Source organism: Agelaius phoeniceus, chromosome 4 (genome assembly GCF_051311805.1).
Source record: "Agelaius phoeniceus isolate bAgePho1 chromosome 4, bAgePho1.hap1, whole genome shotgun sequence".
NCBI classification, from domain to species: Eukaryota; Metazoa; Chordata; class Aves; order Passeriformes; family Icteridae; genus Agelaius; species Agelaius phoeniceus.
In genome coordinates, this window is record NC_135268.1 from 11,001,891 (window position 1) to 11,073,979 (window position 72,089).

At 40.9% G+C, this 72,089-nt stretch overlaps 1 long non-coding RNA gene across 1 annotated transcript; it reads left to right on the plus strand.

Moving 5' to 3' along the window:
* The first annotated feature begins 21,636 nt into the window (after positions 1–21,636).
* LOC143693818 (uncharacterized) lies at positions 21,637–50,736 on the plus strand. The gene is made up of 3 exons (XR_013181796.1): positions 21,637–21,815; positions 32,154–32,292; positions 50,635–50,736. It is a non-coding gene; the product is annotated as an uncharacterized LOC143693818 (long non-coding RNA).
* The last annotated feature ends 21,353 nt before the right edge of the window (positions 50,737–72,089 follow it).

Genomic DNA, 72,089 nt, shown 5'->3' on the forward strand with positions numbered 1-72,089 from the left:
GACTTTGCTCTGCTGAAAAATGCAACAGGTAACATGAGTATAACATTGTGGTCTTCCATATTTCTGTTTTTAAGTCCTATTACCTGTGGTATTTTCCACTTTGCCTTCTTTTAGGCCTGAAATTGGAAACTATTAAAAACCTAAAAAATCCCAGAGTTTATCCCAGTTCTCTGAATAGCAGCAGGAGTGTGACTGTTGTGGTTTGACATGGAAATGAGGAACAAGCTCTGTTCCCCAGCAGGTGCTCCAGTGGAGCTTGTGCAGGTGAGCTCTCAGCAGCAGTGAGACCTTGGCTGCTGCCTCTGCTGCTCTTGGCCTCCAGTTCAGGATTGGGCAATCAAAAATGGTGATGGAATCAAATTACTTTTATTTTTAATTTAGGACTATTCTGTTTTTAAACATACCCATACTCTTCCAATGCTTTCAGTCATCAAGGATGAAATTTTGAGCAGACATGAACTCCTCACTTTTTTTCTCTGAAGAACAGAATTTGGACTTTACCCACCAGAACAGTCCTCACTGTAGGCAGATGTTTCTTCTGTTCTTCTTCCAGCAGTACAAGTGGCTGGACACTGAACCTCACAGGAGAGGGAACTGAGATCCCTGACCTGGATAAGCCCACAAGTGACTACACTGGGGAGGTTCTTCCACCAGAACCAGCTGTTGGAAGGCTTTGCAGCCCTTGACAGGAAACCAGCTGATTACTGCAGGGTGCCACATGAAGGCTTCCAGAGTGAAGTGAGCATCCTGCTATAGCAAGGATTTGGGTGTAGTGCATCATCATTTGTATGGAAAGTTAATCTGTGCCAAATTGGGGGTTTGGATTTTTTTTTTATTTGAAAAAGCATCATATCTTCATAGAGAGACATTGTCTAGCACTTCTGCTGTGGATATCTGAACAGCTGGAATGATAAGGTAATAGAATCCAGATGTTGAAAAGATTTTTTGGATGATTTTTCATAGGTTCAAGCTGAAGTCCCTGATTTATTCAGGCTTTTAAGTACCATGCAAGCCTTTCCTGTGGAAGAAATTGTGTTTTATGTAAATAAGTCACTGTGTGGTAAACTAGAGAAAGGCAGGGAGCCACGAAACTTCCTAGGACCTTAAAGCTTCACATTTTAGTGCGACTGTACACTTCATATTGGAAGACAATTCTTGAAAGTTGTTTTCCTTTAAGTTCTATTGAAGCTTTCGCCCACTGTTTAATGTGCTTTTATTGTTACTCTCCATCATTTTTCCCTGTTACATTTTTTGATTGCAAATGGTTTACTGAGTTAGCTTTTTCCATTGCAGCACAGTAAGAAGCCATAACTAAAAAATGATAATTTTTTTGCAATTCAAAAATAATAGGCGCTTTATTCAAATAGAAAATATTCTCAACTCTCCTCTCTTCCCCCCCCTTCAGATACTGTTTTAAAAGTACAGAACTCTGAACTCTCTGTTACAGAAAAATGCCCTTCCATTAAGAAAATGTAGACATCTATCTGGACAAATCTAGAAATGGCTGTTCTTTGTGATCTTCAGTGATGTTTTTCACTCAGAAACCTCAAAGCACAAATCCTTTTAGCGAGGTAGGTAAGAGAGCCACTTGGATTTTTTTCTTGCAGTCCAGCAGCTGCTCCTGTAGCTCATGTGACAATGGTTTGGGCAGGAACACAAGAGTTGAAACTGTGGGGTGAACTTGACTTCACATGTCTCTTCCTGTGCATCTTGGAATGCTCTCAGCCAAGTGGTGAAATTCAGCACAGTTCAGCGCTTTGGCAGCAGGACCAGTTTGCTAAAGCTAAATTGGCAGTAGCAGTAACACTGGAATATTGTGGTGCTGGTGCCTCTTATGAATGATCTTAAATAGCAGAAGAAAATTAAGCTGCAGCAGTAGAGAAATATTGCAGTACTGGTGCATATTACAAATACTTTTAAATATCACAAATAATTAAAATGGCTAACAGAAGTCTAAGTTCCAAAGTTAATGTCCAAGATTGCAATTTTTAAGGACTCAAATTGTACAGGTTCTTAAAAACCTGGGAATTAATATTTCCTTTGATTTTAGGTCAGAAAGGCACACACAGTGGAGCTGTTTGTGCACTGAGGGCAATCTCCTTTGTGGTTTTTTAAGCTCAATTTCTTTAAGCTGTGTTAGTGTGAACAGCAGCAGCTTAAAGCACTTTCTAATCTTAAGGAGAGCATCAGTAACACACTGCTTTAACAAGGTGTGTTTGAACGAGATTCAGCCAAGTGATTGCCTTTTCCTGTGTTTCAGTTTTATTTTTGCTCAACACTGAATTGTTTTAGCACTGGGATAGTTTAGAACATTCAGCACTTACATATACAGCTTACCAGAGGAAGTGAGAATAAGTTTTCTAGAGTTTTGTTCTTAATGTGTTCATTGTCATGTGAGTTATGTGGCTCAACCCATGGAAATTCCTTCAAATTTTAAATTCTAAGAAGTCAAGGATTAGGTTTTGGGTTGGTTCTATTATTCTGGTGCAGATGGGAATGATTTGTTATGACTCTGTCCATCTGTAGTAAGTGAATCTCAGAAGATTTTAGGATTTATTTTGAGTCAGTTTCAATCTTTAATAGAATTCCAAAATTATTCATATCTAGTCCCTGTAGACTGAAGCATCTTTGAGACTAATTACGTTATATGTTGGGGATTAGAAGAAATGGGGAAAATCTGTGAGAATTGGGGAAAGAAAACTGTCTTGCAATCAAGTAACTACTAACCCAGATCTTGTCATAGATTAGGAATAATAATCTCGTTTTTGCTACAATCCTGGTGTGTATTCAAGACGTTGTGGCTGGTAAAATGAGCTGTGGGAGTACTGTTTTATGAGGTACTTTTGTACCAGAAGGTGGAGCAGGAGAGCCTGGATTCAGGATCTCAGCAGGATCAACCTTCTTTTAGTAGGGCTGACCTGGCTTTTGTGATCTCCATGGATGAGATCAAAAAAGGAAAATTGAGATCACAGCTATTTCACAATTTAATAGCCCTGTAACCAATAAACCTAGTAAATCCAAGAGTAGAAGCAGAGCCCAATTGAAGTCAATTTATGCAGTTAAGGAGCAAAGACAATTTCAGTGGGAAACATCCATAAGGTAATGCAGAACTTTTTGTACCCAACAAATACTGATGGATTAATTTTAAATTCCAGTACGACTGGTCTCAAAGGTAAAGCTGAATGTGACTATTAATAGCTGATCATTCATAGCTGATTCTCTGTAGGACTTTAATTGAATTATGCAAAGCAAGGGATATGGTTCTGCAAACTTTGTCACAGGCAGACCTCATATAGAAACTGTTGCTGTGGAATTTTGAAGCAAGGTGCCCAACACCAATTAGTTTGAAGAGGTAATGCATGTTTGGATCCTATGATGGATGGCACTGACTGAGGTTCAGCATTTTGCAAACTATTTTATACCTTGCAGAGCCATGAAATATGCCCACATGATTGGCATTTTCAGGGTTTCTAAGCACAACAAAAGCAGGGACATTTTATTAACGCAGATGGCGACATTTTAAAAAAAAATTCTAATCATTCACGAACACTGCGACTTCCCCCTCTCCCTCCAAATAATATTGCAGGCATTAGAGATCTAACTAACCCTGCAAAAATAACCTTAGGGAAGGGTTGAAACAAAATTGCGTAATTGCCTTTTTTAAATAGCACCAGTTGCAAATCCGTACTTGATGTTGCTGCCACTTTATCCACTTATTGCAAATACCACATGCAAATCAGTAGGGTTTTTTCTGTTTTCCAAACAAATCTTCAATGTTGAAAAAGCACTCTGAAATAGGTTCTATTTCAATATTTAGCTTAACAAGTAGTATATTCTGTCACTTATTTGTGCACAAAATCCTAATTGTTTTATTGAGAACTCCTCGGGAAGTTTTGCCTTGTTGGACATTAATTGATTCCATCTTGCAGACAAACCACTGCTTGTAGAACTTGATTAACTTGAGGTTGCTGCTGGAGTAACAGCTCTTGGACTTCCCACAGGAAACACCCCTGTGTTTCATCATCCTTGCCTTCCATTCTTCTTCCTAGCAGCCATTTGTGCTTTAAGTTATTGTAAACACTATCCATGACCAACAAAACACCAGTAGTTCCAGTGCCAGTATTTGGTTTCTGTTTTCAGGGTCATGACAAGCCATGTGTGAGTCTGATTCCCTGGTGTGCTACTGCAGATTGTTGGAACAAGGAGGACGAATGATATTTGTTAGTCATATTCTGAAAACAGTCATTTTATGTAAGAACTGCAACTTTTGAGTCACTTTTCAAAATGGCTTGATTGAATTTGTGTGTTTCAGTTATTTAATTAAGTGCCTAAGTGTTTCAAGCATCTCTGCAAATGAACATTACACTGCTATTACATAGAATCTCTTGCTATGAATGTTCTATCAAATGGGTTTTTGTCAATGGTTAATAATTGCATAGAAAAATCAGACCCACACACTTGAGAGATGTCACAGGTGTAGGGCTGTAGTTCCAGAACTACAGGTGCCTACTTTGGATATTCCCAGTGGCACCCTGCCACAGTTTTAGTATGTAAAACAAAGCTTTCATAAGACCCTAGTCCCTTTGCTTTTTTATTTACTTCTGAATAATTAACATCAATGCATCTGTGTATTGTATCCAGCTGCACATGGGATTCTTGCTAGATGATTGTAATTCTGTGGTAAGCCCAGAGTGTGATTATTAACAAATAATAGTAAATGTTGTCTTGTGATCAACAGTAAACTAGTGGGCTTGAAAATGTGAAAAAACACTTCTATTAATTTTCTGGGATGTAAGGCTCTCAGGTAACTGAGAAGCCCTGGCTCACAGGAGTAGCAGAGCATTGCAGATTTATTCAATAGGTCTGTAATTTACATCCACCCCTACCTGACTCCCTGTTCTCATGTGTAATGTCAGTAACATTCTCCTGCTTATTAACAATGGTTAATAGGCAAAATACGGGGTCAGGGAATGCAGAACTCATCTTTTTAATCTACCCCCCAATAGTCAAAATACTGTTTCCTTTTGATGGAGAAACTAATGATTTTACATCTTCTAGTTTTGCATAAAATTGCTGCGTGATTTCTAAAGGCTTTGCTGTTACATTCATTCCTCTGCGAATTGGTAGTGAGGTCTCAGGTCTCTTCTTGTGGGTCTGGTGTCAGAGCCTTGCCCACAGAGAGCAGGAATACTCCTCAGCCACGTGACTAAAGGAGAAACTGCTGGAGTGAAACATCATCTATTCTGTTTTTCCTTGGGGAAAAATCATTGCAGTAATGGAATCTGCTCAGGCCTACTAAAGTGAATTCCTCCCAGAGCATTCATACCTTCAGTGGGATGGAGACCCACAGAACAAAGATTTATGCTCCCCTTTTAGGAAAAACCAAGAAAGATAAGCATGTGGTCACAGTTTTCCTGTTTACAGTTATAGCTTGTTTAACTGGTGTTTAAGGCATTATATTCCTAGGGCTGTCACTCTAAAATTTGAAATAAGAACACAATTAGCTTGTGACCTCATTATGATCAACACTGCATTTGCTGTTTTGCATTTTTGTAGTTCAGACTAAATTGGGTGGCAAAAAAAAGCTGATTTCAAAGGTGATTGGATACTAAATCTTGCAAACTATTAATAATCTCCTGAAGCCCACAGTGCTTTATCTTATGTACTTTTTGTCAAATGGTAATGCTCTTCCAGACATTGTCTAATTAGCCTCTATCCATCTCCTTCTATCAGTTTCATTTCCCTGTGCTACACTTAACACTCACCTTTCAAATCTTGTGTTTTTGTGCTAAATGCTTCTGCTGCATAATTAGTTTGTCTTAAAAGAGAGGGTGTACAAATCAAACAGATAAATATTCTTCCCAGTTTTTCACAGCCTAAATTTATTTTGGAAAATTAAGAAAGATCTTCTCTCTCTATTTCTGTCCTTGAATATAATTCCCCAGGGCTAAATTGAATCTTTTCTGCATAGAGGAGGGCCAAGATTTCAGTTGTTGCTGCAAAGTCTCCTAAGGCAGCTCTACAGTGCACAATTCTGTGTAACCTACTGCATGTTTAAAGTATAAAGGTTATAAAGAGCATTTCTGCAAGAGCAGAGAAAGTACAGTAGAAATTATAGCTTGAAATAATAAAGGCCAAGTGTGCATCTCTCTTCTGTAGCTCCCCCTCTGCCTCAAGTTTATTTCTAAGTTCTGCACAGAACAAAAGAATCATGTGAGTCTTGGTGTGAGGCCACTGAAGCAGAGTTTTCTCTCTGCTTTCACTCCCCTTGTCATTCACAGGATCCTATCAGCACACAAGATCACTCTTTCAGAATTAGTCAAAACTCTTGCTTCTCTACCATAACAAGTGTGGAAGTCACTTTCTGTTGTTCCAGTTCTGATTTGTGTGGAAATTGCAGATCCTCAAATTGGTCAGTGTCCTATCTCATCACCACATTTGCCATTTGCAGGTGCTAAAGATGCCCTTTTCTAAAATGACTTTGTGTAGGAGTCATCCTTTAGTCTGGACTCAGTAATTGTGTGATTCACTCAAAAGGCTGTAACCATATGACAGAAGAAGAGCAATTAAATATCAAAATTATTCAATTACTCTTAATGTAGGGATTTAAATGTGTTTTGTTGTATTGTAGTGCTTTAGAATATTTGATGACACTTGCACAGGCATAGAGTCTGTAACCCATAGAACAAGCAAGAGGCCTAATTTCTCTGTGCATGGATTATTTATAGCTATATGGTCTGTGAAGGAATAAGAGTCCATAAAAAGAATGCCACTGAGTGTTAAAACCAATCTGCTTGCTGCATTTTAATTGGGAAGAGTCTTAGCTCTTAGATATCAGAAACATTGCATTAAGAATGTGGTGCTTGCATTCTAATTTTAAACAGAAATACAAGAAGTAAATATTGATTCAGGAATTTTGTGTACCAGGGGTACAGTCATTCTATGACAGATGAAGCCATTAAACCTTGAGAGATTTCTGTCTTATTTGTTCTGAGGTTTAGATCTACTAATTTACTTGGGAGGGGCAGGGAGAAGTTATGATTAGTTCATAGGATTCCTGGGTCTGCATATGGATTTGTAGAGGCATAACCAAGCATAACTCAGGTTACGCAAAAAGTGTTTATGCCAGCTTACCTTTCTCTTTTCCTTTTTATTTCATTGATTCATTTGTTCCCTGCTCTCTCTTGCTGAACACATGGATCTGGACCTCTTAGGACACACACTGAAGCTTCCTTCTGCTTCTCTCCTTGTCTGGAAGATAGCACAGGCCGTACCAGCGCATGGGTTTTGTACAACCAGCTTGGCACAGGATTTGTGTAAGGTTGGCAAATGGGGATGCCAGGAATGCAAAATACTTTTAATTTAGTTGACTGTGTAAACTAATTTCCTCCTGAATTCCCTTAAGGGGCGCAATTCAGTCCATAGTCAAGTTTTACATCCAAGTTGGTTCAGAAATAGTAATAATTCAGTCACATAATGGCTCAAACAGCACTGCTATAGTGCACAATTAAAATCTGTCTCTGCAGTGGTTCTAAAATCCATGATCATCCTTGAGAGCTGCTCTGGACACCTGGCACTTAAATTGATCCATTGATCCATTAGTGGTCATCTTTTGCTAACCTATTGGCTACTTAGTCCCCTTTAATCTTCTCCTTTAGTGAAGCACTTCCACTGGTCTACATGTAATTATCATCCAACATCCATGCCCTGTCAAAAACTGCATTTTGGGAAGCTTGTGCTGGTTTCTGTGTGGGAGAAGGAAGGAAATTGCTGTTAAGTATGATAACTATCCAGAAAAGGAAAAGAAACCCAAATCCCCCACAGCTGATGCACTGTATGTGTCTAATTTGTATTTCTCATGAAATAACTTTTGTTACCTATGCCTGAAGGGAAACAAACAAACAAAACCTACAAATGAATAAAAGTTCACAACTGCAAGAGGTGTAAGTTGTGAAAATGAATTGGAAAAAAATGGCACTTGGAGCTGGATTAGATGTAACAGGACCAGGCTTGCTCTGTTCTGAGACTGAGGAGTAACAGAAGAGATGAAGGGTAACCTAAGCACTCAAGGGTCAAGAAGGAAAAATGATTGTTGTTTTCCTAAACAGCATCTTTTGCTAATGGCAGAAGGTATATTCAGCAGTAACAACAAATCTGTGCCACATTCAGTTTAACCGTTTCCCATAAACTGGAAAAAGCAATGCTGTTTAATAAGGATAAAGGAGAGCAAAACTGTCATTTCAAACACTTTTCCTTCCTAAATCAAGCACGTTGTTAAAATATCTTAGAAAATAAAATACTGCTTCAGCAGCGTGTCCTGAATATTGTGTAGTTGGCTAAATGTATATGTTCAAATAGCCAGTAACTGTGCACTTACAAAGCTAACAGTGTTCTTGCTGGAAACACCAGGGAAGATAAAAACACTAAGTGGTTATTTTGCTTGGAAAAATATAATTCAGCTTCAGCAAGTTGTCTGCTGATACTTAGGATTCTCAAACAACACACACCTTCCCATACCTTGTCTACCGCCTGCCTTGAAATCCCATTCCAATAGGTTTCGTTATCCTAAAAGTTAAATAAGAGAAGCTGAAAACATAGACAAGGTTTAGCAGTAATGATACATGTGAAGAGTGGTTATTTTTCTATTTTTCATTAAAAATTGGACAGGCTTTGAAAAGAAGCAGCCCATCCATTGTTTTAAAGCTAACTGCAGGATCAATACATTTTGCAGTACAATTGTTGCTGGGCACTGTTAGGTAGCAGCAACACTCCAGAGGTGAGCAGCTGTCAGTTAACAGGAGATGCAGAATGCATTTTAGGTGCAATTATGAACATCTTAGTGTGGGCTTTAGAGAGACAGGATCTGCCACCATCAGCTCTTTCTGGTGTTCTGTGTGGGTGCTCCTTTAGGGTCTGGAGGTGGGGCAGGGAGCTGCTGGTTTGGGAAGGCTTTAGTGTGTGGTGTGTGCTCATGTGTACCCCCAGCTCCATGGTGTGTGACAGATTGATTTAGCTCTTCACTTACATCTCCTCAGGGAACCTAAATAAACATCATAGGACTCCTGGGAAACCCAGCTATTCATACTGCATCACTGGCACCATGGCAGAGCTCAAATTGTTAAAGCAGGCCAAAAAACCCCAGATCTACTAAGCAAAAAGTCTTTTTCATTTATATTCCTTTGCAGTTGTATTTCTGGCCTATGACTCTAGTGTGTTGTAGATGTTTGAGATAAAAGTTGGTCCCAGGTGATAAAGTACACTTCAATTTTCATAAGTCTTCATGTAAAAAACAGATGCTAAGCTGATGGACTTGTACAATTTTATGAGTCATCCTTAGTCACTGGAACTTAGGGAATATATTCTAAAAATGCCACGGTACCAGTGGATTGTCAAGTGATTTCTGATTTAGCCCCTGGCTCTAACCAGACTGTCCTGCTTTCTGTGAGAGTAATAAAAAGATAAGCCTTGAGATAGATGTAGGGGGGAGAAAGACCTCATTTGCATTCAGATGAGCTATTCTTCCAGCCTCTCTATTTTATCTTATAAAAATGATCATAGATTTGATCAAAAGCAGAGAAAAGACACATAAATCCAAAGACAGGTTAACAGCAGAGTTTCTTATAGGGCAACTCCAGTAGAAAACTCATGCACAGAAACCCATCTTTCCACTCACTGAAATCTGTGTACAGTGCATCATGTTCTTGATCAGGAGTGTTAGATGTGACACTGAAATGTCAAATAACTTCACAATGAGCTGAAATACAGAATTTCATCTTAATAAGGCTTCCTGAAAATGCTGATAGGGTCCCTTAGCTTTGATGACATTGACAAGTTTCTTTTTGGTCACCATTGCACATGGCATGCAAAATATTCTGTTGCTAGGAACTCTATTCAAGGCATGTAGGAGTGTGTTCATAACACAGATACCATAGGATATCTCCAGCCATATAATCTGGTAATTCTCCTGAAATAAAGCTACTAACACAAGCCTGTGGGGCAATCTGTTTGGAAATGTGTATTTCTAACCTGCTGGTCATGTCCTTACATTCATTGAGTACAAATGAGGGCACGCCCTCAGTGGTATGAAGTCACTTTGATCCACTAACCCAAGAACACTGGACAGAGGTACTGACCAGTGCAGAATCCTGTCGGGATGCACAAATGGAGATCTCTCTCACCCTTCCCCAAGGATCCTTTAGCCTGTGTTAATAAGATTATATGTCAGGATGTAAAATGTGGTGGCAGATAGCTACCACTGCTGCTTCTTTCTCTCTGACAGACTGTTCAGGGGGAAGTTGACTTGTGGTAATGTTCTTTAGACCCAAGAAATAAAAGTAAAATTTAGAAAGCAAGTACCTCTGAGAACAGATAATCTCAGAATGTGGTTTAAAATGGCAGAGCAAGTGTTTTTATTCCAAATTTTCTGATTAATTGTGTGACAGGGTAAAAAAGCTCCTATGCCCCTGTTCTGTATGAGACACTTGCTCTCTTTGTACTGACTGGGGAGGAGTGGACCCTACCTCAGCCAAGCACATTTTCAGTTTGTAGCAGCTTGTTCCATGATGAATTTCTATCTCTGGATACTCAGCATCTGAAAGTGTAGAATCCTTCCTGGTACTGTGTATCCTCACCTTGTCCCTGGCACAACCACTGAAATATTTTCCTTTCATTGTACAGTGAGTGAGATTTTACTCAGGTGGAATTTTGCTGTGCTATGGAATGAAGGTTTTTTATGCACCTTCAGAGTGAGCCTTTCCTAAGGGCTTCTGTATTACACAGAGGCCACACATATTTGCGTCTGAAGACTGAGAAAGTTCTAATCACCTTAAAACTGAACCCTTTTGGTTTGTATGGAAGGCAGCCATTCTCCCTGTCAGGAACTTTCTAAAATAGTTTAACTCAGGTTGAAAAAAAAATCCCTCTTGGAGATAGTTGAGAAACTGCATCATGATGAGCACAGGGATGGATACGAAGACCATCAACTTGCTCATACCACCAAACTTGAGAACAATATGCAGACCTGCAGTTACAATTTTAATCCATAATATTCTAGAGAATCCTTTTTTTTTATTATCTAAAAAAGTCAATACTCTAAAGTTTGAAGCACGTTGAAGTTGGAGACGTTGGGTTCTTAACCACTCTTGTTTACAGCAGGCTTGGAGACTCTTTGCCTCTTATTACAATTTTTAAACTTGTGGGGAATCCTAACCTAGGAAATAGGAAATACGAACTGGTGGCTGCATTGTTGCCCTTCCAGCAGGCACATGACACCAAAGTAAAAGTGTTTTGCTCTGACTTGTGTGGAAGCAGTGGCTGCAAATGCCATAAGGAAGCGGTGAATGGCAGGACCGCATGGGATGGATGCTGTTAGCCCACAGTCTGAAAGGACTTGGCAATATCAGTTATAGCCACATGAGAAGTCCATTAATGTAATTAAAAATCAGTTCCTGCACTGTCTGTGCTCCTCTGTTCTGTATCAGCCTGGTGACCAGGTAGATGAATCTGTCGGGGACAGAAATCCACTTAAATTGAAAGCAAAGGAGTTGCTCCATTGTAAATTATGAAGATAGACCTGTGAAGCTATCAAATACATTTTTCTTTGGCTTCCAGTAATAATTTAAAATGGGCAACAAATACATGTTGCATAATCTACTTTTAATGTATTTACTTTGGAACATATACATATCAGTGTATTGCATAACTGCAATATATTCACACATGCAATTTCACCCTCAAATGGCCACAGGAAATGTGACAGCTTTTGTTTATTAATGCTTCAAGGTGTTTCTATGTATTTGTACACAGCTGTCATGGCATTAGAAAGAGAATATTCTAAAAACAGGAGTAAAAAACCCAGAGAGCTGCTCTTTGAGGCAGACACAGGCAACATTTGATCTGAATTGTTTGCAAAGCATCCTGATGGAGAGGCAGGTATCAGGAATGCAAACTGCAGAGGGTGTGGGGCTGCTCAGTCCCTCAGGCTGGGTTCAGGAAGGGCAGAGTTACAGACAGAAAAGCCAAAAGCTAAGCAGGTGCCACCAGACAGTGAGAGTCCACACTGCTGATCTGTGTCAGGGGAAGGCAGGAATCAGGCCCCTCTGCTAATGGAAATGCAAGTTAGAGCTTCAGCAGCCCAAGGATATGCAAATAAATGGCTTATATGGATTGGAGAGTATTAAGCATAAAGTTTTGGTTTCATGCAGTTGTTTGAAGGCAACGTGGGACTCCAGAGCTTGGTGCTGGAATTGCAACTTTAATTTCCTTATTTGCTGTTATTTAGTCTGCTCTGAAGTAGTAATGAGAAGAAAAAATGAAAGAAAATGTTATTTGACAGGGGCTGTGGTAGGGCTTTCTTCACAGACTTGAAATGGTTTTAATTCATTAAAATCTCCATGTGAGGGAAGATTGTATCTATTCCTCTCTTTTTAAATCAGATTTTCAAAGAAGGATCTAAAATTGCATTTGAGGGCTGTGGTGGGTTTTTTTTCCTTCTTTCATGTACAATCTAAGAACTCCAATTTTACAGGCCTTTTTAACATTTGATCCCTAGAAATCAGTCCTTTGCTTTGTGTTTTGGGAACTCCTTAATCTTGGGAAATTTGTAATCTTCTCAGGGCACTGAAGGTCAATCAAATGGTGCAGGTTTCATTCTTCATTTAATATGGTTTATGTATTAGGGTTTGACTCTTAGCCAGATATATTTTTATTGGCAGCCTGGCAGCTCCACTGTAGAACTGTGTGCAGGTAAATTCCCTTGAGAAGGATGGGTAAATCAGCTCCTGGAAGATGGGTACTGCCTGGCCCCGATGCTGCAGCATGCTTGGGGTCAGGCTGGCTATCTGACTGTCTAATAATAGTGCGTAATAACATAATTAAATACTCTTTTTAATTGCTGATAAATACGATTTTTCAAGTTAAGTCTGTTTCATCAGTGACCTGCCTGACTTTAGCCTGAGCTTTCCAGTTCCTGCTTTTCTTATTTTCTCTCCTGTCCTTCTGAGAGGAAGTGATGGTGGCTGGAAGTGTGTGGCCAGGGGGGCCGGGGTACCACAGCAACCCTGCACACTCAACCTTGGAGATCTGGTCAGGAATCTGCTGCTGGGTCTCAGCCTTCCACTGCAGAGCCTGGCCATGCTGCCTTCACTGTGCTACACCAGTGAGTTCTCATCTATTTGGTCAAACTCAAAACCAGCCTTCATTTTAAAGAGGAATTCTTTGTGGATGATGCTGTGAAGAATGTGGTGTTTACACTCACCTCATACTGGCAGTAGAGCAGAACAACTCCTGACTGATTTGGCAATAAAGACCTTGTTTTTTCTTCACTAAACCTGCCCTAGCAAAATTCACAGGCTGGTGATAGCTGTCTCTACAGTGGAAAATATTTATTGACTTTATTGACAATTTAATATACTTTGTCAAGCTTTGCTGTTTAGTTTCTATTGATCCTGAGACACATGGGGCTACTTTTGCTTCCTAAGGGATTAAACTGGCAAGCACTTAGAATCAGATTTGGGGAAGATGGGTGCAGAAAACTTTCTAATTCACTTCTGAAAAGAATAGTAATAATTAATATTTCAGATAGAAATTATAGCATTTAACAAAATATGTGTGTTTTTTTTAAATCCTGGATAAATTAAATGAGGCTTTTGGAGATAGCATTAGCTGGATTTTATATTGAGTTTGATAACCTCTGATTCTGCTCTCCTTTCTCTTTCTGGTGGAACTTGTGGCAAACTTATTAGGTCAAAGTATAATTTTATAATAATTATTTTTCAATTTGAGCATTTCCCACTTGATATTGGGGAGGGAGGGGAATGGAGAAAAAATAGCTACTTTCACAAATATAATTTGAATTTCATACTGATGATTTGACCCTTTCTAAGATTTCACTGAGCACTGGGTCTGGTTGAAACTGAGGGGACTACTCGTGACTGAGGTATGCAAACTGCATTTCATTCCCTGTATTAGGAGTTTTCTCTTGCCCTCAAGGAAGTTAAGGGAAAAAAAAAGAGAAATGGGTTTAAAATTTCCTGTGCTATTTTCAGTTTGCTCATCTTTCTGGAGATACCTTAGCAACTGTAGGACATCAGAAAAACTTTGAACTGTGTCTTTATCTTTGAGGCTCTGTTGAACATTGCTTTTGTTATGATGTTCTTCTGTCAGTACTTTGAACTTAGCCAAGCAATGTTGGTACCAGCAGTGACTCTGATAAAGCTATGCCTTCCTAATTAATAATGCATTCTTAATGAAACAAAAAATATATTTCCCCGTGTTTTTTATAACCTGACGAGTCTAAGATTGAATGAAGTCAATGCCAAGCAGCTCTAAAGCAAAACACTGGTTTTTAATGTGTTTCAATGTAGGTTATGAACAAGGAAATAGACATTTATTCTTAAATTTCAGCTACCTTTAATTACTTGCTCTATGCATATTCAAATTCAGATTGATGAATGTTGAACCAAAAGCAGACCTAAAATAGTTAATTTAAATTCTCCTAATTCAGAGGCAAACTGTTTTTATAGCTTTGTTTTGAGGGGTTTTTGGTAAGGAAATAGCAAGTATTTATTTATCCAGCTCCCTCCACATTTCCCACCATCATTATTCCCAGTGATCCCTGCAGGGATGAGTGGTCTCTGACCCTCACCAGGGTGAGCTGTAGGAGCCTTGCAGCTGTGCCTGTGATTTCTCACAGTGGCAGAACAACTGCAACAGCACAGAGACATTTTGCTAAAAGCTCCTATTGTTCCCAACAGGTTATTATACAGGCAGAATAAAATGCTTTCTTAAGGACCAACCACATTTTTTGTCTGCCTGAAAGGTCACATTTGTTTGGGTTTTTTTCTCTTGTTTAGGTGAGAGATAAACAAATGAAGAGGAAACTCAGAGGAAATGTTGAAAATACCAGCTGGCAGTACTTCTATGTGAGTATCTCGATTTACACCTCACCTTGCTCTTAGAGACCTTTGAACTCAATTTAAAATGAATTTTGATAGGTGGTGGCTGCTGACTATCTGCATTTCTTCTTCCATTTGTTTTCTGTGCTTGTTTGGTATCACTGCTGAATGTCACCAATAAGGAAATTGATGAGGAAGAGTTGAGGAACTAGCTTTTGAAATTGTCAAGCTGATCTGTAGGGCTTTTTCCTGTTAGATTTGTGAAAATGGGTACATCACCAAATTTAACGTTCTTAAGAAAATAGCAAGATTGTCCTCCTTGCAGTGAGGGATCTGTATTTTAACAGAGGTGTTTGGTGGTGCTGTAAAGGAGCAAGATGCAGAGTAAACCACAGAAAAATCATTTAAGCTGGGAGTAAACATGATTGATTCCTAGAAATAAAATAACTAAGTTTTGTTTTGCAGGAAAATGAAATTTAATCCCATTTTGAAGGTCAATAGGATAAATACAAAGAACTAAATACAGATAAATATAAAAACCTCAGAATGACAGGACTGAGCCTCACTGGACTGATGGCTGCCATAGCCCAGCAGCCCCTGGATGTCTTTGCCTGCCTGAACTCAGCCCTTGCCTGGGTCCCAGGGTGGGCTGCTCTGGGTACCTCTCACAGCATTCCAGGGATGATCCTGCTCCTTCCCTGGTGTCCCTGAGTCCTGCAAGCACCTTCTGGGGCCACCCAGACACCTCCCAGGGCTTTAGGGCCCCCCCGGCACAGTGCAGACAGGGGTGGACTCCAAGCTTCCTTAGAAGACAGAGACAAGAGAACATTGCCCACCATCTTCTCTGCAGCTGCCCTCCATACTCGTGCAGCCCCTGCTGGGGCACTCGGGCTCTCCATTCCAGGCAGGCTGGAGCTCCCGTGCAAACCCAGCACTCGCCGGGTCCCCTGTAGGATGGAATGTCAAGGAAAGGACACAGCACTGCGTAGAAAACGTGAACTTTATTCTTGACTACTTGAACTTGACTACTCGCAAAATCTACAATACAGGGTGACTAGAAGACTACGGGTTAAGAAACTTATGCCTAAAATACTTCAAGAAAGGGAACGCCGAGGGAAATGTCAACTTCTTGTGGAAAAGGTGTCGGGGAATGCTATGACTGAGGACGGGGTGTCTCTAACTCCTGAGATGGGGATGTCGCAGTGCCCGGGCTGGGCGCTGGTCACACATCCCTGCAAGGCTCCGCACCGCGCTGGGGCTGGAGGTCAGCGCTGAGGGTGGCCGGGATCTTCTCTCACGCTGCCCCTGGTGCTGGGGGAGGCCGGAGTCTGCGGCTTCTCTGTCACTGGGCCCTGGTGCTGAGCGAGGCCGGAGTCTGCTCCTCTGTCACCCGGCCCCCAGTGCTACTCTCCTGGCTCTGGGTCTCTGCCGAGGGCGGTGCCGCAGGCAGAGCCGCAGCAGGGCGCGGTTTTGCCTCAGCAGCAGGAGCAGCTTCCTGGGACAGCAGCAGCACCAGGGCCCTGCCCGGGCCGAGTGGCTCCGGAGCTTCTCCTGCAAGGCAAAGCGCGGGGATCCCGATGGGAGGGGCGGAGCGGGCCCGAGGCCCCTGCCAGAGAGGCTGGGGCCGGCTGGGCTGCCCGGGGCAGAGGCTGCAGCGAGCAGAGCTCCGGCCGCCCCTGCCCGGTGCCGTCCCTGGGCTCAGCCTTGGGCCCCGTTCCTGCCTGGAGGCTCCGCTCCCCTCCGCCGCGGGGCCTTGGCCAAAGAGCTGCCCAGGAGGCCCAGCAGCCTCGGGGTCTGCCCCGACCTGCCCCCCTCCCTCACCTCTCTCCAGAAGGCTCTCTCCAGCGTCTGCAGAGCCTTCTGCCAAGGTAGCATCCCAGGACAATGCCCATGATCAGCAGCTCCACCAGGAAGCACGTCCAGGACACCAGCGCCAAGTCCACCCAGACGGCAGCCTCACGGTCTCTGTCCTGAAGCTCCAGCTCCTCGGGAAGGAGACCCGAGGTGCCCATGTCCCGCTCAGGATGGCTGGAAGGGTCGAGTGGATGGACCAGAAGCATCAGCAGGTACACCTGCAGTGTCCAGGAGAAGCCCTGGCCAGCCATCGTGCTGTGCACAAGGAGCTGCCACCACCACGTGGGCTCTGGACGTTGCTCCACACCAAGGTCTGCCTGGGCTCTGGGCATGGAACAGCTGGGGACAGTTGGCAGCCACCATGCTGCCCCAGAGGCTGTGATGTCACAAACCACGGAATGCACTGGCTTGGAAGAGGAGGTCAAGACCAGCCCATGGCAACCATGGCCAGCACACTGGAGCCTGGAGTGCTGCTGCCAGGCTTCCCTTGAACACCTCCCACGATGGTGACTCCAGCAGCGCCCCCAGGGCAGAGCATTCCCACATCTAATGTCCCTTTCTGGGCCAAAGTTCTCCCTAATGACCAACATAAGCCTCCCTTGGCACAGCTTCAAACCCTTGTTGGCATCTGCTCTCTGGTATCCTCGCCCATCTCTGGGAAAGCTGGTGCTGCTGTGTTGGTCACTCGCTGGGTGTGGGAGGAGACGCTGTGCCAGTGAGAGCTGCTCAGCTTTTAGCCACTCAAAGGAGCATTGGGTTGTGCCTGCAGTGGAAAGGAACATTCAAGCACATTGCCATTTCTTACAGGCTTTACCCCAGATTTTCATGAACAGCTGTGCTAGTGAAAGCAAGTCTGTTTTCATGAGTATTTGAAGGGTAATAGAACACAATGTCATCTCAGGGAAATTCTGCTGGTTTTGTTTTACTGAGGTTTTGAGATGAGTTGCAAATGCTGAAAATTTTCTCCTTGGGGAGGTAGTAATTTCACAGTTTAGGTTGTGGGGATATTGATTGCCCAATGTTGAGGACCTAATGTAGCTTTCAGCACCAGAAATTTTAAACATCCAGTGATCGTCCTTGAAACAAAAACATTTTAACTCTCTTCTGTGGACAGGAATTGCTTCTGTGTTATTTCACATAATCCATTAAAAATTTCATGCCTGGAACAAGTCTGTAGTGTTCTGTGATTTCTTTGGTACTGTTCTTTGGAATGGTTTTGCCCTCATTATCTGGAGCTGCCCACAGACAGGTAATAAATGTCTGAGAAGACAGGTAATGAGATGTGTGAGAAGTTCTGGAAGGCAAACTGGTGTAGGTCTTGGCCTCCTGTTTAGAGGTCTGTGCTGAGCTGTGACTCAAAGAGCTGATTTCACATGATGTTGAAAACACAGTTTAACCTTTTTGCAGCAGGGTGTATTGATAGAATCAAAGCAGAGCATGGCTGACACTAGTAAATGAATTAAAATGTATATCTGGAATGTGTTTATTTGATTGTTATGCTAATATTGTGGTAATAATTATCATGTCTGAGTACTAACCAAGCTGACACCTGATTTGTAGTTGATTTTCTGTCTAATGTAGGGAATAGGTTTTTAAGAATTATGCTTTCTCTCATAGCTGAGAAATGTGTTGTTCCCAGGCTGCATCTTAATATCACTTTGCTTTTGCAGAAGAGCAGTTTCACCTGAAGATGATTTTCCTTGCCCTCACTTTAATTTTTACTTGATGTATTATTGTCTGGCAGGTTGACCTTTTCAGATTGTGTGCTGCAAAATGTTGCTACTAAGGATAGTTGGTGCTTTTCTAGCTCTTATTTCAAATATTGAGAGATGAAAGGTTTCTAATGAAGTTACAGAACTGCATATTATCAGGAACTGAACTTCTTCCCTGCTTGTATCTAGAAAAACAGGTTGGTGCTGATTGAACTCCTGAAATATTATGTAGAAATCAGGAGTGTTCACCCCAAGTGGTATTCAATTCTGGGAAACATAATTTTTGTTAGAAATCATTTTTGCTTTAATAATGCCAGCCTATTACATCCCAAAACTGGCAAGCTATGTCCTTGACCATCTGCATTTGTGTTATATTAATAATGGGTTTTTGTGCTAACCATGGGCTTGAGTTTCCTGTCTTGTTATCACTTCTTCAAACACCAGGTTTGTACACTTGCTGGCTTGTTCTTTGTATTTAAAGGTGGTGTATCTAAGGCACAGAACTTGATGTTATTGTGAACCATGAAAATAACACTTCTGATCCATCTTCATTTGGTTAAGTGATTCCTGTGAAAGGACTGGGGGATATTGTGGTTTAAGATGTGAAAGAGGAAGTTGAGCAGCCTTGGCAGGTAAGTGTGCCAGTTGACAGGATGAATATACACAAACCCCCTCGCTTCAGCTGGAATATGCACTATTGGGGTTTGCTGCTGCTGCTGGGGTGTTTGATTTTGTTGGTCTGTGAATCCATGTTCCACACATGATCATTTGTCAGAACTCCCTTTCACTTTTACAGTCCCTCTGTTTTCCCACGTCTGAATTATGGTTTCCTCCGTGCCTTTTATATGGGGAATTCTTGGTGATAAAAATAATACAGGGTCCATAATGTTTTATGTTTCTGATTGGATTTTTTTCTAGTTTTTAAATAATTACTTGTTGTTTCTGTCCTGGGGCAGAATGCATTTGCAGTTTCAGTGGGTTTTTCCTATTGCTAATCTCACTCAGGCACTGAATAAGGAAAAAAAATACCCTAGTTTCATAGAAAACATTCTGTGTTCTTGGGTACCTTTAAATTAGTTAAAATATAGTTATATTGCTCTCTGGTTAATTTCCTAACTTAATTTGGTAGAGTTTAGAAATCCCTTAACATGATATAGGTGGTGAAGAGTGCCTGCCATCCTGTGTTTAACTGCTAGGTGGGCGTCCCAGCCTTAGTTCAGAGATTGCTTTTAAACATCCTAATTCCTTCTAAAATCTCTCATTTTGCTTGTTTGTAGTTGTGTTAGAACATAAAGATGAGGGAGATCACCCTGGAAAATTTTTCATCTGAACTGAATTTGTACCCAACACCCCAACAGTGACTGCTCATTCATTTTCTCAAGGCATGAAGGACACTGGGAATTTCTCCCAGACTTTTTTTTGGGACAGCAGCCCTTTCCTCTTGGCTCCATGAGAGGCTTTGCACAGTAGTGCTGCAACTCTGAAGGGCAGGGACATTCCATGAGGATGAATAATAAATCATTCCTATACCTTGCACTGTTTCAAACCTAACACAGCAGAAGGAATTGTTTCCCTGATTATCAGTTTAATGGTGCTCCTGACAAGTTCTGCTGTTGAAGAGCACCAGCCCAGGGTGTGTGAGGGGTTTCTGTGGAGGAGAAGCAGCTTTGGGACTGGACATTTGTCCAGTGGGCAGCCCTGTGGTTTTAAGCAGGAGGGATCTGGAATTTCAAAAGGATCTGGAAGATGAGTAGGTTTGTTGCTGGAGCAGTGATTAGAGAAGGTACTGGAACAGCCGCTGAGGAGGGTGCTGCTGCTGCACATGATTCTCTTAGAGCTCAGCTGATGCCCATAAGGTTTGTTATGACTAAAAGGATTGCAACTAAACAGAATGCAGTCATTTTTCTTGTCATTTAGTGAGGTATCTTTTGATCCATGATGAGCTGAGGGCTCACTGTGCAAGGCTGAAAGTAAATGAGACACTCCGAGGAGATTTTGGAGTCTGTGACTTATTGAAGGTGGATAGGACACAATTCCTTTGCTCATTGGGGCTGCATAATTTAGTTTTACCTGCTCTGTTTCTTAGCAGTGCTAAAAAAATGTTATTTCCCTCAATTTTGATGGCAGCAGAGGCTGAGCTGATTAATACGAATCTAAGTAACATTTCTAAAAGAAAATAAATAGTCTGAAATCCTGTTAGACAGCCCTATAGTCAATCTTACCAGAAAAGGAGGAAGCTAAACTTCCCTCTTAATTTCAGAGATGATTCCTCTGTCCTGCCTGCTTTTCCCATACTGGTAATGTAACCACCACAGTTCATTTTGATCCTTAACCCTGCCTGCACCACCTCACCTGCCTTCTGCTGCTCACCTTTGCTTTCTAATCAGATGGAATCACTGAGATAGAAAAGATGGCCTTATTTAATTTTCTTAATTAAAATGTCTTGGCAATCTTTAAAATCCACTTTGCACTTTTATCTTTGGCTGAATACTGGTGCTGGCTCATACCTAAGGCAGCAAACGTAGATGGAAATGCTGTACTGAACATAATTATGTTAGGAGGAACAGTGATTGCTGCACTGCTAGGATAAAGATTAAATTGAGCCTGTGGGACAATATGCCTGGTTATACTAATTGGTACCTGTGCTTGTAATGCTCAGTTCCTTTTTTCCCTCAAAACTGTGGAAGAACACTCGGCCATCTAACATGGCCATGCCATTCCTGCAGCCCCACGTGTCCGTGCTGGGGCATGTGTGAGTGGCTGGTCAGCACTGAGCTCCTCCTTTATGGCTCTCACAGCCCCTTGTTACGGAGATGTGCATTTGGGATGAGAGCACATCCACCTCAGAAAAGGCATTAGCAGAGCTGTTAAGGTTTCCAGAACATTTGCTTTTCCTGGGTACTTTTATGAAATCTAATGATGAGCTCCCTTTTCTGCGAGAGAATTTAATTTCTTACACTGGGAAGGGAAATGTTCAGTGTCTCTCACACCCAATGACATTGGCTTTGGCACAATTCGATCTTATCTGAATGAGTCCTTTAACACAGCAGCATTCTTTCAGATCAGTTCATTGTTTCTAAATTCCTCAGGTAGATTACTAACCCTAACAAATTACTGGTGGTTTTTCATTTTCCTGCAGCCAGCAGCACAGCTTACCCCTCTCAAAGAGGCTCCAGCAGGACAGAAGCACAACTCATTCTTTTCACCCCAACACGTGGACAGGAAAACCTTTCACAGCTCTCATCCCAATTTCTTATGTGGACCAAAACAACCTTGTCTCATCACAGCAGATCAGAGTTTTCTTCATCAAAGTCCCATGGACAAAGCTGGACAAAGCCTCTTCCTTCAGTGCTTGGTAAGTACCAAGGTCAGCATCTGCTTTTTCACTTCTGCTGTACCACGACTGCCTCAGACTATGGGGTGGCTCAATCTCACTCCAGTTACAGTTCATCTGTCTCACTTGCTCCTCCAAAATTGATTTATGCATGAAAATTACCAAAGTCCGTTCTTGCAACTGGTGCCTGGCTTTTGCAACAGATGAAGAGATCTATTTTAAGAAGTTTATCCACACGGAGTATGATTAGTTATTATATTAATAATAAAGTTTTCATTGTGTTGATTTTGTATTTTTATCTCTGATTCAGCCTCCAATTAGCCAAAATTACTAGAAACCCCTAACAAATCACTGACTATGTCAGTTTTTTATATGAGTCAATATTGAACCAACTGGCTGTCAAAATCCCATTACTTTGGTCCTCTACTCCTTGGTGTGAGTCTTTAATTTCTCTGATGAACTTTTCCCAGGCAAACAGAGCCAGCTTACTGGGACTGACACCTTCTGTCCCTTGACATTTATTACCTTTTGAGGTAATGCAAAGAGGCCCTGTGGGAGCTCCAGTCTGCTTCAGGCCTTTCTTAATTGATTTTCAGTGAATTTTAATGATAAAGCTTCTCAGATTGCTGATCTGAGTTGTGAAGGGAACTGTGATAATCTGCTTCAACTAATGCAGCATTTTCAATTTTCCATTAGTTGCTGACAGCTTCGTGCTGAAAAGTCCTCTTCATTTGGGACCAGAGGTATCAGACACAAAGCAAAAAACATCGTAACATCATTCTCATTCCTAACTCCAGGAAAAGGACATTTGGCACAGAGGGCAAGAGGTCTTGTCTTAGACTGAGCCAGAGAAATGATAATAATCTAGTGAGGCCAGTTATTCATCTTCTCCCTGTAGCCCTTATGCCTTAGCAGGCTGAAAAACTTCACTTTTCCCCTACCTGACTTTGAAGACAATTTCCCAGCTGCTTGCCTGTAAAATTCCTGTCATCCTGGGCATCTGGCTTTGTGTGTATTTCTGTCTGGATGCTCTGAATCATTGGGAGGCATTCCAACTCCAGCGTGGCTACAAAGCAAGGCCAGAAGAGATTTACAAGTCTTGTGCAGCAGGATGCCAAGCCCTATTTCTAACACTGCGTGTGTTATGGAAGTCAGTGTCCATTAAAAAAGCTTGCCTTTAAAAAACAAACACTCCTCCCTCAAAAGAGCCATGCAAACAAAGAAACAAACCCAAACTGAGAAAGTGTTGTAATTGTTTCTTTGTTGAAATGGTACCTTGCCACTTAAAATTTAAGGAAATAATCTGAACCCTCCTCAAAAACAGAAAGCTTGCAGACTTCATTGTATCTTCAACTAGAAATAAATAGAGGGTAAGTGGATGAAGAAAGGATATTCAAAAAGGTTAAGTGATGTTAAAAGGAAGCAGTCAAAAAGATCTGGATTTTTATAGCAATTCTACTAAAATGTTAACTGTGTCATTAACAGGTAAATCTGTTAATCTCTAAGACTTAATTCCTCAGATAAAACTGCATATTTAACTGCTTTTTCATCATAACTCATTGCTGAAGGATAGCATAAAGGATGGAAAAATGGACATATGAAGAGACACACCCTTCTGTGAGACTTGTAATACATTTACCAGGTCTTTTTTCCTCCTTGTTCACAACACAAGGCTCACAATACAGGGCCATGGTACATGCCTTTAATTATGACTTCAGCAGAGAAGCAAGAAAGAAAAGCTGTTGTAGATGACTTGTTGCAGTATTTCAGGCTGGGCTAATTGCAGGCAAATCTGGATCCTCACTGCACAGACTCTGAGCAGTGGAGTTTGGAAGTCTTGCACCAAGCACTTGAAAAGTATCTCTACACTTCCCTGTTTTCTAAGGGCAGCCCTTCTGCTGAATATTCCTCAGCCCTTTCTCTCTTCACCATGCACTGCTGAAACCTTCTGGGTGTTTCAAACAGTTTGAGGGGTTTTTTTTTGCCATTGCTTGTGGTTTTTGTTCTGTTTAGTTGAAATAATTTTAAGCAGCCTATGGTGGTTTTTTTGCAGAAGAGAAATTAAATGGATAGAAAACTGCATTATTTGGATAGTGTTTGCAGTCTGTGGCTACAGCAGTGTGCAATATTTGGGTCAGATTGTTTTTAAGTAGTTAATTGTCTGCCCAACTGAATGCTCAAGCATAATCAGGCTGATTATGTTGAAGCAGTTGAAAGTTCAATGTACAGTGAGAAATAGGATAGCAATTATCTTCTAAATTCCTTTATATGAGCCACAGGAGGTACTTTTGCTCAGGACTGGAATCCTGGATAATCTGTATCATCAAACACAGTTCTGGTTTTAGTTCCTAACATGTTTTTGAGAAAAAAATCAGCATGCAAATGATTGAAGTCAATTTTTATGTTAATCCTCAGGCAGCTATGAGTGAGAGACACCTGTGATTTCAGACTTTTAAAACAAAGACAAGTTCAGTAGTTAAAATTCTGAGCCCTGAAAGTACAAGAGAACTGCTTATTTCAGGTATTCACTAAAACCACATTCCAGCACAGCTCAAAGAAAGTGCCTGTGCATTAAAAGTTTGGGATTACATGAGGCTTTTTAAACACTTGGTTTTATTGACCTTTGAATATATATGATTTTTCAATGTGTTGTTCATATTTCAATATATGTGATATTTCAATATCTGGTGTATGTATCATTGAAATCCCTAGTCTTTTATCTTTTAAAATATGTTCTTAAGAAGGCTCTTTTCCAAGATGTATTTGGTGCAAGAAATATGCTCAGAATCAGTAATTTGATATTAAAAGTTATTCTCTTGATTTTCTAGAAATGGTGTGCAGGCAGGCAAGTGAGGAAGCTTTTATGTCAAATGCCCCCAGTCCGAAGGGAAATATTTCTTCCTCTGGGTTTTGGGCAGAGGTGTCTTACTGAACACCTGGGGCTATCGTGTTTGGCCGTTCCGGCTGATGTCACACGGATTCTCTGAGCCCAGCTGAGAATTACAGAAGGACAGTAGAGAATTTTTATGATCTTGAGACTGTATCTGAAATACAAAATCAACTTCTGCTTAATTAGCTTCATGATGGGTGAATATATTCAAATAACAAATATGTGTAAACATTATTTTTCTGAATCAGTTTCATTTCTTTTTCAAGCCAATCTACATCTGTTGATTTAACCTAGAAATGTAATTTTTTTCCAATCAGAACTTTAAAAAGCTATCATTTTTCCAGCTTTATTGTAAAGCAATATTCTCTTCAAAAAGATGACACAAATGCTCTGTAGCACTGAGGTCCCTGTGCATTTGAATGAATCCGAAGGCATTCTCATTGTGTTGTTGGGTTAAATCACAGCCATGTGTTAATTTTATTTGGTTTGAACCACTTTGACCTGGTTCACTTGGAGTAGTCTGATAGAATTCAGTTTTGACACAAAACGGAGGTAAATGTAAAAGAAAAAGGAAATCCAAACTCTGCTTTTTGTCAGTACATCTTTATGATCTATCCTCCACAAGAGGCTCATGCTCCTCTGATAATGTGGGATGATAGCTAATGGGGGAATTGTTCTGCTGCTGAGCTGATCATAAAAACAGGAGGAGATGAATAAAGTCATCAAACAGGTTTAAAACAGCAGCTTTTATTCCACAGTACCTTTAAGGCAGTGCCTTAGAAAAACTCTGAAATCTTGCTGCAAAGCCTCATGATGCTGAGGAAGTAAATTGCTTGAGAGGTTTAAACCCAGCACTTGTTCTGTGTTTTCTAGGCTGTTCTTCACTGTTTTCTGAATTCTCCCTGCTGATGCCAAGTGCCTTGGTAACAGTAGGTGATGGCTGGTTGTGTTGAGTTTTTCCCTGAAATATGTAATTTAAACATTATCTGTGATAGACACAGACTCCTGCTGGTATATATTAGTTCAAGGGAGACATCATATCCATCCTCAACACCAAGATTATTTGTTTTAATGGGGCATTCCTCTGCAATTTCACATTATCTTAAGTTCTCCTTCCTCACCTACTTGTATTTCAGATGGGTGATCTTTCTTCCTAAAAATTAATTTCCCAGAGTCCTCTTATTATTTCTCCAACTTGGGGATCTCCTAAGCCTAAATGACCACTCTGACATGGGTGTTCCCATCTCTTCCAAAGCTTTTTTGGTTTTGGTTCAGTGCAGGTTTTATTCAGTGAGGAGGAAATGCCTCCTGAGAATCATTCAGGGGCTACTCCAGCACCTACAGAAAGAGCCCTCCCCTTCTGAGCTGGAAGGATCTCCCTTCCTTCCAAGAAAGTCCCATCTGAAATTGTTTCCCCACACAAACCTTGCCCTGCATTCTTCATCTCGCTGGACAGGCTCCAGCACCTGCTGTGGGTGACACGAATGTGCTGAGAATACCAGGTGCCCCCTGTTCTCAGTCACAACGGCACTGGCAGAGACTAAATGGTCAAAAGGAAATGTGTTAAAACATCTTGATAAGTAAAATAGCAACAATCATGACAAGCCAGATGGTGCTCACAGAAAGCTTGAAAGAATTAATCACTCTTCTGTAGGCTGCTAGCAAAAATATGTTTGTTATATTTAAATGAAGACAGTTTACTGAAGAGTTTCAGAGTAGAATAGAATTTTCTTAAAACTCACTGTCAAAATTACATTGAAAGAACTGTGGGCCAGATGATTCAGACCCAAATAATTTGGGCTCAAGCATTAGGTGCTTAGCCCAAACGTTCTTCCCTTCCTTGTCTTTCCTGATGAATATTTTAGCCCTTGTGGCTTCATTTGGTGAAGTATTTGATAGAAGATTTTAATTCAAATATCAAAGAAAAGAATAAAGCCACACTGGGCAGTAAGCTGCAAACTAATATATTTTAGTGTTTTATAAATTGCTGCTCTGAGCCCTGATCTCAGTGACATCCCCAATGGTTTCAGCTGAGCCATTATTCTTAGCTTTGAGAATCCTATTTAGTCACTATTGCTTTCACTACCAGATTACAGTTTAAGTGGCTGTGAAAAACTTCTTCATGCTTTAAGACAACTTTCTGTGTTTTCACCTTTGAAATATATTTAAAGACTCATTAAACAACTCTTTGAGAGTTCTGCTACAATAATTCAGATGCTTTTGGTGCATTTTTTCTCCTGCCACACTTCCTCTTGTTTTAAAAAAAGTGCTGTCGTTATTCCATTTTCACATTTCCCACTGAAATCAGTGAACTTTGCAATGAACACTGCATTTCTTGCAATTAAAAAAAAAAAACCTAAACCATCAGCAGCCAACTCCAACCATGCCACATCTTCCTTTCCATAAATGAATGTGAGTTTCTCTAATTTACCCTTGAACAACTTGCAAGGGGAAGGAACTAAAAGAAAAAGGCAATGGCTGATCTTTCTTCCTTTTCCTCAAAGGAGAGGACAACAGGATTTCTGATAGATTTTCCCTTGGAAGACAAATGAGAACATTCCAAGCTTTGTGGATTGGAAATCAATGTGCATAAAGCAAGAAAAATGGGCAATGTTATCAAGCCCAGAGTTTGCACAGGCAGTGAACTCCAAAAAAAATGGGCCATTTTCCCATCTCTGTCTAAGCTGGCAAGCTCCAACAGAACTGGCTCCATCTGTGATTGCCCCTCCTGCCCCAGCACACGGGGTTTGTGTCGCCTCAGACTGACCCACCTGTATCCTGAGAAAGTTCTGTGCAGTTTTTGGTATTATCCTGTGTTGTGTGGGGTTTTTAACGTGTGGTCATCACTAGTACTTTTCTTCTGTATATGAAATGGTTGCCCACACTTTGTCATATTTAGATCTTTCTTTTCTAGAACTTACCCATAAATTCCCTCTCTTTGCTACAGTAAAGTTCCATAATGGCAACTGAATTAGGGAAAATATTTGTAGCTAAGAGCATCCACCTAAATCCAATAGACTTCTGTGGTGATGCCTAAGTTCCACCAGCAATTTTAGGACAGAGCATTAATTGTTCTTTTCCATCAGGTACGTGACATCGGTAAGGTTTTGTACCAATCCGTTGTGCTTTTTAAGTATGAAAGTGGCTCTTGGAATTCTTACCCATTCTGTCCTGGCATATTCCAAGTGAGGAATGTAATTAGGTTTATTTGGAGGACTCTACAGAATGTCTGTTAAGGAAAAGTGTGTGGGTGGATTCCTGGCCCTGTTAGAAGAGATGAGAAGTTTCCATTGCCTGGAATGAAGTTCCAGTTTTTAACTGGGGTTTCGTACACATGAGATAAGCAGCAGGCAAAGCTCCTCAGTTGTGGATATTTCTTATCTCAGAGAGAAGTTGTCATAAGAAATAAAGTATCTAGAATCTTCTGACGTGTACATTGTTGTCAATTCTCAGAATGGCAAAAGAGCTACCACTTAAGTCAGTGAAAAATCTGGGTAGTTGTAGCAAGGATCAAGGGTACATCTTTAGGAAATATTCCTTATAGTCAAACTGAGCAGGATTTCTGGGCACTGAAGCTCTCATTCTGTATTGAAAAATGTGTTTTTTCATTTTTATGAGATAAGAATTTAATGAAAATCTCTTTCCCTGGAGAGGAAGTTCTTTCATTAGTGCAGGAGTAACTGTAGGTTAATTTTAAAGGTTTTTGCAGTCAAATTATTCTAATCTGCCAGAAAATTTACCTGGATATATATGAAGACATTACCTATTCACATTCATTTGAATAATACAAAGTCACACTATTTTCTTACCTAATCTATGAAGCAATATTCAGTCTAAATCCCTAAAATTGCACTGCTGCCTTAAATGTTCACATTATACAGGAAATCAGAGCTGGGAAAGGTTCTGGACTCTCTCCATGGAAACAACATTGGTCATTATCCCTGGGATAGTGAAGATTTTAAACCAAAGGAGCTCTGCCCTCTTTCAGTATCCCAGTTAGGCTGGAAAATTTATGGGATAATGTATAGATAATCAGTCAGTGTTATTTCTTTGCTTATAAATAATGCTACAATCAGCTCCACAAATTGAGTTCTATTCTCAGCCTCTCTTCTGTTGTCAAAAGAATTTAAAATCTGCCAAGCAAGTAAAGCACACTTGGCTTCTTTTGCCTTGAGTATGTAATAACTTTGCTCAGTCTGCTGGCTGTGCCACTCTGAAATAAATGACACTTGTTTTCGCAGTAGAGGAGAGTATCTGTTGATCGTATACCATCTTGTCATCCATTGCAAAAACATTTGTGGCTGCTGATAGCTCTGGAGTCTTGAATTTTGATTAAGGACTTCAATTTTGAAATGACTGCTTCCCACTTCTCTTAAGTTTCCATTACAAAAGCCTTCAATGCAATTTGATTTTAGTTTCCTTTGATCACCTTCATCAGTTAAAGGTAAAAATGCAAATCCATCACTAAAAGTCATTTGGAAAGGAATAGAGATTATGAAATTACATGTCCACATCTAGAACCACGTGTGCAGTTCCAGTTTCTTTATCTCAGGAAGTGCATCAGAAGTAGGGAACAGTTTCTCCTTTGTATGTAGGACAATGAATATGTCTCCATGTAAAGAGATTTTTACTTACATTGAGGGAACAGGAGACGGGAAATGAGCAAAGAACAGAACTGGAGGCAGACTGGAGTGCAGAGTGGGGCTGGTGATATGCCAAGTCCAGAAATGGGGAGGTTGTGTTGTTAAATAAAGTCACATCTCTCTCAAAGGACATTTGAAACAGAAGTGACCACGTTTTTGTAGCTTTCTATGAATCAAAGAAAACAGATTTCCATCAAATCCTGCCTGTTCTTTCATGAGTCTGAGGTTCTAGCATGTGTCTCATTCCTGTTTGCTGCTTTGGTCAGTTTTGTATGTTTTGTTGCGTATTTTGCTGCAATAATCTCAAGATGGACATGGCAGAGATGGATGCTGCAAAAATGATCATCACAGCAGGCAGCTGGTAAGAGACAGCACATGGGAATGAATAAGGAGCCCAGTAATGATGAGGAGAGAACTTAAAAAGTACCAGAGAAAAATACAGCACACACTATTCAAACCATGGGGACATCAAAGAGGAAAGCAAATCCACAGATATTTTCCAGCTGTTGCTGTTCTAATTTAATTTAATTCTCTACTCCCAGTGTGTATATGAAAATAGAGTATCTGGCACTGGCAGAAATTTCCTTTACCTGTGTTAAACATTTGTGTAAAAAAAACAAGTCAATATTTTATCTGGACTGTCTTGCACCAATTTTTAAAAAATGTATTTGTTTTCTTTAAAGGGGAAAAGTTAGGTTTTACTGAGTGATCAGACCAGACTCTATTATCAACATTGCTAAGAAAGAATCAGTCCAAGCTGAATTTAGTGTAAGGGAACCTAACAGTGCTGTTTCTCTGGTAACAGAAAAATTGTGCAGAGATCAGTGTGTTCACAGGCAAGGCCATTAACAATCTCTTAGTGCAGTGTAGTTTTGCTTTGTTGCTGATATCTTTTTCTCTGCTCTTCTCACTGGCTTTCTAAATTCTAGTGAAAAAGAATCTTTTTTCTTTCACAGATAAAATTATTTTTCAGCTGTAAACAAAATGAAGATTTTTTTCTAGATGAAATAGCCTGAAGTTTGTTGGTTTATTTGTAAATGCCACTTTGAGCTGTGACTTTGGCCTGATCAATGCATTTCTGAGCCTCCAGCTCTGTGCTCCTGCCTGGCCCCAGGTCCCTGTTTGTGTGACTGGATGTCAGCTTTGGGAAAAGCCCTGGCCTGGCATGGGGCTGAGGGGTGTGTGCCCTGTTTGGAGATAAAGGCTGGTAATGGGGAAAAGCTGTTACTGATTTTTCTGCTTGTTTCTGACAATAGGAAATGAAATATTTCTGTATGGCAGAATAACCTGTTAATGGTGAGAAGGGTACTTGGATAAATAGGCCCAGCAGTGTCACCAGGAAAAAGAAGCTGCTTTTTAATTCAAGGAGCAAAGTGAAGGCACTTGATAAATTGGTGAAAACTACTTCTGTATTTATACTACTGCAAAAAGCAACACGATGGGATAACATCCACACCACAGCATGAAGGTTTTGCATAGTACAAGGACGGAAAATGGCAGTGATAAAAGTATATAGAATCCAGATGAAGGATGAGTTGGTTCATTATAAGTGAGAGCTGTAGGCAAAAACATATCTGTCACTGAAGTTGTCACTTTTAATAGAACATATTTTGGTTCACAGGAGCTCTTAGTGTGAAGTCAGTTGTGTGGATATAAGCAGGGAAAGACTTTGAGTTAAAACAGGAAAATCTATCACAAATGTATATAAAAAGTGTGGAAAGGGGAGGGAAAGTGTATAAAGAACTCTAAAAATAATGAGAAGGTTATTTCTAGAAAAGTGTAGGATTGAATAAGAATGCCCAAAGACTAGAATGAACTAGATTGATGAAGAAAACGGTCAAGTTTGGAGATCAAGAAACATAGGGCTGAAACCAGATTTGACAAAAGTGAAACAAAGTCGGATTTTATAAAGATTATTAAAACATGTTTTTAAGTTGTTTTGGAGTGATTCTGATGGCAGCCTGCTCCAGGATCCTCAGCTTTCTGCCCCCAATGGCTGCTGATCCTTAAGGCCCCGGCCGTGCGTGAGGGGCCTTTGGGCTCTTTCGGTGGAGCTTTGAAAGCCTCAGGGCCCAGCGGGGGCTGCGGTTTGGCTCGGCCAGCTCGGTTTTATTGAGCCGAGCAAAAAGCTTCTTCCATCCTGGCTCGGAGGAGCTGCAGGAGCGATCTTCCAGCTGCCTCCGGGCTGAGCCGGGGAGGGAAAGGACTGGGAGGGAGAGAGGGATAGGAGAGACACAGGGAGAGGCTCCAGCCCCGCCGCTCCGCCCGCCCTGGCTGCCTGGAGAGGAGCTCGACAGCAGAGAGCCCTGGGAGGTGCTGGGCTCGGGCTGGAGCTGCCCTTCCCTCAGAGGGACAAGGGAAGCTCCGTGGAAGCTCCATTTCCCTCGGAGGGACAAGGGAAGCTCCGTGGAAGCTCCATTTCCCGCAGGGTGAAAAGGGAAGCTCTGTGGAAGCGCCGCTTCCCTCAGAGGGAAAGCTGGCGCATCACAAGTGAGATTTCTTCAACATCTGCCACGTTCTCTGGCTTCAGTTATTAATAAACTGTTGGGTTTGGGTTTGTTTTTTTTCCTCTCACTTCATTAGCATTTTCTGTCGGTGGAAGGGAATCGTTGAAACTCTTTAGAGAAGATTACTCATTGCAGAGTGTCCTCTCTTTTGTCTCAAAACTGACACACAAGTGTATTCTAATCTAGAGAAAATAAAAAGAGAATAAAATCTGGGACATTATCAAATAGAAAATTAGCAAATCATTCAGAGAAAACTGAATTATCTTCAAAACTAAAATACTGGGATTTATGAAACGAGGCAATATTTTCTTGATGACAGGTAACAAGAATTTACATCAAGAACTGAAGACATGAACTGGAGAAATTAGAGATTGAGAAGGACCAGCTATAAATGCCAGAAGGTACACACCAAAACAGTGAGGAAAAGGCAGATGTGGTTGTGGAGCACATCCAGCAAGGTAATTACTACAGAAAAATATTGATACTATTGGAAAAGAATGATGGGATCTCACTTGGGAAGCCGTGTAGAGTCTGAGTGCCCCACACAGGAAGGATGGGGCTGGAGGGATGCAGAGGGCCCAGGAGGGAAGGAGGGAATGGAAAATGAGCAGAACAGTGTTTGATAGGCTGGCACACAGGGGAGACAGACAGACAATATTAAACACATGTTAAAACTGCATCAGAAGTGTGGATACTAGAGGCAGAAGAACTAACACCCTGTTTTCCAACAACTATGACAAACACCAGTTTTTCAACTAATTGTGCGTAAATCAACTCTGAAAATTAGAAGTGGGTTTCTGATCATTAAATGTGGCAAAGTTTGCAGCAGTCCTCAAAAAAGAGCATTGAAATAATTGCAGAAATTGACCAAGTCTGAAGTTTGCAGTAACTGAAAGGTTTTATATTTTGCTAAGTAATTGTCAATTTCTTGATTTAGCTTCTCTTACTATATATATTTAACCTTTTATGAGTGACTCAAAAGTTAAGCTTTTCATCTTGTGAGACTCATTTTCAGGCCCTGCAGTCAGACATTTATTCATTGAACTCTGTGATGCCTCAGAGCTACTTGTCTGCTCTGGATACTATGAATACAAACATTCACCATCAGGTTGTTTGCAGTGTCAGCCCTGAATAAACATGCAGGAATTACCAGGTGGTTACAGTGTTTTAGGTATGACAGATCTATGGCCTGGTGTTCCTGGTTTATTATCTGTTTATTTTAAGACAATTTAGCGCTGGGGGAGCAGACTCCTCCGAAGCAATAAACATCTCTTGCTGCTTTACTCTGAGCATTGGCAGCCCATAATGTTCTTGTCCCCTCTGGCAGCCAAAGGTAAATAAGGGAACATCATTCAAGTGTCAGTGTGGAGGGACACGGGTGAGGAGGGGGACAGTGTGTGACTACAGAATTAGGTCTGAATTCTCTTCCTGAAAACATTTTTCCGTGGAAGTTCACATATAAATAACATGAAAATTGGAATAAAAAAAATACTTCAAAATGCATATATTGGTTTTGCATAAGTATATTTCTGAAAAAATCCCCAAGCAACCTTCCCAATAAACCAGGAATGAATATTGCTGCCTTGGGTCAATGCTTCCTAAACTGCAGTCAGATTTCCACTCAGTTTAGGCTGTTTCCTTTCAGTTATTGAGTGTGAAAAGATGGTGAGGGTTATGTATTTACATCAGGTAATTGGTATTCCATAGATAGGGAAGGTGGGCTTGTTAGTGCCCCTTATTGTTACCATCCCCCAGCACATGTTACTGTAAGACCTTCTTTTCAGGTAGGTTTGTAGCTTCAAAGTGCCTGTGACCTTCCCTCCTTCCCCTGCCACTGTCTCCTTTCAGATAACTTCTCCCTGCTATTGCAGCTGAAATAGCCATTTTCTGAAACTGAATTGAGGAAAAAGTCTTACTAGCCATGCTAATAAAACCACATAAGCATTTAATCCAAATTATCTCATATCCTCTGCATGGTGGAGCAGAGACTTGAGATCAGAGGAACAATCTTTGCCTGGGATGAGTTCTTTCTGTCTCTGTGAAATTTGCCTATCAAGTCACCAGCCTCTGAAAAATCCCATTTTACAGACATTTACTAGAAACATGTGGATTTTGATAGCTGCAGTCTCTGAAAATGCCCTGGGCACTAAACCTTCTCCAGAAATGCAGCCTCTGAGTGAGCTGCTGCTGTTTTCTCTCCTTCCCTCTGCAGCTGTTCTCCTGCAGGGATTGGGACCCCAGGGACTGTGACCCACCTTGGCTGTTGGTGCTGTCACCAGTTCTGGACTACAGGATGAAACATTCAGGGTCTAGTTTGGATAGCTTTGGATGCCTTTCCTTTTTGTTTTTCTTCTGCAAAACATTTCTAGGGAAAGGAAGGAGGAGAACAAAAGTGTGTTCTGGCCTTATTATTTGTTTTATTTTTAAGGAAATTTATTTTCTCTACCATTTTAATTGTAGTGTTGAACATGATGGAAGAACTTGAATGACTAGGAAAGAAATGGTAACCTTTCAGGAAATACAAGGCCTTTTGTTCAGCCCTCTGTTTAGGCACAGAGTGAGGGCAGGTAATTAAACAGTGAAGAAGTGTTCACTTAGCACCACAGGACACAGACATGAAAATACTCCTGCAGTCAGAGCACCTTCAGCGAGCACCTCCTCATATTCCACAACTATGACACCTCCATATGATGTTGTGCCATAACAAATGGGAAAATAACCTCACTTGTCTGCCCATTCATTTTTCTTGTCTTCACCCAAATTATTAAACAGAAATTGATAAACGCAGCAATTTCAGCATTCAGTGAAACTGCGATTTTTTCTTACTCCATCTTTCTCTGAGGGATATTTCTCAAGCCAGTTTCTTTATACATGTGGAACGAATGCAAAGCATAAACCCTTCTGAATCCTATTTTCTAAGCCTTTTTGTCATCTCTGTTGTTCTCATCTGCTTGGATTTCAATTTGTCTTTTTGAAATGTCACGTCCCAAACTGAATCACATCAGTGCTGCTGCTGAAGCCTGAGCATTGCTAGGCAGAGCAGGAGGATTATTGTGCTGGTTGAGACAAACTGTTATTGTTAATATAATCATGGGTAGCATTTGTCCTTTTTGTGTAAGCATCTTAGATGTGAATTGCAAGCAGTTTATGATTTAACTTGTAATAACTGTGTCTTGGTAGGAGTGTTCCTTGGCCCACATTGCTCATAAATACTTGCTTTGGGTTCAGTAGTCACTAGCATTGCTGCAATCTTCTGGACTGTAAAAGAAATATCTATTTTAAAGAGTACATTTAAAGTGTATTAGGCAATGGAAGGCTAAGACAAAATGGCTCTCTGTGGCAGGGAATATCACAGGGAATATCACAGAATCATAGGGAATTTTTGTGGCAGCCCAGCAATCCAAAGGTATTTTTTCATGGTTGTTTAATGAATCTGAAGTAACTGGATTGTCATTGGGAATACAGCCAGCCCTGAGTGCTGCATTTCCATCACCCTGACAGACTGCACAGGGCTCAGGGCCTTGGCTGTTAATTCAGGGGAGAGGAACACACTGATGGTGACATTTGGAACAGGAGGGACAGAGGCACTTCAGGGTAGAGTTCAGAAATGTGCTACCAGGATGTCACAGCTGCAGACAGCACCTCCTGAGTGCTGAAATGGATGTGGAAATCAGCAGCTGAAATAAATTGAAACTGCTACTCTAGGTCACTTTACTTTCTCACTGCCTAAATATTCAGCCTTGTTAATACATAAGTTCTACAGATACCAAACATTGTCTGTTTTTTCTCCTGTGACAACACTGACCACATCTTCTCAGAGGGAAAAAAATACTCGAGCTCTTCAAGTCCCTGGCACCTCTCAGAGCAGATTATATACAATTTTAATAGTTTCTCCACAGATCAGAGAAAAAAAAATTGATCTTTTCTGAGACCCTCAGAGTTCAAAGTGGTGGATCAAGAGCTTGTGCTTGGCAGGGGAAGGTAATAAGACAGTCGGTGCTGAGATGATAAAAATATCAGATCATAAATATGAGGTAACCACTCATTGACTGCTGCTAATGAAAAAAAGCCCAGTATTTACTTAGAGGTTAAAGAAACATCTTATCTAGAATAAAATGGAATTAGTGCATGGGCCCAGCTATAAAATATGTGGAGCAGCCCCAGTTCCCATAGTGTGGCAATTCTGCAGTAGCTCCACTGTGGGCATAGTAATTCCCACACCAGGAATATTTTTGTATGGACTAAATGTGGCCACACAGGGGGGTAGTGGAGAACAACTACAAGACTTCAAATTCCCTCCCTGATTTATCTCCCCATGGCTTCCATCTGCAGATAGTCTGGTCTTGTTCCTTATGCCTCATTTGTGCAAGCTCCTGCAAGGGAAGTCAAGAGAAGAATGAGAGCAGGTTAAAATCTCAGAATGTGGATGATCTCTCTGAGAGTTGGGGGCACTTAGCACCTGCAGGAAATCTTCAGTTCTTGAGAAATGGATGTTCAGGGTCCCTGTTGCTGTAATTCTGTTAGGGAAAATGGCTGGTATATGAGGGAAGCCAATGTTACAAGAACACATTAAGTAGTCCTAGCACTATCCAGCTTCCCTTGCTGTTCATTGCAAAAGCAGTGAAGTCAACTTTGCATGGCAGTTTTCAGCATTGTGCAATGAAGGGTAAGGCATCCACTCAATTCTCCCCTGGACCATTTTCTCTGGGTGAAATTCAGCATAATGATTTCTGCAGAGGAAGAGAATCCTTGAGAGCAAAAGCTCTGCCTGGCAGTGTACTCAGCTTGATTCCAGGGGGGGAGAAAGTCCATGTAAGCTAGGAAAATGGGCAAGGATGGGTGATTTGAGAGCTGGTTTTGGTTCTGTTGTACACAGACCTGCAGTGGAGTTTTAACCTCTGCGACCACAGGAGAAGCCATGGAAAGTCATGGAAAGTCAGATGAACTATTCTGAAATACATACAGAAAAATTCTGATTATTTATTGCAAATGCCCAGCCCCTGAATTACTTGTGCCAGAGCCTGTGGTCAGTGGTTAGAGGGTGAACACTGCTGTGGGAGAAGGGCTAATGCATGTCCCTCTGAACTGATTGCAGAGGTGCTGTACACAAAAGCCCAAATTAAGGTTTTATAATTTTAGGTGTGGTGTGCCCAGTCAAAATTCTGCCACGTGATTACAGTGACAAGTAACATTTTATGATAAAGAGGAAAAAAAAGAAATCCTTGTAAATTGATCTATTTGGATAAGAAGGTGAATATCCTGATTTTGGTGATGTCCTATTTTGATGATAGATGCATTTAAACCTCCCGTTTTTGGTGGCAATCCATGTAAAGCCAATACCCACTCAATGGCCCTTAGGAGGTTCTGAGCCTGGACATACTTTCAAATGCAGATATCATGGAGAGGACTATAAAATACAAATACTTTTTCTGTCCCTAGAACTGAAGTTGCACATAGTGACAATCTCAGTTAGAAATGATGAGTTGTTTTTTGGGTTTTTTTTAGATCATGATTTAAATAAATCTTTTGCCATTACATTCTGTGTACTCTGAGGAGGGATTATAAAGAAATAGGAGAAAGTTATAAAATAGAAATTGATAAAAGGCTTATTTGGTGTTTGGAAGTCCTGTGCAAGCAGCTGAAAAGCCTTTGGAACAGAACCAATCTCTGTGAAAGCTTTATTGATTACACAGAGAAAAGTCCATTTTAAACACTTTCATAGCCTTGTGTTGCCTGAGGAAGCAAAATCTATTACAGTCAGATTATGAACTTTCTGTTTATGAACTCAGCTGTCTTACTGGGCAGCTGGAAGAAAGCAGCATTATTATTTCTTCTGTCTCTGAAGCAGAGTTATCAATAATCCCATATTTCCCCATGTGTCTGCCCCTGCTATTCTCAGGCGATCCACAGTATGAGGTGCTCTGGCACACGCTGCAGCTGGAGCTGGAATGGCCGGGCCTGGAATGGCTTCCAGGTCAGGGAGCCTCTCAGGTGCCCCCACAGCTCCCGAGGGCAGGATCTGGGCTGTGCTCCCTGATCGGTGTTTGTGTCATTGCTCTGCTCGCTCCAGGCTTTTTTCGGGCTCCCGCTTGTTGTGTTGTGTTAGGAGAATGACTCAGATCTATCCGTCGTTAAATAAGCTGTGAAATCAGCTGCCCAAAACAACTCTCACTCGTCGGGGTGATCGTGCTGCTCTACATGAGGGTCTCTACCTCTCTTTGGTCTAAGGAAAGGTCTAAGCCAGAAAGATGGGAGAGGACAAGTGATTCCTTTTCTTTGCCTTTCCTTAAAGGGGTGAATGTCAGGCTGCAGCGGAGGAGATGTGGGTTTGGAAGGTGCCAGAAATCTCCAGCTCCTGGGGCACAGAGCAGAAGCAGCGGGGCGGGGGGTCTCTCTCTCTCTCTCTGCTCTGGAAGTCGGGGCTGTGCGGGGCGCCTCCGCCTGTGGTGTCTGGGACTGAGCCAGGGGGGCTGAACTGACTCCTGGAGAGCAAGAACGGCAATTTTTGGGTGTGCTCTGTGCTCACATGTTCCTTCTGGCCTCCAGTGATGGGGCTGACATTTGGCATCTCGCTGAGGGTGACATGATGTGACCTGCTTATTCTAGCACCATCAATCCAGCTGAAATTTGTACCTATGAGTGCTTTAAGTCTCAGGAACTGTGAAGTTGATTAAATTGACTCTGAACCAGCATCTTCAAACACTTCTCCCTGTCCCCTCCATTCCCCCAAAGCTCAAAGCATGCAGAGAAAAGGGTAAAAATGACTAAATGCCTAACTTAGTTCCATCTAGATCTTTCCTTGGAGCTTACAGTTCTTTTCCCTCCGACTGACCCTCATTTCTGACTGTGAGAAACACCCTGTGTTGCTCACAGCATGTTTTCTCTCTCCTCCTGTGATACCTTTCCAGCCTGACAAGTTTTAATGACTCCTTGACATTTGTTTTTTATGTTTTTTCAGCAACAAAACAGAAAAGGATGTGAGAAAGATTTCACACTGGTAATATCAAAAGTTAGAGCCTGTTTATTTGGCCAATAGCACCAGGTAGCTGCACTTTTACCACTGATTTATGTCTCATGGAAGATGTAGATAAACACAGAAATACTGGGGAAATGCCTCAAAGCACTCACAGTTCTGTTGTCTTTTACTCAGCTTCTCTTTTCAACATAGTTCTGAATGAAAGCTTTAGCAGAAGAGTTCTGGAAGATTGTCAGGCATTTAAGAGACTAAACTTCTTTCTTAGACTGAACATTGCAGAAAAGCTTTGCTGGAGAATTAGAAAATAATGCAATTAAATGATAGAATTCTTGCAAATTTAACAAACTCCCTACACACCAGATGTAGGCATACCAGCTGTAATTTCTGTTAGCTGTGATCTTGCAGGGTTTTTGTGACCGTTTTACAATGGTAAATTTAAAATGGAAAACATTTAAAACTTTCCAAAACCAGCGTGTGAGGATTCACACTTTGCTCTGTACAAGCCCCAGCCAAAATTAATCCAAATGTTCACTCTTGATGTGAGCAATAAGGGTTTGCAAAAATTACTGCATGTGTAGCAAAAGGTGTGTTTGGATGAGTGGGAACTGTTTTTTCCTCAAAATGGCTTTATTTTGGTAAGTTTTTTACCAGCAGAGACTCAGTGAATGTGCACTGGTACCTGAAAGTAGTTCAGAAGAAATTCCAGATCCTCTATAGTAGGCAGTATGGGAGTCACTGATTTTTAGGGGAAGATCAGTCCTGATTTCAGTGAATTAGACTTTTCAACTATTAAAAAATAATAATTAAATATATATAATTCTGTCCTACCAAATGAGTGTTTTTGTTTCATTTCTGCTGCAAGAGTGTTTGGTGAAACTGTTAATTTCATTAAGTCATATTTCTTTGAAGGTGTTTTACTACAGTTTAGAACTTAGAAAGTGCTTTATAGCTCCTGAAACTGCTCTGTGATTAAACAAGGGCCTCTAAATAAATGGTTGTGATCTTTAAACAAATTACCTTGATTGGAGATTTCTGTCTGACGACACCTGATGTATCTGTGTTGTCTAAAACTGTGCTGCCTGAAATGAGGGACAGTATTGACAAGCTTTAAATGGGTCTGTTTGGTTTTACTGAATTTTAATTAAAAAAAAATTGCATTTCTTTAAAGTAGACATTGGAAAGGAAGATTATATTGGTGAAAATTGTGTGGGTAATTTACAAATATGTCTTCTAATAGCAGCCAGACATTTTCAGTGCAAACCAGACTTAGCAGGCTAGGTTAGTCAAATTTAATTAATTTGCTTTTGTATATCTTTTGGCATATTGTTCATCTTCTTCTGAGGTTTACACAGCTTTAACAACCCGAGCAGAAGCACAGCTCTGTGAACAGGTGCTGTGGGCTGGAGACAGCTTTGAATGCCAGGTGTATGCTGACAGGGAGTTAGAATGGCTCAAATTCCTTCTCTGAGCCTTTCCTCAGGAAGGGAGATACTGGCCTGGAATATCAGAAATGGGCAGAAGGGGTTTTACCCAGACTTTCTGCTCCCTGTACCTCAGTCCCCTCACCCATGTAACCACATGCATCAATCCCAAGGGTTTGCCCCAGAAATGAAGGAGCAGCACAGGACAGGGTATGGCCCAGAGCCCCTCTGTGCAGCAGAGCTGGTTCAGCTGTTCTGAGCAGGTGTCAGTGTGAGACCTGAACCAGTGCCCTGAAGGTTTGCTGTCCTTTTCTTTCCAGGAAATGCTCTGAGTTCATTACTTTCAGCTGGTATTTTTTGTTCTATTTGTAATATCAAGAGTCCAGGTTAGAATTTGGTTTAGTAAGTGAGCAATGGGATGTGTGCTGTGATTAAAAAAATCCCACCAGATTCAAGAGATGAAGAGCAGCAATGTAAGTAAGGTGAAAGGAAAAATTTGGGTTCCATTCTCTCTGCAAGTTTACTTAGCTTTTTGTCTGCGCAGACTTTTGATAGATTGTAGCCCTGGAAAGGTAAAAATAAAACTGACTTACCTGTTTTATCAGCATTGTGTGGTAAAGGCTGGCTTGCCCCCCTCACCTACCATATCTCCTCTAACTTATTAGCAACACAGAGCAGTCTAGAACTTCCAAGGAAGTGTTAAGTTTCTGTAGCCATGCCAATTTATGCAAATTCTTAAAAAATAACTTCAAAAATTAAGTACTTGCCTCATTAGTCTGATTTCCTGGAAATAGACCATTATAAATTGTTAAGAAAATACTTTAAATGCAGCTTAATTAGTTCCATTTGTGGAGCATTAGCTAAATATGGTTCTGCTATTATAAAAATAATTCTAAGATGGCCATAATATGTTTAGCTAGATAAGCTAAATGTTTCAGCTTCCCTTTTAAATGGGCACCTTTATGCCTCATCTCTGATCCCTTTGAGGCTGGACTTCACACAGCATCTTTATTCCTAGTATCATTTCCTTACTCTGTTATTGTTTACTGCAGGAATTCATGGGGACACTGGTGTCTTCAAGACACCTTAATCCCATATAGTTTATTAACATTTCAAAAGATCTTCCTCAGAGTCACAGATAACATCATCTCTGGGAGAAAAATCTGATTTTTGGTATTAAGTTCCTTTTTTGCTCTGCTCATAAGCAGCAACAGCTTTCCTCTGAACCAGCAGCTTGGTTTCCAGATTTCACCTGTAGTGATTCATTTAGAGCATCAGAAATGAACTGCCTGGATTAGAATTGTCAGAACTGACATCCTTGTGCTAAACTCTGGACAAAGCGATTGCAGGTGCTGTTGGTGTGAAGAGGGAGAAGGTACTCAGTCACAGATTGAGCCTCATGAGGCACCTCAGTGCAAACTGGAGGGGAATGAGACAGGCTCTACAAGGAGGAGTTAAAAGAACTGCCAGGCCACTGCAGAATGAGAAGCAAAGGTGAGCAGAGAGAAGTCAGGCTAGCAGCAGAATGAAAAGAAGTAGAGATAAGGTAGAGAAATGTTAAAAGTGACTGCCAGGTCAGAGGGTGTTGAAACCCCCTAGTGATGGATCAGAGGCTGGAAAGGAGAAGTCCCTGCAGGCTGCCAAGAGGAATTTCTGTTCACAGTTGGGTTTGGGCTGCTGTGGAGGGGAAGGGGCCTCGGGCAGTTTCTGTGAACAATGAGCTCCCAGGTGAGAGGGAGAACAGAGATTTTTGGGATATTTAGTCTGTGGCCAGGGTGTAACCTGGGACACCAGTCCCTGCATCCAGACAGGCCAGGGAAATCACCCAGGGGCAGCAGGGGGTGCAGACTGGAGGAGAAAAGCTGATTGTGCTGTGCCAGCTCATCTGCACATCCAGTTCCAGCCCAAACAGAGCAAGGGCTTCACAGCCAGGTTACAAAATGTGACTGGGGAATGCAGAGGTGGGGTAAATTCGCCAGCTGGCTTTGGTGTCAGGGAGGCACTGCCAATGTCAGCTGCACTTCCACACTTGAGGGAAGGTGTTGCATGGAATTTGATTTTTTTAGAGCAAAAGTTTGAAGCTTTAAATTGTTGAGCCCTGTAATCCATGGACACACATTTTATGTGTTATGAATATAGTAAATGCATTTAATGATGCAAATTGAAGGAATGGCTCGGAAGACATGCCAATATTTCTGTATGAAACAGGTTTTTATCCTTGAAATTATTATCTGAAATACTGTGAAAATAACAGATTTTTTCTTGTTGCTTCTTAGTGATAGATGCTTTTTTTTTCCCCATGGAGGTTTCAGATATCAAACTGGATTTATGGAGAACTGTCATTCTCCTTTGTTATGTGGATTTTTAATGAAGGTTCTAGGTGGTAAGAACTCTATCATATCTGCACAACCAGATCACATTAATCTCTAAAGGGCTTTTTTATGTATTTCAGTAACATGATTAGAGAAGGGAAATGCCAGAGCTATATTTGTCCTTTCAGAAGACACCTGATACTAAAAGAAAACCTTTTTAGCAAATGAATTTCTATTATGTAAGCTGGGCATGAATTCAAACCACTATTACACTTGGAACATAAATGTGTTAAACTGAAATAACAAAATTAGAGCAGACAATAAATAAAACTGGGGGTGTGTGCTTTTACTGCCTTAGCACAATGAACTCCTCATAATGATGGAAATTATCCCAATATCACTAATAGGAAGAGTCTGCTCTGGGACACAGAGCAGACTGTCTCATTCCAGGACATTCACACATTATCCATAGGGTCCAGTCAGTGCCATTCCTTTATCTGTTGCCAAGTGCCCCATACAATTGGTGATATTTATACAGTGCTTGTGATGGAAGCATCAGCCAGCAGCAGCAAAGCCCCAAAAGTCACCTCCAGAGCAAATCCCTCTCAGTTCATTCTTTCCTCTGGAGAATGGCACCACCCTCCTGAACAGATGGGGAACATTTAACATTATAGTACAATTAAAAAATCCTTAATCAAATAAGAGTACATGAAAAGAATTAGAGAAGGTTAATACTGGTGCCTTAATGCAGGGGAACAGCTTTTTTATTGAATTCCTTTGGAACACATTTTGCCTTTGTGCACACTGCAGCATGCAGCATTAGCTGAGGGAAATTGTGGTTGAGAGCAGGACAAGGACAGGAGAGGCAGAAGGTGAAGAAAGAACTGATGTCAAGAGAGACCCAAGCATCACTTCCTGGTCAGGCTGAGACTGGGATGTGTTGTTTGATATTTAATTGTAGAGCTCTTAATTAAAAGTGTCCTCCCATTCCTTTGGATGCTGTTTGCAAAGGAGATGTTTGAACTCATTCCAGGTGAAACCAGCAGAGCCTCCTGATGCTGTTGTGTATGGCTGCCAAATCAGAGTCTCTGTGGATCCAAATTCTGAGGAAGTCTGTCTGAGAAATGACCTGGATACTGGGATGTGTATTTAAGAGTTTTCCCTGTCAACAACTGATGTGTGAAAGCAAGAGGGCAGATGTGAATGTAGATTTAAGAGGTGCATTTCCACTGAGTTCCTGACACCTGTTCTGAATTTCTGTAGTGTTACTGGCAAATTGCATCAAGTAAAAATATTCCTTAAAGTGTTCCTCTTGTTTCAGCACTAATCTATACCTTTTCAGCCTCCTATTGAAGTAAAATGCTGCTCTATTTTCAGATCCTGCTTCCAAGCATCTGCTATTTCTTATTTTCAGAATTTGGATGCTAATGGCAAAACCCTAGAATAACAGTCCTTGAAATGAATTTATTCTTGTTTTTAATTTTTTCTTATGACTTTTATATTGCATTCTTTAGGAATTAAAAAGTCCTCTTTTGTTGCGTATTTCATTTTTTATTCCATAGCAGCTTTTGCTTGGTGTGTGCAGGAAAGTAGTGGAAATTTGAATTTATCTATTAGATATATCAGCCCTATTGATTGTTTTTAATGCTTCTCAAATGTGCAGAGCATGACTAAAATCAGGTCAGTCTACATCTGTTCTATTATCTTCATTAAACCCAGGGTATTGTTCATCATGGTTTTTCTTAAATTTCCCCAGAGAGCACACGTAAAAGATAAATATAACATTTACTTTTAACAGCTGTATAATCTGAGTAATACTGGTCAGGAGAAACATTGTTGAGATTCTTTCTGTACATTTTTTGTAGTGATTGTGGACATGCACACAGCTGATTGCCTGTGATTATTTGAACTGCAAGCATTACATTGGGATGTGTGTTCTGTTTCCCATCTCTTTCACCGACTTTCAGAAAGAAAAGGCAAAATAATATTAGTGGTGTCCGTGGATATTAAATAGCTATATTTTGCAGCTGAAAGTTGAAACTGAAGGAACTCATTTCAGTATTATTAATTCTGTAGGGTTCTTTACATCTGTGCCTGACCCTAATTACAATCAGTTCTGGAGTCCTGTAGACGTGCTGGCCACAGAATGTGACTTTTGGCTCAGTCTTGTCTGTGGAGATCAGTTTGGACCAGAGCCTTGCCCGGTTTCTTGTGTTGCCAGTGGCTTTTTTTTTTTTTTTCATTCACCTGCTTTATCCAGAATTGGGATGGTCAGGAGTTGATGAGTCCCATACACAGTGTATGATTTTGGAGTCTGTGTGAAGCAATCCTCACCAGCCACATTTTTGAGCTGGCATTGCTGGATTCAGCTTGGAATTAAGACCCACCAGCTGCAGTCCTACCCAAAGCAGAGGCCAGCTCAATTGAAATAAACTGTGTCACAGTCTGGTTCTGCATTCAGGGGAGTGAATAGGGGGAGTGAAGGAAGCCTGGGGGCACCCATTGAACACAGGGAAGGACACTGAGCTCTGCCTGCCTGGAAAAAATTCATCTGAGCATTGACCTCTCCCTGTGCTGAGCTGAGCACAAACCCTCTCAGAGAGTTCTGCCCCAGGCAGTTAAATTTGTGTTTAGGGTAGCACAGGCTCCCCACATTTTGCATTTCCCCATGTTTCAGCTTGTGTTTGCAGTGCGTTTCATTCCTTGAGAAGGTGTGTTGGAGGGAAAAGGGATGGGAACTGGGCTGTGGTACTTCCTGGCAGTCTGTTATTAATTCTGTCCCTGAGAGATTTGGGCTTTGAGAGACTTGGACCTTCTGCCAGGCACAGAGGGGCACGGGGCATCTCTGTGCTGCAGGAAACCTCTCTGCAAGGACAGGTTGAGCTGAAGGACAAATTCACTGGCAAACCAGAGGACTTTGACCTTCCTCCTGAAACGTCTCAGTACTTGAAGGAGAAGTCACCTCGGGAAACCTTAGCAGGCTGTGTGACTGGCACGTTGAGTTTGCTGACCCTTTGTACAACAGAATCCACGGAATGATGGCTTTATGATGGAATTTGGAGTCAGGCTCAGAATGGGGATGCAGAGTTACTGGAGTGCATCATTCTGCTGTTAAAATAGAGTACCCTGATACAATCTCTTGCACAACAAGTGAAATACACCTGTATGTCACAGTGCAGTCACACTTGCAGGCATCTATCAGTGACTCTGATATTACTTTAAGAGCGCACCAATGATATTTTTCCTTTTCTCCTGAGTCATTCCCCTTTCTTATGCCTGGTGCAGTGTGATTTATAAGAATTGGGATGTCTTCTAGTGATATGTGGTGATGCACCATTCAGCAAGGAAAGAGAAGTTTCATTTTGTTATTATTCCCTATTTCACTTGGTTGGCTCAGTGAACCCTTACAAAATGTATTCAGAGATTGTGCCTGTAGATGAATGTGGGGATAGAATTAGCAATGGAACCAAATGCAGAATGCTAAAAGTGATCTGGAAAAGGTTTCAAATTCTTCATTTCTGTGACAAGAATTACAACCAGCTGGGAAAATGGCACCAGGTGATTAAATTGTAGTGACACTGAACTGTAACAATGGAGAGGAAAGGTAAAAATTTTACTCATTATTTTTAGAACTTCAAGGTCATTGTATGTGAGTTGCTGTCAGATGTTGCAGCATGGAGAATTAAATAATTGTGCCAAAACTAGATATACATTAGTTAATTTTACATGATTTTTCCCTTAAAGTTACAGTTCTCATACTAGAATTGAAATTTAGGAATACATTTTTTCTATTAATTTCCTTTTTAAGACTATCAGCAAATAGTTTACAGTGAGCCATAATAATTTATTTTCATTCTTTCTTGCTCTGCCTTTATTTGAATGACAAAAATCATAACCTAAGTAGAAAACAGTGTGCAGAGATAATCCATTCCTGTGTCACAAGTCATAAAAAGAAAAAAAGTAAGGCAACAATTTATAGTTTTGACATGCCTGAATTACTCACAGGAGTTAATACCTATTTTTCCCTGTCAAATTCATCTTTGAATCTCACAGTGGTTTATAAGTAATTTATGTGCAAAACATTGTAGCAGGCATACAAAGCAGTATCTAATTATTCCAGTCAGAGAAATTTTAAAGCTGCAAATTTTAGGCCTTCAAATGTGCCACATGTTAGGTCTGGCTGCAGGGTACAGCAAAAATTTTAGAGACGCTGATTTTATAAGTTGAGGTTTTCCAGCACAGAAATATTGCAGGATACACAGTGTAAAAAAAAATGCTGTTAAATTTACAGGACTCAACACATAAGAGGTGTGGGAGACCTTTTGCTGTGTGCCAATCAGAAATAGGAGATTTATCAAACCACTACTGTAGCTGAATTAAAGTGTCACAGAATGTGCATTTTAAACAGCCTTACATGGCAATGTTTAAATGCTTCACTTCAAAGAGCAGAAAGCACCATTAGATTGCACTTGAGCTCTGTCACTGCAGTCAGTTTGACATCACTCACATTTACATGGTTTAAGTGCCACCTGCTCTTTAATCCTCATTTCCCCCTAAGTGCTGTTTTTAGTGGAACCTTTATTTGCATTTTCAGGAACAGTCAGAAGCCATTTTTAGGTCAGTGAAATGCTAAAAATGCTGTCAGACACAGTAGAGGGAGAGCAGTAGGAAAGCAGGCTGTGGCAGTGGATGCCGTGTCAGAGATGCCATCAGTGGGGTGGAGAGAGCTCTCTAAAACACTTCTCTAAAATACACAGGCTCTGAGAAGGGACTCTGTGTCTCAGTGCTCCATCTCCAAGTGGGATTCTGCCTGTGTACAGCATAAAGATGGTTTGTGCTTGCAGATATGCTGCTTGCAGTGACTCTGCTTTAATCTATTTTTAATTGTCAGAGACAAAAGAAAGAGAAGAAACCTTTGGAAGCTTCATCTGTGGTCTGAAAGCCAAAGTTCTGCCTTTGCTGCTCTCTGCCTCATCAGCCATGAAGATTTTGTAGGGAGAGCTGAGTTGATGCCAGTGCTGGTAGGCCAGAATTGAAAGCAGCTCCCTTTTCTAGGACTCCATTGGCTGTGCAGCCCTGGCAGGGCAGGAAAGGAGCAGCCATTTATTTCAGTTCCTGGGGAATCAGCCATGCCCATGGATTTACACCCGCAGCAGCTCAGTTGGTAACAAGGCAGGGAATGCAGAGTGGAATTGTGCTTGGATGTTGGATGAATGCAGCTCTGGGGCTGTTGGCTCTCACCTCTGTGCCCCTCTGTGTGCCTGCATCCATCACCAGGGCAGGATGGAGCAGGGGCTCCTTCACCTGGGCTGGTGCCAGTGCTTGGCAGGGCTCTGAGTGTGCAGAGCTCAGCAGTGTGTGCACAGGGCTGCCCAGCAGCTCATTTACCCTTTGGGCAGGGCTCCCATTACCAAAATGGATCTTCTCACCCTTCCTTCAAGTGACTTCCTTAAAACATCTGCTTGGCAGCCATGGGGAATGCCAGATGTGCTTCTAATGGAAAGGATCTTGCACTGATTCAGCTCCTCCAATGGGCACAGTCTGTTCTCCATATACAGGCAAATGTTTGAGGATGTCCACCTTGCAGTCTGTAATATTTAGTCAAGGTTACCGAGAAAGTAATATCAAATTAGAAATGTGTTGCTCCAGGATGAAAATATTCTTATTTCACTGAGGTTTCCCAATGATCACTGTAGGTTTCATCCATTATCTTCATTCTGAAGGACATGCCTGATTCATTCTTTTGATATGCATGCCTTAATTTTACTATCTTCTCAGAAGTTCATCTTGTGAGCACAATGTTCTTGGTCTACAAAGGCTTGATTTCAGCAACAGTACAAATCAGATCAGGATCTGTGAAGAGCTCGTAATTTGAGAAAGAATTTTTCCCCCCACATTTACATTGAGCGGTCACCTCCTTTCCCTCAGTCTAAAAGCTCAAAGTAGAATGAACTGTATCAGTTTATACAACTCTGTTATCTACTGAAAGAATGAAAAGAGAAGAAGAGATTTAAATTGATTAAGGCACTGTTTGCTATACCAGTAAATTAAATACTGCAGTACTTTTACATTGTTATAAGTGAAAACCAGTCAGATAACTAATTTGCAGTTTGAAAACCATATAGTTTAAATCCTTATTACTCATCTTCTTGACTAAAAGTTAAATCAGCTAAACTACAGTGCCCAAAGAGATATTAAATCAAAGCCACATCTGAAGAGCACAAGTTTCTCCCAATAAAATATGTATTGCTATTTTCTGGCATCATATTTACTGTCTGTATTTGGGTTATCTGTTATACCATTGTACATATCACAACAGGGCTCAAAGTATTTTTATGTCTGAATAAGTCATTTATTCTATAATAAACATTAAGGATATGCTGCTGCAATGTATTTAATTTCTGGAGAAAATGAAAGGCAAGCAAGTAGAGAAGTTGCAGAAGGTTGTTTAAAACTCTTTGTGCTAGGCAGAATTAGACAGGAAACAAATGAAGTTTTATGGAAAATCAGTTAATACCCAGTGGTACAAAAGTTGGCTTTGCCAAGGACACTTCATCCCTCAGAAATATTCCACACCTCCTGTTGGATATGCAGAGCCAGGCCCCAAAGCAGCTCTGACTCCAGAGGAGCTCTGTGGTTTGGGTGGGACATTTGGGGTGGTGGCAGAGGGGAAGAGGGCTCAGAGCATTTCCTGCAGACAGCAGGGACTGCCCCACTTGTGTCTGGGTGGGAAATAAAGGAGCTGCTTTCAGCCTGGGACATCAGGCACAGGAATCAGTGACAGGATTGGTGACCTGGGAACTCCTGGGAGCCTTAGCTCAGTTCTGGGTGTAAGCATTTTGTGCTTTATTTTTTTACTTATGGACATTTCCCACAGCTGCTTGAGATGCAGAGCACCCCTGAGGCTGCTCCTGAGCTGCTCCTGGGTCAGGTCACTGTGCCCAGCCCAAAGTTCACTACTGTGTACAAAGGTCCAGATGCTCTTTGCTCTCTTCTCCAAGGAGATCCTCTTCACAGCAGGAAGCCTGGCCAGGTGGGTGAGGGATCAGCCTGGCCTTTGCTCAGGGAACAGAAGGCAGGTTTAGGGATCAGCTGCCACTCTCAGAGGCTGAGAACTAAATTCTCTGGGGGGAATTTAAAAAAAAAGTCTTTGTTAATAGATTATTAGATTAGATGGGGGAAATCTAGCAGGGCTGGAAGAAGGAACAGAGAGATGAAAAGAGACAGGAGTTCCCTTGCAGGCTTTTGTCACACAAATCTCCTAAAACTGTGCTTGCTTCTGGAAGGGACAGATGGGCTGTAAAGGCTGGAGGCTGAGTGCCCACAGAGACAGGAGCTGATTTCTGTCACAGCTTCTGCCTTGCTGAGTGCACCTCCAAGGGAGACTCTCCAACCAGCAGCTCTTCTTAACTGAATTCTCTTCTCTGGTTTTCCTACATGGAAATCTAGCCACAGGGCAAGGAAACCCTCCAGCTGCTCAGGCCCCAAACACTTCCCTAACTCTGAGAATCTGTCTCTGGTGGAGCTGCTGCATTCATCTCCCCTTGTAAAGGCAGCAGCTCAACCCATCCTTCCTTAAGATCCATCAGATGGAGATCAAACCAGACCTTGGAAAGAAGGGTGATAAAGCACAGGTATGCCTTCAGTTAATGACAGGGTGCTGCCTCTCCTGTTGGGATTTTTCTAGGATAGGGAAAGCTCCTCCTTAATGTCTGTTTTCCTTCTGCCTCTTTTTGGCACCCTGTAGAGCTGCCATGGGAACCTGTCCCTAGGCTTTCAGACAGGTCAGATTTGTTATCAGTGCTTTTGCTGAATGATAATTTGTTTATAATTGCTTGGAAGATTTCACAGTATGAAAAAAATAGTAGAGGCATATTTTAAAACAAGTGCTAAAGGTTCAATTTATAGAAGATCAGTTCTACAAATTGTGCAAAGCTCGAATTTGACAAAGCTTTTATTCTAAAATGTTTTAATGAAAACCTACCTTCACCAATATTTTATCTATTCTTTATTTTGAGACCCAGGATATCATCAGCTGATTTAACGTAGATTCAGTTCAGATCACCGCTAACCTGTCAATTCAATCAACAGAGTCATCCTGTGGGACTTAGCTCTTCAGTGAAACCACAAATTCAGGAGAGTGGGGGGAGTCCAGTTCAGGGAACAACATCTGTTGGGACCACTGAACAAAGGGTAAGAAACATGTCTGCTGTTCTGGAGGAAACATATTATTCCACTCTCTGCACTTCAGTTGATCATTTGCCATGGTGGTTTTGGTTTTGGGATGTCAGACAGAGATATTTCAGAGGAAGACTCTTTCATGGTGTTTCTGATGGAAAAATCAACACTTTCCCCCTGCTGTTTATAATGTGACATCACTGGCCGAGCATTATCTGTTCTGCCAAGGAGCTACCATGGGCTGCTTTCCCAGGTAAGTGGAAGCTGCTTGGAGCCTTCCAACGGCACTGGTGAGGCAGAAGGGGAGGTTTGATGTCAATAAGAGCCAGACTGTTGTGATTAGGCTGAGCAGTATTTACAGCTGGATCAGTGTTTACAGCTGGACTTTTCCAAGGTCCCATCATAGGTTGACTTGAGTGAACATTGCACAGCTCTCTGTCCAACAATGACCCCTGAAAATGCAGAGCAGGAGTTACAAAGGTAGTTTAAGGCTCCTGAGTAAATGAGTACTAACCTGATGAATTAATATTCCCAATCATACATAACAATCCAGTTCTAATTTTATTTTTTTTTTTTTAAGTTTCTGACATGGGTTGTATTTACTGAAAAAAGCTTCATTGAAATAAATGACCACTCATGGCATGTGAATGAAATCTGAATTAGTACAAACCATGGAGGTGAGTCAGCAATGTAGATTTATGTCTGTTTTAATGTGGTAAGAAGTACCTTCTGTGAAGACAAAAAAAAAATTACATATATAGCCGTAATTTAAGAAATGAAGCCCCTTTCAGCAGCACTTGAATATCTTGAAGGATATACATGAGGACTTGTCATAAATTACCTGCTGGATGTAAAATAAAGGTTATTCAGAGTAATTATGTAGGGCAGTCTAATACAGTAGGGCTGTATTGAGTCCGTTAATATCATTTGTGTCATGTCAGAGAAAAATCAGTTAGAGGTGCACATCAGGGGATTGCACTTTGTTCTGAAAGGGTGGAGCATGCACTAAATCCCCCTGGATGTGTGGGTCAGTTCCCCCAAGTCACTGTGTTTTAGTGGATTCATGTGAACTGAGCTAACTGGGCATGGTCATTTGGTGCTGAGTATCTAAATGTCAGCTACAAATCATTTATGTGTCTAGCACTTAATGTGGATTTCATCCTAAAAGGACTAATAGCAACAATCACACCAGAAGTCTGTGGAAAAACAGGGATTATACTTAATAAGAGATAGGCAATTTTTTTAGGGAATGAGGAAAATATGTCACTCTCTCCGTTCCATCCATCCATCCATCCATCCATCCATCCATCCATCCATCCATCCATCCTTGTTTATTTCTTGCAGTGTACAGTGTATTTTATGTGTTCAGATAAGTTAGTACCAGTATAACAGACAAGCTAAATAAAATGATGCTGTTCTCTGGTCTGCTATTTGAAAACATCATTAAGACTATAATTGATTTCATAATATTTATTTGCTCACCTTAATTCCATTTTTGAAGAGCCTGTAATAGAAAAGTAACTTTTCCAAATGAGGACATAAGCTTGAGATAATGATATGATAAGATACTCGTACCCCAATGGAAAATTCCTTCTGTTCTACTTCTGAAACTGCAGAGAAAAACTCTGTAAAATGTAACTGTCACTCTGAGAATCTGTATCACCTGCAGAAATGAGTGCCTCTTTTTTCCCTAACCTGTGAAGTTCTTTCCCTTGTTTATCTACAGAAATGTTCTATATTTTATGTCCCACTAGAGAATCCAAGTATTTCATACTAATGGAGGGATAGGGTATTCTGGGGAAGGGGCAGCCTGCAGGAATCCTAACCCCCTGGCAAACAGGAGCAGTTTATTCCAAGTTCTTGGAAGATAATGACAAAATGTGCTTCTTATCCTAGATCTTTATTGAAGGAATTCCTTACTGGGGTGTGGGCATTTGCTCAGCTCCTCTGAGGGTTTGCAGTGAGCCCTTCCCCTTGATGAGAGCTGCTCAGTGCCCAGTCCAGGTTGCTGTGTGCTCCCAGGTGATTTTCTGGAACTGTCTGGGAGCTGTCAGCACTGCTGGTACAACAAAATCCAGTTCCTTGGTGGGAGTGATCCATAGATGGAGCCATTGATGAGCTCTTAGTTCCATCCAGAGCAATGGGAATGGGACAAGCTTCTCCACCTGTCCACAGGCAGGAATGCTCTGCTTGGCTGGCAAAACACACCTGCCAGAGAGCCAAGTCCTTGGCTCTGTAATCCTTCCTGGGACTCCACAGGCAATCCATGGACATCCAAGGGTCTCTGGAGCACAGATTGGAAAATAGTGGTTTAACTGCTGCACTGCAGCTGATTTCAAACCACTTTTATTCCTTTATCAGCACTGGATAAACTTATTGATGACCTAATTGTGGATGCAGAGCCCTGGCCCTTATTGCATATTTTATTCCATATTTCAAATGTTTTCTAGTTTTTCTAGCCATGCTTTCATGCAGCTGTTGCTCTTTGAGCTGCTCTTGCTCACACACAGCATCCTGCTTGCATCGTCATTTGTGTGACTCAGTAAAACACACACATGTTTGAAATGAAAACTCTCCTGAGCATTTAAAACTCATCACCTGGCAGTGTATTGGACAGGATTCCTGGGATTGATGAGAAGCACTCAATAAAATATGTCAGCTCCTCATCCTGGAATTTGTAAACAGATAACCCTCATCAACAAGAGAGAGGGAAATGCTTCCTAAAGCAATTTTGTTTCTTTTGTAATAGATCAGATTTGTGCAATGTGGTACATAATTCAAGAGAATATTTGAGGAGTAAAGCTATAGATCCTCTTAAATGACTCTTTGTTCTCCATAAGTCTGGGCTGAAGGCTGTCTCATATCCTTCTCTAATGATATCTGCAATGCATTCAAATACTTTTGAAAGTTTTTTTGCTCAAGACCAGCTTGCTGCTCTAATCCCATTTGCTCAGCCTTCATAGTTGATCATGAGAAAGAAGGTTCTGCTTTTATTATTTGCTTTTTTGTCAGAAAGATTTATTTCTTAAAAAAAAGTAAAGCATTAGTAAGAGGAGAGAAGGGATTGTAATAGAATGAAAATGGCATTGGGGCTCTGTGTGTGAAGCAATATCAAAGTCAAAACACAGAGCCTTGTAAGCAGGCCAAAACTTACCTTTCAAAGGTGAATTTTTAAAAAACAGTGTGGAAAAATTCTGATGAGAGTTGAAATCACTTTTGTCACCTAAATTAATCTGCCCCTGTGTCCTGTAAATCATTTCATGCTGCAAATAATTGATCAGCGAGAGAAATTTGGGCTGTGATTTAAAGGGAATTAATTCTTAATTAAGTTGTCTTACTTTGGATTTTCATCTTTAGGGAGAATAGGCTGCTAAGCATTCCTAATATCTGCCACTTAGTTGGATATTAGGAAAACCCTTCACAAGAGATTAAGGAACACAAAGGAGATGGGAACGAAGTACCTGAATTTAAGACTAATTTAGGGGTTTGGTGTGATCTACAAGGTGAGCTTCCAGTCATCCCAGGAAGTGAGCTGCCAGTTATCCCATGAAGTGAGGCAGAGCAGCAAGTTCAGGATCCTGTGTTTGCAAGGGAAGCAGGCAGTTAATCCAGAAACCTTTCCATGGTGATCTTCCCTCCACTGTATTTCTCTGATACAGCTCCTATCAGCAATTTCCAGGAAGAAAAATGCAGTCCCTTCCTTGTCACTAATTGTAGGATCTTAGGGGAGCTTCTTCCTGAATATTCCTGGAACTGTCTGTATTGTTTCAAAGTGCTGCTTCCTTCTCTCCTGTGCTAATTGTTATTTATTCTGTCCTGCTCCTGGGCTATTCCCTTGCAGATGGATGTATGCAGAGGGCTTTAATACAGTGTGGAACATTAGTTCTGAATGTCATTTTCCATTTTATTTTTTTTGTTGCCTTAAGAGGTCTTTTTAAAAAACCTGAGTGTCAGTTTCTGCCACGGGAACACTGTACAATCAATTGCCTCTGTGTGTGTTGGTGAGATCAGCGGTCAGGAAATGAGGCACTGTGGTCAATGCTCAGATTTTATTGCAGAGCTTGTGAAGTCATGGAGTTGGATGAGTTTCTGCTGCTGTGTTTTCAGCCCTTGCAGCTACAGGAAAAAAAAACAGAAAATGTGACACAGAAGACTGATGGGAATAGCAAGCATCAGGAGGATTCAAAATACACACACCTTGTGATTTTAAGACAGTCTTGCTGTTTCTTAGGGTCTGGCTTGCAATTTGTCAGTCTGAGGGTAGGCAGCCTTGCTGAAAGTACAAAAGGAGAAAAGTAAGGAGAGAAGAAAAGGGAGGAAGTAGAGAAGAGGCTGCCCTTGAAAATGAGAGAGTGAGCTGTGTTATCTTTTTGTGTTGCTCTTCTGGCAAGGTATTTGTCCTCTTGACTGGCATCGTTCTTGCATCTCCCTTGGAGTGTATCTGTTCATTAGTGTCTCCAGACAGAGGTAGTTTAGCTTTTAATTAAAATACAATTTGCAGGTTTTTTAGTGTGTTAATGAGACAGCAAAAATGAATTCATTGAAAGAGGAACAGCTATCTAGGCCTTACAGCAAGTGAGAGTTAGAGCCTCATTAGTAGCTAATTACGCAGCACAGTATATAAATAGAGCTGTTGTGGCATTAAAAACAGCCTCAGTGACTTACCTAATGACATAAAATGTTTACAGTCTGTTCTGAGTATGGTCTAATGCCTTCCTGAGGTAATTAATGGCATATTTAACAGTGACACAGCTGGAATCACAATTGCTTTGCAGGTACAAGTCGAGGGCAAGGGAATGCATTAAAGTCTTTGAGGAACAGATCATTTGTCTGCTAATAAATATATAAAAACCTTTCAGAAGATGCAGGAGGAGCACAGGATTTATGCAGGAGGTGGGAAAATGTCTGTGTTTGACAAGGACAGGGCGCACTGGCCTTTATTTTCATGTTCTCCAAAAGGGAACAGTGAGATGCCAGAGTTCCAAACTGGCACTTCCAAAAGGGGAATAAGAAGAAGGTGGTCAGTATTTTGAAAATCCTTCTTTTTTTGATATAGATGGCAATCAAGGCTGAAAATACACCCAAGATGGAACAGAAGGGATTTTGTTTCCCTGTGTGGGCCCTTGTCATTAGACACGCACACTTAGTACCTTAGTAGCAAGTTCAATTCTGCTTCTAATAAACTGAAGCATACATAGAATTTTTTGCTCTGCCTAATAAGATCTGCACATGTAGCTTAACAGCTGATTCTTCCAAGAATGGGAGCAGCATCCTGGCCCAGCACACCAGAGGTGAGCTGAGGAATGTTCATGCTAATAAGAGAGGCCTGTAAAATGGTCTGTGCATTAGTCATGATGATTCCAATTACTGTGGTATTGACCAGCAGCCACAGAGCTGAATCAATTATTCCTTTAAAAATTCAAAAGGCTCTTTCCTGCTTCAATTTGTTCAGCAGTCAACAAGTTTAGCATTTTTTCCCTGGGAGATGATTTTAATGTGATGACCAAGTTAGAGACTGATTAATGTTTACTGGGGATGGGTGAGTTGAAATGACTTTGCTGTCAATCCAATGCTTTATCTTGTAGTGATGCTCAGTGAAATAACAAAGAGCAATGGAAAACATCGTTATTGCATGTGTTAATGACTTTATCTAGTGGGAGAGGAGTTAATGACCTGCAAGTTAGTGTTACCTGCAGATAGGAAAACGAGCCACTTGCTAATTGTGGTGGGATTAGTTCAGTTCCTTCATGAAAATAACTCTTTGTTCGTAAAGAGGTCTGGGTAGGCCAGTGCTGAAAGCCTGAGAAATCTGTTCCACATGGAATGGGTGCAGTTAAAAAACATGAGTGCCACCATTGCTGGGAGCCCACCAAATTGCCTGAGCCCTAATTTACAGGGACAGCTCTGTGTGTGCACGAATTATTGCTGCTGATCTCTAAGTCTGAATTGTTTAATTACCCTGGTCAGTGTGGATTGATCAGATTTGCTGTGTTAAAAGCCTTAAATTTCTGCATGGGTATTCTCTGATAGAAATCTATCAGCCTTGTCCATAGAGAGCGCCACCAGGAACATTTGTCTGGATTTAAAATAGTTTATATTTCATTTTTATAATCAGGAGGGCAAGCAGGGGACTTAGAAACTTTCCAGATTAAAAGATATTTCTTACAGTGCTGCAGATGGTTTCTTTATTGTTAGAACCCTGTATGAACATGATTGGAAAGACACTATTAGAAAACAACTACTAAATTAGGGGAATAGCAAGTGCAGAAGAATTAAAGAAATGGGTAAGGGCTTTGTCTGATTTTTAGGCAACTAGCTGGCTGTATAGCAAAATATACAGGACAGAAGAATTAAAATGCCCTGTTTTGTGGGAAAGCAGATGAGGGATGGAACATTTCATGTTGTTAAAATAGAATATAAGCTGTAAGTGTGCCCAGTGGAGAATTTTTCAACAAGGAATAGAGAATGCTGTATGGATACAAGTCAAGTGGAAATCAAGGAAGTAAGAGTACTTAGAAGGGGCCCAGGGGTCCCTCTGTTACTAAGATATCCATAATCCCTCTCAAAATCTGTACTCAGAACCTCTTCTTGGATAATAAAATACAGCTTCAAAGCCGACCCACACAAGCCCTCACATTGGATCTCAGCAGAGGGACATGTGTAAATAGATGTTCTGTGGCTAAATTACTCCTTAGAATGTTAATTAGCTCATTCTCTTTTTACTTCTTTTTTTTTTTAATCTTGTGCTTTAGCTGGTCTCTTTACCTTGCAAGTTTTCATTCCTGGATCCACTGTTTTCACGGAGTACTTGTACTTTTAGTTGCACACAGGAATTAGATTTTAATAGAGCCCAGGAATATGTTCCATGAAGCTGTACATAAGTTGTGACATAAAAATTAAGCAGAAGAAAGTGATGGCATATGTTCTTTTATTTTTATATTTTGTCCCTACCAGCTCAGAGAAGTATCCTCACAATTCCTAATGATGCAGGGGGGAAAGAATGCTTTATGGTTAGATTTCCTAAAGCCTGGCTTAATTTACACAATCTGAGAATTCCTCTGAAACCATTAGATTTGCATTACCAAGTATGTGCAGCTAAACTATTTTACAGTTATTTAAATGGGAGGCTTTAGAAACGCTTTAATATCAGTTTCTGGCAAGGTTTTGATATTTTTCTGCTTTGATTATGAAAGAAATAATCAGTGTAATATTGTGGGTATTAATGTAAATTGCTTCATGTATCGAATCAACAATGGAATCATTCAGTGGAAATAAGGTCTGGTAGATGAATCTTGATTAAAACATTTATGGATCAGAACAGTTTCAGAGACTATACTGCAGTGGGACAAACTTTGTCTTTATTTTTATAGCTACTTTTTAATTGAAAATCCTACCTAAATTGTAATTCAGAAATTTACTTTTTAAATTTACTAAATCTTACATTTATTAAGAAAAGTTTGCTTCTATTACATGGCTGTGGAAGTACTGAATTAATTCCAGATGAGCCTTTAGTGAAGATGGGGAAATGAGGGTTCTGGGAGGCTGCTCTGCAGTTCAGCTTTGCTGTTGCTTGGAAGTTCCTGATGAAGGAACGAAACTGGGCATTCCTGCTGAAACAGGGCCAGGAATGATCTTTGTTCAGCAGGGGAGGTAGGGGCAGAGCCCTGGCCCAGACCAGGCCAGTGTCCATTCCCCTGTCTGAGAAACACCAGAGATGCAGATAACCCAGCTGAGGGCAGTGCTCCGTGCCTGCCATTGCAGAAGAGAGGGAATAAAAACATCTCTAGTCCCTGGCCTGTTGAATAAAAATATGAAGAATTCAGCAAAAAGAGGCTGGAATTTCCTTCCCAGCCCAGCCCATAGTTAGTACCTTGTCACTCAGGGATTGGGATTGCCTGCAGCTGCCTGTAGCCCACTGGAGCACTGGCTGGTGTTTTCCTGCCTTAAATGTCTGCCTCTTTTGGAAGTGCTGCTGAGCGTTGCTAGCAATTGCCTGAAGACACAAAGCACTGTGGAAAGTAAATATTCATTTACATTTGCATGTTTTCTTGTGTTCACCTCTTGAAATACTCCAGTCCTTTTCCAGTTGGTTCTTCCTGTGCCAACCTCTTGCAGTTCTGCCCTAATCAATATATTCTCCATCTCTGTTATCTCTTCTGTTTTGACAACTATGTGCCCACAGCCTGATGCAGCATAAGTGAAGTAGAAAACAGCTCAGGCAGACATGGAAAATGAAATTCTGTTCCTGACATACGGCCAGAAGTGAGCTCAGTTATCACCATGAGCAGCCACAATGAATAGTTTCTGCTCTGTTACTGATAAAAACCAACGTGCCCTTGGCTCACACCCAGAGCTCTGAGCTCTGAGCAAGGGCTCCTCACCTTTTGGTGATTCAATGGTTTGAATGTCTTTGTATGTGTGTGAAGGGTTTATGCTGCTGTTCCCTTGGGTTATAAATTCATTAACTGCAGCTGCCATCATATGAAATCTATTGGTGTCTTTTCTAGGTGGGCTTTTAGAGCTTCCATTTGTGTCTTCCCTTCACCCCCTTTTCCCCTCGTTCTGTTGTTAAATCTGTGGAAATGTTTCTCTCTCTGTGGTGGCTTACAGCACTGGGATCATTCCTGCTAGGAGCCCCAGAGGAGAGCAAGGTTTGTCACATGCCACAGAATGAACCTTCTGGCCACTGGAAAATGCTTTTGCTCCAAAGCAGCACCTTCCATTTCCAGTACAGGGAGCTGTGGCAACACAGTTCTTGGTGACATCCACAGAAAAGACTTCATCTGCTTTATGAGCTGTATAAAAATATGATGAAATGTGCTGTTCACTAAATGGGAGCAGCATTGGGATTCCAGCCAAAGAGTCAGAGGATTAATCTCAGGAACATAAAATGTGCTCTTTTAGTGAAATGTGAATCCTCCCTCTGAAACAATTGCAGCAGGTGTGCAGCTTTTGCTTGTTTCCATCATATCTGCTAAGGCTCCTCTGGCAAACATTTGATTTATTCCTATATACCTAAAATAAATTAGTATATTTATTTCAGCAAATCAATTGGCATGGCATGCTTTCAGGGAACTGCTTTAGCAGGCATATCACTGACTTCAGCATTTTATCAGGATTCTTGACTTCCATAAGCAAAAAAAAGCAAGGGAGAAACTGGGAAATACAAAATCTGCAGCAGGGAGGTAGAAAACTCTGAGATAAAATGGAAGTTAATTTCTTATTAAATGTGACCAGGTATTTAAATTATTAAATGCCATCTATTGTTATTTCAGTCTTGGGTGCCCATGGAACATGATGAATGAGAGCATGAATGATAAAAGGGGTTTGTGAGAGAAATTAGATGGAGGTGATTTCTTGCTTCATTTTTCCACAAAATATGTCTGGGGAAAGTCCACGAATTCGGAGCAGACTTTGAGCCACTGAGGGGATGGGAATCAGCTTGGAGACTTCAGAAAAATCCAAAGACTTGGCATAAAAAGCTACTTCATAGTTGGTGTGGCAAAGCTAAAAAGGCCAATGCCTTGCTGGATCCCATTTCTTAGAACACAGATTCCAGTTTTAATAAATAGGGGGTTTTTAATACAAAACAACAGTGCTGCTAATCTAGTCATTACTGGAGTTAGATGAATTAACGTACAATTAATAGTGTTATTTCCTGTAGTGATAAATTACCTGAAGTAGCTTGGTTTTGTCTTTATTACAAGTCTGTCCCTTTTTAGGGAAAAATTGTTCTCCTTTTTTGTTTTTCCTGAAATTGTGAGTTGATAATACGTAGTATTGATAGTATTTAATGATACTGTCAAGTACTGCTGCTTCACTTAGAAAGAAGACCTGAAGTAATTAATTTTAATGTGCACTATGAAGTTTTATTTGTGTTTAGCTGTATCCAAGTTATTCCTAAATATTTCAAAATTTCATTTAAACAAGGAATTATAAATGAGAGGGTGTGTTCACTTCTTCTATTCAGTAAATTTCTTGCAAAGAAACAAACGTGTGTATGCCAAGTTGGGCAGCGAAAGCATTACCAGGAAGTAGTTCTAGGCCAGCTTTTTCTGCTTCATTTAAATCAGATTCATTTGGTCTGTCTTGCTGGAATGCCTTCCCCAAATAGTGCTTACACATCCTAAGCTTGGGACAGAAATTCTCTTGTTATATGTGAGATTTATTGCAATATTCTACATTAAAAATAGGATTTCAGCCTAACCCAGAACAGCAAACTAGAGAAGCAAAGCTGATGGGTTGCATTCATAGGTAACTTACTCTGGGTGTGCAGACACTTCTCTTATCCACGTAAAGAGGGAAAAACACATGTTCCTGCTCAGGTCAGACCCACGTGAGACCTTTTAACCCATGGCCATCATAAAGCACATCTGCTGCAGTGTTCCCTGCAGAGCTGCAGGCAATGGATAGAGAAACACTCTGCCAGTTCAATGGGGCTCTTGGAAAGGGTTGCTAAAGCAGACAAGGATGTAGCCACTGGGATCAATTTTTACAGTGATATTCAATAAGTCATTAACAAGATTAATGAGCTCTAATAAAAAATGCAGGCTCCTATGCCACATTTTACTCAGCTCAGTGTAGCTTAAAATTGTATGTCATGATTTTATTGGACATATTACTTAATTTTTCTCAAACTGGCCATTTTATTTAGGTTAAAACTTATTAAACAGGGCTTTTTTTGCACACTAAAATAGGATTTTTTTAAATGACTTTGTATAGTGAAGTACCTTCCTAAGGTAAATAGGTTTGTGATCAATGGGCTCAAGGCTGCTTTGCTGCAGCAGCACGAGGCTCAGATGGGCTCTGCCAGTGGGATGGGGCAGAATTGCACTGCCTTGGAAAAGTGCAGAATTGCACTGCCTTGTACAAGTGCTGGGAGTGCGAGCAGTGTTACATCCCAACCCTCCATCACCTGGGGAAGATGATTTCTTTGGGGACTTATACATTGGGGGAGCCCTAGTGAAGCTCTGTTCAGTGCTCCTGCTGAGGAGAACAGAGTGGCTGTCCCAGGACACCCAGCTCAGGGAGCTCCAGCACAGAGTGGCTGTCCCAGGACACCACAGGAACAGCTCAGTGAGCTCCAGCACAGAGTGGCTATCCCAGGACACCACAGAAACAGCTCAGTGAGCTCCAGCACAGAGGTCCAGCCTCCCAGGGAAGGCAAACCCGTGGGAGGAGCCCCTCAGCACAGCTTGTCTGGGTCACAGGGTCTCTCTGTGTCCCAGGGAGAGGCACATTTCCTCCTCTTGGGAACACTTGTGAGATTTCTAAATTAGTGAATGGGAAGTGGCTCAAGAGAAGTCCAACCCAGAATACACAAACAAGGTGATCTTTGCCATTGATCCAGAGTGAAAGAGGCTTAATAACCATGTTCTTGCATCTGTATCATCTCTCACCTTCTTACTTCTCTTCTAATCTATTTTTGTGAGTGTTTTGTCTGGTCTAAACAATTTCAGCTTTGTGCAGCACCTGAGAAGCTGCTGCTCTTTCATATCCTTCTGCTTAGTGCTCTTCCACAGAAAGTATCTCCTTGGGATTTATTGTAGTGCTACTCCTTTCACATCCCTTTGTAGTCTGCTCTCTCTGGAGACTGTCATTCTTCCAAAAATGTAGGGAAATTAAAGAAGTCCAGGTAGGAGTAAGAGAAGTTTAGTGGATATAGTGGCCAGTCTTTCCAAATGCAGTTTGCAATCAGTCAATGTGCTGGGAGTTGGTGATGCATCCTTTTGTGCTCCACTGATTCTTCTGAGCAAAGCTGATGGAGAGAAAGTGGCCTGTGTCAAAACACAGTTGGTCACCATTTATTTTTCCTTCTGTGCAAGTTTTACTTAAAAACTACCTTGAGTCTCACACAGCTGTGTTCTGGAGACCAGATTCAAGATAGGAGACTTCTGTGATTTAAAAGTTAATTTAAAGGACATACAAGCTGTTGCAACATGCAGGAGCAATGCTTGTTTTTGATTCATAGAAGTGCTAGTTCCTGGATTGATTGGTTCAATAACCTTTGTTAGTAAAGCAAACTGAATGCAGCTTATTCCTCTGTGCTCGTGGGGTAGAGAAGGGGAAGTTTCAGTCTCTCAATAACTTGTTGGCTTTGACTTCACAGAGCATATTAGAGTGCTGTGCTATGCAATTATTGCTTTATGAACACGCCTCTTGTTTGAAAAGACACCTTTGTTATATTTGAAAATGCATATATTTACAGGATATAAGTGAGCTTTCAGACTATCTCGGAAGCTGGGTATTTATTTGAATGCTCCATTTGGAGCAGTTCTTTTCCACTTCCAGTGTTTTGTCTAAGGGATTTGTGGTCCTGAGGCAGTACTTCAGGAAAGCAATCTTACCAGGAGAAGATGATGAATAGCACACTTCAGCAGGGCCCCCAGTTATGAGCCAAGTTAAATGTTTGTTTCTTAGTGAAATCTCACCAAACAAAAATAAAAATTTCAACATATACTTAGGTTCTTCATCCTATTCCATTCAACTGTTTTCCCTTCTGAGGGGAAAGAAAGGCTTGCTGCAATGATGTAATTATTATAGTAAGCCATCTGGGAAGCTGCTGACTTGTACCCAGTTTTAATTCACTCTGTTCTTCTCAGAAAACATCTAGAAAAGCTTTTCTTTTATGGATTCTGGGAGGGCCTTTAAGAGGTGATGAATGTGGGCAGTGACCTTCAGACTAGAACTGGCTTGGGATCTTAAACCTCATTCCTTTCCAGCAGAGCATATGCTTCCAAATGTGATGAGAAAAATACAAATGAGAAAATCTCCTGTCTGCCTGAAGTCTGGACATGACAGGAGTATTTCATCTTACTGAGAAACTCCAAACGAAGTTTCTCATTCAGGAACCTAAAAAGCATTAGATAGCATTTATTAAGTGTAAAGGGATGGCTGTTTCTCAGTTTCTGGGGTTCATACTTGTACATACTTGTATGTAGTGTTCATACACTATACAATGCACACTTGTATGTAGTGTTCATACACTATATAATAGATAAATGTAGTATGTAATGTTCATACACTGTATAATGCACACTGGTGTGCAGTGTTCATACACTGTATAATGCACACTGGTATGCAGTGTTCATACACTGTATAATGCACACTTGTAGTATGTAGTGTTCATACTTCTTGTGTGCCAGAGGATCCAGGGAGGCAAAAGACAATCCCATGAAACTTGTGAATGAATGTGCTCCTTTATAACTTTTCTATGCAGAATTCTATTAAATTCTCTAGTTAAAAGATTCAGGAGAATTTACTTGCTGTTGTACTGAGCAGCAATGAAGGTTCATTTAGACAAGATAACACAGTTGTGGTTGATCCCATGTATTTAGGAAGAAAAGGTTCTGGTGTTTATGACCAAAATTGTTCTCCACTGGTGCTAAGGTTTGGGAACAGAAATCATTAAGACCTTTCTGACATTTAGAGAAAGAGAATTTAGCTTTAACTTTCTTGGTATCCTCCGGAAAGCCTTTGGAGAATTCAGCTACAAGCTAAAATGTGAGAATTCCAAATGCAGAAAGAAAGAAGTAAACAGAAAGGGGCAAAGCAAAATGAAAACTCAGGTTGAAAATCCTATGTATTGAAAAGTTCTGTTGTAAAAAAAATCCTATGTATCCTTGTTGTTCTTTTTCATTTGCACTGTGCAAAAAGCTGAGTACACAGGGGCACATGGGAACAGCAGGGTAATACCACCAGCCTTGGTAGGATGGTTGTTTCCTTGTGATTTATTTACCAAAAAGGTCAGCCCCAGACATGACACCCGTTTTCAGTGTGATCCAGAGTTCACCCCATAGTTCTGTATGCTGCTGAAATGTTCAGGGAAAAAAAATGAGATGAATTAGCTGTTTCAGTGGCTTCCAAAAATATTCTGAAATACTTTTGCCATTATGGGCACATAGCATTGCTCTGGATGAGATTCAGGGAGAAGCTTGGGAAGAGATACCATGTGGGGAGAAAAGAGCTGTCTGAAAAGAGAGCCATGATGGGACAGGATGGATACAGTTACTGTGTTGGAGAATAAATCCTTCAGGAAGAGAGGGATCCAAAGTGAGTTTATAGCCTGAAATGTGTTAGGTAATATTTATAATGTGCATCCACCTTTCTCTGTGTCTTGGCTGTGCACTGGGTCCTGGCTGGTCTTGTATCAGACACAAATAATGATATTAAACCAAGTGATTAATGTCTCTTTGAGACAATTGTGAGGTTATTTCCAGCTTTTACAGTGCTGCTCTTTGTGCAGCACACAAACACAGCATATGAGGTACTTGGCTAACAGCACAGAGAGGTGTTTCATTGATCTCCTCCCGTTCCACTTCACTAATTCTGCCAATTCTCAGCCAGGCACAGCACCAGGATAATGGAGTCAGCATCCGCTGCAGCTGCCTGGGCAAGCCAGGTCTGGTGAAATCAAAGAAATTCTAAAAGTTATGAGGGGAAGAAGAAGGGAGGAAATCCCCACTCCTGAGGTAGTGGGGTTAAAGGGATTTAAAACTAATTGGAGGCCTAAAAACAGGAGCTGCCATTTGAAATGGCAAATGTGAATTGTAGTCTGAAATTAAAATCCAGATTTTGATGAGAGTTGTATGTTCTAAGCCTATATATATATATATCTACATATCCTTGGAAGTGCTCATTAAACCAACAGATTTTATTAAATGCAAAAATGAAGAGAGAATTTCTGAGTAGAATGGCGAGAAATAAAGGGATTTTGTCTGTATATATTTTCAACACTTCCATCTACTGGAAAAATTATTTCTATATAAAAATGTCACTTCTTGGTAAATATTGAAAAAACATTAATGCCTGAGATGGCTGGAAACACAAAAAACTGTGATTAATATCTGATTAATTATTAAATAATAACTTCAGTAATACATTTTCCCTGTAGACATAGTCATAGTTGGTATAACCCATATTAAGATAATTCAGAAAAGCATGTCTATGTACAAGAAATATACATATTATCCAAATGGATTCAATTAAACCGATATCAGCAGTCAGTGCCTAAAAAATTAGGAAATAGCTGATATTAGCTGTTTGAGGGCATACTTAATTTATTCCCACTTGGATTCTGGCAATATTAATTTATTCTTTAGCAAATACCCTAAGTGTACAGTAATTTTACAGTGGGTTGCAATGCACAAAAGGGAATGAAACCAATTAAGTGAGCAACAGAATGAAACAAAAACAACGAGGAATGCTAGATCTTGTATTTATATTTTTCTTAACAATCCTGGGAAAAGGTAAAGGGAAAATTAATTAAATTATTAATTAAATCCAAAGTTTGTACTGTATTGTAACACTGCCAAGAGAAATGAATCCATTAAATGGGACTCAATAAAATGAACAATGGTGAAATTTGATTATAATCCATTATTTCCCTTATTATCATCACATCATGGAAACCACTTCTATAAATGTGCCTCATGTACCTGATGAGCTGACAGCAGAACAGTCCCTGGGAAGCATTTTTACCCCCTTTTACAGAAGGAGTGACAAAGACATGGAGATACAAAGTTATCAGCCTTTTTGGAGTACTGGAGGAGGAATTTCTCAATAGCATGCATGTTTTGATAAGAATAAGCCAAATTTACTCTAAAACTTCTGTTCTGATAAAGCCTCTCTTAGAATAATGTGTGATATTCAACACCCAATTCATACTTCCAGGATTAAAATATTCCTCTCCTGTACATGAGATAAAAATATCAATTAGAAATCTAAGATCTTATCCATGTTAATGAGGAGTAGACCTTGGACATGGATGGTCTGTGCAGATCACGGATTTACTTTCATGACTGTCAGAACACTTACATTTAAGGCAAAACAGCACAAACTTGTCCTTGTTTGCTGAGGCTGATTTGTTTTGCCTTTTTTTTTGTTTTCCAAAGGTTCTGCTGCTCTGTGCTGGTTCCCTGTGACCCATTCCTCATGGCTGCTAATATCCATGGGTACCAGATGTGGTTTGTGGCCACGTGGTTGTGCTGTCCCCAGCTTCTGTGCTTTAGGGTTGGAGGATTACAATTGATAGCAGCCTCTGTCAGGAGCACTGCAAATCTCTTTGGTTTCATGTAACTCTTGTCCATTTTGAGAGAGAACATTGGTCAGGTACTTCCACCACCAGGCTGCCTTAACTGCATTTTTTTATCAATTGAACAGTTCATAGGTTGCAATGGTTTCCAGACAGGTGCAGAGTTTTTTGGTATGTATGTAATCTGCATTTTTTTATTATGTTGTGTAAATACTCAAATTACTATTTACTTAAGTGCTAAAGAAGGAGCTTAAGTAAAGGTGCTGTTTTAGTATAATCAGCACAGCTGTTTGTGGCTCTGTTTCAGATACCAATGGTGTTTATTTCATGACAAAGATAAGACAAAATGGAGCTGGGATTAGCTTGAGAATTCCAACCCAAGGAACTGCCTCAACAGCAGTTTCTTGTCAGAAGTCAAGCAGGAAGGAGGAACTCTTAAATAAACAAAGCAGCCCATTGCAGCATCCAAAGGTGCTTCTTACTTCTTAGGAACAACAGGCCTTCATGCACCTGTATTTCTTTTTTTTTTTTTTTCCTTTCTTTTGGTCTGGGAAAAGCAGATTTAGTTTGTGATTGGAACCCCTGGCTTGAGTTTTGAAGCTTAACAGATGAGACTTATCTGTCTGCAACACTGTGCAGATAAAAGGCACCTTTCAGCAGTCCAGTTTCAATAATTAGTGTCTGAGCTTCATAAACAGCTCATTTTATCAGTGCTTCTGTCACCATCCACATGTGAAGTCATGAGCTGCTCTGGGTGTAGGCCATAAATGAACTGATAACATGAACTGAGTATGATGTAAATCAGGGCCCTATAAAGCTCATTGGTGAGCAGGAATCAATAGGAAGGAAACAGTAAAATTTCAGCTATTTTTGCTCTGATAATTAAATTGATTACTCTGGGCTCTTCTGGGAGGAAGCACAGCACTGGAATGGAAACCTGGATCTCTGCTTTTCACCTTACTCTGCTGCAACACAGTCACAACACCAGTGACTTACATTTGCCTGGATCTTTATCTATGAACACAGCCCTCACGGTTTTATATCCTTACATCTAATTTCAGTTATGTTCATTGTTTACAGGCATATAAATATATCCTGGAGATACATCCTACATATAATAAGTATTTACAGTTAATAGTTTGGGGATTAGAATAGCTCTACTTTTTAATCTGTGTTTCTCCTTCGCACTTGTCCAAGTACCTGAATTTTTCACCATTCCAGTCCATGCAACAAGGCATTGTGTCTTTGAGAAAAGAGCCAATTATTTCTGTTTGGGAAAGCTACCAAAGGAGCACATCCCCTTGCCCCTAAGGCCAGGATGATCACCAGTGTCAGTGACCCAGGGGCTCAGACACACTCCTGGTACCAGGTACAAAGATGTCACCTCCTGTTGCCACCATCCCTGTGGTTTTCCCCTCTGTTACCCCATCCCAGAGTGCAGGGTGCACCTCTGCTGCAGCTGGAACAGCTACATTTATTGAACACATTTAGCAAGGCTGTGGTCCTGCTGTGACCCTCCAGCAACAGACTGGGATTTAAAAACAATTCTCCAGCAGCACCAGGCTGTGCCTGAGGATCCAGCAGTCCTGAAATATTTCCTGGCACTGGAAAAAGAGAAAACTTGTTTGCCATGTTAAAGTAACAGCTGAAAGAACCTGCATTTTGTCAGGGCTTATTTTCTTCCTCTGTCTGTCTCTTCCCTTTTCTACCTACCTGTTTTGGGTTTTTTTCCAGTTTGAATTGAAGTTCTGATTGTTATGGAGTTTTCTGAAAGGCTCTGGAGAAAACGTGTTCATTAAAGTTAAGGAAACTTTTGAAAATAAAAGTTTTGAAAGTAGAAGTGGGTTTTCAATCAGTGTTTAAAGAAATGCAGAAGAAAAAAAAGACAAGAAAACAATCCCAAAATACAAAGAGATTGTTTTAAGGGCAATTTTGATTTCTTTAAGGAAATTCTTCAGACTTAGTGATTTCTTTTGAAAACAAGGAAAACCAGACTTTCTGTTTAGAATAATTATAAAAAAAGGTGGTTGAATATACATTTAAAGCACTGTTCTGTAATACTTTTAAGACATGAAGACTTTTAAAAGTAATTTCTTTAAATAGCCTCTACTTTTTTAGAGGCTAAACTTAATTACAGTCAAAGGTGGAACTGCAGCAGTTGATAAAATATGCTAATCTACCAAGTTCAGTTGACATGAGTATTGGAAGGAAAGAAGATTTCAGACAGAAAAAAAAGCCAGAGCAAATTTCAGCTAAGAAGAAATTTTGGAACTTTGAGGTTCAGAAATGCCCGCATACCAGTACTTTATTATTGCCAGCAATATTGGCACAGCTTAGGGGTATGAGCCCTTTTTTAAAAGCATATTCCCTTCACAGTGGATCTGAAAGCCTGTCAGGAAAATCAACCCTTTTAGCAGCATTTGCATCTGTATTCAGCCTTCAGTGTTGCTGGATCTCTGTGGGACTTAAGCATATCCTTCAATGCTGCCCTTAAAAACATTTTCCTGAGGAACTCATTTTCTGAAACATGGCCTCTAAATGCATGGAAAACCACCAAAGCATCTTTGTCTTCCCATTTCCTGGGAAGCTCAATTATAAAACCACTGTTTTTTCAGCTCAATTATAAAACCACTGATTTTTAAAAGTTCTTCCAAAGGAGCTCTTTTCTTGTCACTATGTGTCACTCTGTCAGTCATACTTCAAGCCATGGATTTGAAAACTGACCTGCAGAAGCAGCTACCTTTGTCAGAAATTTAACTTGACAGCTTCTCTGGGGGACTTTCAATTAGGATTTAAAAAAAACAAAACAAAAAAAAAACCCACTGAAAGTGTCAGTCCAAATACAGTGAGCAAATGCTGGTATATGGGAGGCCTGCACATACTGCCTTCTACTTCAAACTCCAGGATGATCAGGAACATAAAATGCCAAGTTTTGGAGAAAAAGAACTTTTAAAAGCTTGTTTCAGGGACATAGAAAGAACAGTTTCTGCTGTTTGAGGGGCTGGATGGCTCTGAGGCCTGATGGGCGTCGCCGAGGGCTCAGCCCAGCCGGCAGAGAGATGGCTCCGTGACACTGCTCAGAATCTCGTGTTTTCCACTTAAAACTTGGGAGTCTCGATGGAGGAAGTTTAAAAACCCCAGCAAATTTCAGTGCTGGTTTCTGAAAGCTTGGATTCTGAGGCGGTGGGAGCTGCTGTGGCTGGAAAGAGCCGAACCCTGGGGCCGGCTCGGAGCCTCCTCAGCCTCGAGGGCAAAAGCCCCTCCCGGTGTCCGTGTGAAAACGGGATCGAGGTGTGGGAGCTGCCGTCCCTGGCAGCTCTGCTCCCTGGCTGCCTCCCTGGAAACCTCATTGCTGTGGATGTGGGGGACCCCAGGATCCTGTGGAAACCCTGGCTGCCCTTCAAACCGCCCCGAGCCCGTCCGGCCCTGCCTCGGGATCGCCGCCATCCCCTGTCAGCTGCGGTCAATGTTACAGCCCCTCTCCAGAGCGGAAATTTCCTCGTGAAGTGTGGAGAAAAAATATACATAATTGAGTTTATAGCTCGAAAAGTGGTAAAACAGCCCTTAAAGAAGTCATTAAATGTGAATGGACTAAATGATTTCTGCCTGAATCATCAGCAAGCTTTAAAGACGCACAAAGTGTGCGTGAGGGGAACGCAGGAGCCCCGGCCGAGGACTGTTCCTGAAATCCCACTGACTTTGTAGGTTTTGTTATTTTATTTGTATTTGTCACTGAAACTGATACACTGTCACTGTATTTGTGACTAGAAAACTGATACAAATGCTTTGGATAGACCCAAGGGGTGAAGGTGCAAAGGACAATGATATCGCCCACCAGCGTTCCTCATTCACTGCCTCTGCCTTCTGCTGAAGCCGGGACTGTGACACCGTGACCGGGTATGTGCTGCGTTTTTTAAAGATACTTTGTTTTTATAGCTGTTAATTATAGATGGGCAAGAAAGGAAGCATTTGTAAAAATGCACAAACTTCAAAAGTTTATTGGAATTTTTCTGGTCTGTAATAATTCTGATGGTTTTGTGTGATCTATATGATAATTATTTTGCAGTAGGAGAAAAGCTTTTATGAAAGTGTTTCAATATTATGTTTCCATTTGGTGTGGGAGGGTTTGAGGGGGGCTGAGGGCGATGGTAACTTGCAGGCTTCAGGCACTCTCAGCAACTTTTCCTTCAAGTGCAAGGTTTTTGTCTAATTCCTGGAATGTGAACTTCAGGTAGCTAGAAAGTGTCTCAGGCTTTAATTGCCAAATTGTCTCCCATCCCTAAATCTCCAACAAACAGCCAATGTAAACTACAATTTAAACAAGGTTGACTAAGAAACAACCTTCCCCTTTCAAAATATCAAGAGATCTTTTTTCTTCCCCTAGAATTGATGTAAATGTTTAAACCAAGTGTTTCCATATAATATTTGTACTTTGAGAAGGGAAGATTTTAAATTAAGCTTTATTGTGTAAATTCTTGCTCTGCCCTTAGTATGTCACTGTTTTGCATACAGCGGTCCCTGCTGAGAGCCAGTGGTTGTGAGCCACCATCTCTCCTGGCAAGGCTGAGAGTCACAGGCTGGAAAAACATGGAATTATGGAAATGATTGGTATTTAGGGGTTGTTCTGAGAACATGAAAAGAAGGTAGAAAAAAGGAGAGGTCATTTTTCCCTAAAGAACTTATACTTGCAGAGTGAAATCTTACCCTTTGGGATTTAAGGTTATATACAGTGGGTGTATATGGTGTGTTAGTACTAGTGCCAGCTAATAGTTGGCAAAAAGAGGTGACCACAGGTAAGTAGTTGTATTTAAAATTAACTGGAAACCTGTCAAAGAATCCAACTATGAGGGAGGACTTCAGAAAGGAGGAAGGCACCTGATTCGTGACTCTGCACATCATTAAGGTAAGAAATTCAATGTTTTTGTGTCCTCAGGAGCATCTTTGTGGGCTTTTTGAAAGTTGAAAGAAAAATAACTAGCAAAAATATTTGTTTTTATTTTCTTTTGCTGCTGCATTTCTTGACATTGTGTTATATAGCTTTACAAATGATATATTTAGAGGTATTCAACTAAGTGATGCTTTTCTGTTTGTCTGTAAAACTGTGAAAAATGTGGAGTAGCAGAGCTGGGATTTCTGAGTTACAGAACTCCAGTTTCACTTGTTGATACAGAGAACTTTGTGGCATTTTCTTAAAATGAGGGCAAAGGAGAAGCTGGGGCCGTGGTTGTGGGTGTTGTCACAGACCCCTGGGTCTGGGGCTCCCCACGAGGGCTGCAGCCACACCCCGATGGATGTTCCCTGTGCCTCTCTCGGGATGTGCAGCCGGGAGAGAGCG